At 46.1% G+C, this 72,089-nt stretch overlaps 1 non-coding gene across 1 annotated transcript; it reads right to left on the reverse strand.

Moving 5' to 3' along the window:
* Nucleotides 1-23,156: 23,156 nt before the first annotated feature.
* Nucleotides 23,157-23,263, reverse strand: LOC120705376. The gene has a single exon (XR_005687957.1). It is a non-coding gene; the product is annotated as a small nucleolar RNA R71 (small nucleolar RNA).
* Nucleotides 23,264-72,089: the final 48,826 nt, after the last annotated feature.

The following is a 72,089-nucleotide window of genomic DNA, read 5'->3' on the forward strand; positions in this document are numbered from 1 at the left end:
TATGCACTCAAACAAATAAGAGAGATGCTCCAGCATGAATGCAACAACAAAGTTTTAACCTTAGACAAAATTTTAATTACTTAAAGATTAGATTAAATGCAAGCTAAGCAAATTAAATCCTTAGAAAATTAAATAAACCAATTAAATTTATTATTAACTAAGAAAAATTAAGTTAGGGTGTTATAGGTGTCACAGACCCTCTGTGTGGCTTGAGTGGTTCACGTCTCGTTAAAATATGTTTGTTAGAAACATGGTTTAGGGGGCCAGCACGGTGCTTACTGCCTGGTTGACCACTCTCCATAAGGACCGGTTCATAGAGCGACAACCTGGGACAACAGCGCTACCACAAGACTGGAATGGGACGGTCTTGGCGTAATAATTAGGTCTTTTTGGTTTGGAGTAACTTACCTGCGGGGCAAGGTTGGTAAGCTTCTATGTCCCTCGTACTGAGTGGCCTCGTCTGTGGTATTCTTGACGCCCACTAGACCTGCTACATGGTCGCCAATCCTACCCTCGCGGTTACTCCTTATCAACGAGATTCTTTGTAAAGGCCTCGTAGTGAGTTTGCTAGTCATCTCACCTAAGGAAGTGTGATGAACAACTAGCCTAGCTCACGACTTGTGGGTAAAGATGTGCAACCTCTGCAGAGTGTAAAACTGGTATACTAGCCGTGCTCACGGTTATGAGCGGCCCAGATCCTCCTTTTGATTAGTGGGGTTATCTCCTTCCGATGAGGGAGGTGCCTCCCGGGGTTACCTTGGTGGTTTCAGTTTGGTTCTCAGTAGAAATATGATTAATTTTGATTAATTACTATGTATCTGGGTTTATGGTAATTCATCAACTTGTAGTAAATAGCTTTAATAAAATTTTGCCAAGACTTAAAAGCTAATGCAGTCAGTCAGCCAACCTTAGAGCCTCATAGTTTGTGTTATACTTGTTGAGTACAAGTTGTGTACTCACTCTTGCCTCTTCTCTACTTTTTTCCTCTTGGATACTCTACTGCTGCTCAGTTCCTGCCGACGCGAGGGAGTTCGCTCAGCGCTACCAGGACTACGAGGACTTCTAGGCGTTCGTCTCCCAGTCGACGTCCCTGTGGCGCCCTGCTCAGCTTCGGAGAGTTTTTATCGTATTTGTACTTCGCTTCCGCTGTATCAGACACTTTTGTCATTAATGTAATAAATAACATTCGTATTCGCTTTATTATATCTTTTTACGTGATATGTGCTATGATATACTGTTCATTCTATTGTATATATGTGTGACTTGATCCTGGCATGTATATGATTGCTCGGTTTATGCCCTTTTATAAACCGGGTGTTACAGTTATCCACCGGATGATCCTTTTGAATGGTTTGATGAATTCTTGGATGACAGATTGGATCTTGATGTTGAATTGGTTCAACTTCTTGTTCAACTTGTGGTTGATCTTGATTTGAGGTTGATGGTTCTTCATTGGTCCGGATTGTTTGACCGGTTGAAGTAGATGGCCCATGAAACATCAACCCATCATCTTCATCTTGATCAACTTGCTCTTTAGGTTTTACTTCACCGGTAGCTAAGTTTTGGATAGCCTTGCTTGATGGTTCTTCCATGCCTACAATATCAACAACTTGCTCCCCTTGAGAGCCATTAGATTCATCAAATGTCACGTTACACGCGACTTCAACACAACCAGAGGTTTTGTGAAAGACACGATAGCATGAGCATTTGACACATAACTAAGTAGAAAACCTTCATCAATTTTAGGTGCAAACTTAGAGCTTTTGGGCTTCTTGTTAAGAATGAAGCACTTACTTCCAAAAACTCTAAAGTAAGACACGTTAGGCTTTTTACCAAGTAGTAGCTCGTAGGCCGTCTTGTTCAAGATCTTGTGTAGGTAGAGGCGGTTGATAGCATGACATGCCGTGTTGATTGCTTCCGCCCAAAATTGATCCGAGATCTTGTATTCATCAAGCATTGTTCTTGCGGCTTCAATGAGAGTTCTAATTTTTCTCTCAACAATTCCATTCTATTGAGGGGTATATGGAACCGAGAACTCGTGACCAATGCCCTCTTCATCAAGATATTCCTCTATGTTGGTGTTCTTGAATTTGGTGCCATTGCGCTTCTCACTTTCTTGATCTTGGTCTCAAATTCATTTTGAGCTCTTTTCGCAAACTTCTTGAAAGTTTCTTGCACTACACTTTTGTCATGCAAAAAGAACACCCAAGTGAAATGAGAATAATCATCAACAATGACAAAACCATATTTGTTACCACCAATGCTTATGTATGCCACCGGACCAAAGAGATCCATATGTAGAAGTTCAAATGGCTTGACGGTGGTGACAATGCTCTTTGATGGATGTGGAACACCAACTTGCTTTCCGGCTTGACATGCACTACAAACACGATCTTTCTCAAAAGAAACATTTGTTAGTCCTAGGATGTGTTCCCCCTTTAGAAGCTTGTTGAGATTTCTCATCCCAACGTGAGCTAGTCGGCGATGCCATAACCAGCCCAAGCTAGATTTTGCCATCAAACATGCGTCAAGTTGAGCCTTTTCTTGCGAAAAATCCACAAGATAGAGCTTTCCCTTGAGCACACCCTTGAAAGCAACGGAGTCATTGCTTCTTCTAATGACGGTTACACCCTCGTTAGTGAACAAACAATTGAAGCTCGAATCACAAAGTTGTGAAATGGACAACAAAATGTAACCAAGTGACTCAACTAAAAGAACTTTTGAGAGAGAGAACTTTGAGTTTAGAGTGATGTTACAGGTACCAAGCACTTTTCCCTTTTGATTACCCGCAAAGGTAATGAAGTGATCATCATTTGATTCCTTTATTGAGTTGAACATACTCCTTTCTCCGGTCATATGATTTGTACATCCACTATTGATCACCCATGTTGATCCACCGGAGGAGTATCCCTACAAAACAAAGTTACTCTTTTCTTTTAGGTACCCAACAATACTTGGGTCCTTGAATGTTAGTCACAAGCACTTTGGGCACCCACACATGGTTTTTCATCTTGGTGTTCCATGTGTGGTGTCCTACAAACTTTGCAACCACGTTACCATGGTGGTTTCTTGTTAACACATAATCGGCATAAAAGGATACATGAGATGATTCTTGTGCCTTGATCTTTATTGAGCTTGAGGCTTTGAATTTGTCTTGCTTATGTGAGGATGCAACAATCTTGGCACCCTCATCATATGTAGTACCTCTCTTGACAAACTTGACATGACTACTTTCATGAATCTCATCATTTCTTATGTGGATGGGAGTAGTCATGTTCACTAGACCTCCATTTGCACCCAAGGCGGCAGTCTTGTTGTTCTTGACAAATGGAATGGCTTGTGAAGTACCTTGCCCATTCCTATCAAGTCCCTTACCTTTCTAAACCCAAACTTGCTCATGTACTTTGAGCCAAATTCTTTGGTATGTTTCTCAAACTCACCTACCCTTTGTGAGGTATTTTTCTTTGGGACTTGCATATGTGATGGAACTTCTTCTTGCAACAATTGAGTGAGTCTAGTGATCTCTTTCTTCATTGCATTCATCTCAACATGATTAGTGGCACAAGTTTGAATATCAATATTATAGCACCGAGCACAACCATTACTTGTTGAAGGACTAGATGAGTTGGATGTCTCTCTAGTTTTAGAGGAACTCTCCCAAAGAGTGTTAAATTGAACTTCAAGTGCCGTGTGATTGGCTTGCAAGCCTTTTATGCTTTCTTGAAGTTTCTCATTATCCTTCCTCAAGAGAGTGTTAGTGTCATTGACAAAAGAGAATTTTCTAGTCAAGTCATCCACCATTTCCTTTTCACTAGAGAGCAACTCTTTCATCTCAAGAAGTGTGCCATCCTTGACTTTGATTGAGTCTATAAGCTTCTTGTTTTCCTCCCTTTCATTGGCGAGGTTCCTTTCAAGAGTTTTGGATTTTTCTCTCTCAAGTCTAAGTAACTCCTCTTGTGATTCAAGAGTTTCATCCAAATCATCTAGCTTCATTATTAGTTTCATCATTTTAGTTGCCGCACTTTTACCGTATTTCTTGATTAACTTAGCAATTTCTATTTCATCATCTAGTTCATCATCCGATGAGTTTGACGAGGTTACCTTTGGGCCTTTTGCCATGAGGCACATGATAGGATCTTGATCCTCATCGTCGGTGAGATCTTCAAATAAACTTGTGGGATGAGGAGATGATGCTTTGAATGCTATTATTGCAACATCTTCTTTTTCGGATTCGCTTTCTTCATTTGAATCCCAATCTTGACCAAGATGAGCTTCACCGGCCTTCTTCTTCTATTTTGATTTATCTCTCTTGGACGAGCTCTCATTGGTGTCTTTGTTCTTTTTCTTTTCTTCCGGACAATCCGCAATAAAATGTCCAACTTTATTACAACTGAAACATGGCCTATTTGATCTTCTTCTTGACTCATATTTCTTATTCTTGCCAAAGTTTTGGAAGTTGCCTTTTCTCAAAACTCTTTTAAAGTTCTTGATAAAGAAAGCCAATTGCTCATCATCAAGTTCATCATCTTCATCATTGCTAGAGTCTTCATTCTTTGAAGATTGGATGGCCTTATCTTTGCTTTTTGACTTTGCTTGGAGGGCCAAGCCATTGTTCTTTGTGACTTGCTCTTGAAGCTCAGCTAAATCTTGATTGATTTTGACTCTCTTCAATTGATCATGGTGAGCTTTGATTCTTCCAACAACATTTTCGGCGGTGAAATACTTGAACCCTCTTTCGGCTCTTATCAAGCTAGGTAGAGTGACATCCCTAGCCATGTAGACGGACAATAGCTTATCTACAATCTCACGATCACCCCACTTGTCTCCACCAAGTGACTTGATTTGATTTGTAATCTTCTTCATGCGGTTATACATTTCTTTGATACATTCATCTTTCTTCATGGAGAAAAGACTCAATTCATCTTCCAAGGTCTTGATTCTTGATTCACGAACTTTTCTTGATCCTTGATGGTTCACTTGAAGAGTATCCCAAGCATCTTTGGTGGTTGGAGCATCTTCAATCTTGTCAAATTCTTCGGGGCTCACGGATGTGTGAAGAATATTCAATGCTTGAAAGTTCCGTTGCAACACATATGCTTGGACCGGAGTTGGAGTTTCATCATCATCCAGAATTTCACACCGTACTTCCACAACTTTCCAAAGATCCTTATGAATTGCATTGAAGTAACCAAACATCTTTGTCTTCCATTGATTGTAGCTGGTTCCATCAAAATATGGAGGCTTGCCCATGTGAATGGATGCATTGTGTTCACTTGGAATTTGGAATGTGTAACCATGAGAGACTCAGCGATAATCAATTTTTCCTTTTGCTTTTGAAGAGCTGCCCTTGTTGAGTGAGCGTGAGGGTCTTGCCTTTTCATCGGTGTCGGAGTCATCACTTGAAATGATAACACTATAACTAGGTTTCTTCTTCTTCTTGCTCTTCAATTTTTGCTTCTTCTTCCATTCCTTCCACTCACAGTATGACATCTCGTCATCGGATATTTCTACTTCACTTTCTCCCCCATCATTTATTTTCTTATCTTTCTCTCCTTTCGTACCACTTGAAGATTCTACTTTCTTGTCATTTTTCTTTTCTTCATCAGGTTTGCCATCTCCACTTTGATTTTCCGGATCTTTAGGAGCTTTTGGAGAACTAGGCATCTTCACTTCCCCGGGCGATTAGACCCTAGAATGGAGAGCCAAGCTCTGATACCAATTGAAAAGATCTTGGTGATGGCTAGAGGGGGGGGGGGTGAATAGGCGAACCTGTGAAAAACCTAAAAAATTCTTCGCAGTGAATCAGACTGAAGGAAGTTCCGACACCTTTGTAGGAAGTTCCGATGGATAGGAACTTCCGACACTAGTGAAGGAACTTCCGACAAGAGTAATAATTTGAACGAATTACAAGTTTACAGATGAACCTGGGAATTATGTTTGAATCAAAAGTTCACCAAAAGGTCCTAGAGTAACCTGCAAGTGATCTCCCACAACGGAACATTCTACAAAAGTAGATCGGGGCAAAACGAGCTCAAGGTCAACAAGAACAAGTTAAGAACAATAATACCAAGAGACACTCGAGTTGTTTTCCGAAGTTCACACCCAAAGGTGCTACGTCTCCGTTGAGGAAGGATTCAAGAGTCGACGCTCAAGAATCCCTATGCTCATCACCCAAGGGCGAGATCACCTCTCAACCCCGAGGTCACTTACTATGAGATGTTGTACAAACTTCCCGGGGGCGCACACACACGAGAGGACGCTTCACGGGCGATGCCTAACCGTCTAGAAGCAAGCTTCAAGAGTAACAAATGCGAATCGACGCTTGGTGATGCTTCAAGTGCTCATGAGATGGAGCGGGCTGCTCACACAAGTCAATGACTCACGTTTGCACTCAAATCTTGCTCTCACCCAAACCCTAGCTCGAATCCTCACAAGGTTTAGCTCTTGGAAGGATTGGGGAGAAGTATTGGAAGCTCAAGAGTGTTTTGTTCTCGCTGAGGCAGCAACCAATGAGTGAGGTAGTGAAGGGGTATTTATAACCGAGACCCCAAAACTAGCCGTTGCAGTGCTGTTATGTACTTGTCGGAACTTCCTACAATCTCGTCGGAATTTCCTACAAAAATAAATCAGCTGGCCGAGAACCCCTTGTCGGAGCTTGCAAGAAAGTTCCGATGGGGGTCGGAACTTACAAGAAAGTTCCGACCCCTACAAAAAATGTAGGATTAAGTGCTCAAGTTTGTGCAATGTGTCTCAAGGGTAATTAGCATTTCAGTTAAGCACTTTTGCATCTCCAGGCCATCTTTTCGCATCCCTCTTAATAGTACGGTGTTTCCTAAACTCAAATTCAAAATAGAAATACATAAAAGATCTTCAAAGGAGCTCAAACACCGTCTCTTTAGCAAATATAGCGTCGTTAAGTGCTCTTTCTCATCTCAATGATTTTTGAACCTGCTCATCACTTGATAAACACATTAGCTTCTTAATTGTGCGTGTCATTAACACCAAAACCAACTTAGGGAGCCAAATGCTCCTTCACTAGCCTGTGTACTTTCATTTGCCGCCTTTCCTGTAGAAATATAAATGACACCCCGGTATACTCCCGAGTAAAATGCTGCAGCGGTATTCCGTGCGCTTGCGGATTTATTTGTGGTTCATGAAATACCTGCCACCCCCTTGGCGTCTGCGGGTGTCATCGCTGCTCGCTCAGTGGTGACGTTGGTAGGCGCCAACGAACATTTTTGGCACTGTTGCCAGGGAAGGCATAGATTGAAGTTACATAGGCAAAAGTTATGAACAAAATCAAAATTGGTATTCGCTTGCTAAACAGGCTAGCTTGGCTTTGTTTTCTTTCTTTCGTTAATATGAAAACAAGGTAGTGTATGACTGGTTTTGACTTGCCACAAAATTTCACGCCTAATCCAGAGTCACTTTTGAGAAGAGTTCATCCTCGTGTCGTGCCTGCTCAGATCTCACTCTCGGCAGCTGAACCAGTCATCCAAGGACCGTCAGCTTCTCAAGCTATAGCCCAGAAGATGCTCCATCATTGCTCCGCTCCTTCTGCTAACCAGGTTCCCACCGGACATGAGGTTAACACTGGGCGCGAGAATTTTGAGATCAAGACGGATCTTATCACGATGGTGCAGGCCAGGTCTTTTTGTAGCAAGGCCAATGAGGATGCCAGTGCTCATCTCCAGCAGTTCTTGGAGCTCTGCAGTACTTTTGTTAACAAGAGAGTATCTCAGGATGCGATCCGGCTCCGTCTGTTTCTGTTGTCTCTTCTCGGGAGAGCGAAGCAGTGGTTATATGCTAACAAGACCGCTGTGGACACCTAGGACAAATGTGCCAAGGTGTTCCTCGCGAAGTTTTTCCCAACAGGCAAGACCAGTGCTCTTCGTGGAAGAATTTTGAGCTTCCAGCAGGCATCAAATGAGTCGATTCCTGAAGCTTGGGAGAAACTTCAGCAGTACATCATTGCGTGTCCGCACCATGGGATGGACAATTGGCTATTCTTTAGAACTTCTACAACGGATTGACTCAAACTTCCCGTGATCATGTGGATGCCACTATGGGTGGAGCTTTCTTCTCGCTGACCATTGAACGAGCTACAACATTAATCGAGAAGATGGTTTCCAACCAAGGTTGGAGCGATGATCATCTCCAACCACGTCAGCGAGGCATGCACTCCATCAAGGAGACCGACTTGCTTGCTATGAAAATTGATCTCCTCCTCAAGAAGTTTGATTATTATTCCCAAGATAAGCCTCAGATGCAGACACTTCAAGCCTTGGAAGCTCGCATGATGTGCGAGGTCTGCGGGAATGTTGGACATTCGGGTGATAATTGCCCGAAAACCCAAGAAGAAGCCATGCATCTCAATGGCAACAACAACAGGTTTCGTCCACAAGGAGGTCAGGGGTGGAATCAACCACGCCCATATTATCAAGGAGTTAATGGGAATTCAAGTTCTTTCAACCCTAACCAACCTACCTTGAGGGATCTTGTCTACGGCCAAGCAAAGATCAATGAGTCCCTTCAGAAGAAGTTGGCCGCTAATGATAAATCCATAGAGACCATCCATGCCAAGATGGACGGCTTCTCCACGGCCATCAAGAACTAGCTGAGTTTCAACAAGATGCTTGAAACTCAATTGGCTCAGCTGGCCGTTGCTACCCCTGCTGCTGAATTAGGGAAGATCCCGGGGCAACCCGAATCTACCCTAGAGAGCATCAACGCCGTGACCGCTAAGTGGGAGAAGCTATCTAGCAGATCACCCTTCACCAGCTATGCAGAGAAACTCATGCGACCAAGAAAGAGTGCGTGGGGCGAACTAGCAGCCACTATACGAGGGGATCCTGGAACCCCAGTGATCAGTTGCTCGATCTTCGATTGTGACTTCGATCACGCTCTGTGCGACCTTGGAGCAAATGTCAACATTATGCCCAAGGTAACATTCGAGAAGCTCAGATATCCGGCACTTTCCCCTACCACTATGTATGTGTAGCTGGCAAACTCTACCGTGAGGTATCCCGAGGGAGTCGTGGAGAACCTCTGGGTAAAAATCAGGAATACTTGCATACTCGCAGACTTTGTGGTCCTCGATATGGAGGGAGATCTCGGAATTCTGCTCATACTTGGGCGACCCTTTCTGAGAGACGCAAATGCCAGAATTGATGTCGAATCAGGGAAAATCAGCCTCCACACCATGAGGAAAACCATGAGTTTCAAGTTTTAGAACAAGAGGGAATTGTTTCTGATTCATGAAGATAGCGAAAAGCAAGGGTTATGGGCAGCGCCCGATTTGGAGAATTGGGATATTAATCACCCTCCTTCCGAGCCTGCCTGGAAAGATTGGGAGATTCATGATCCCCCAACTAATCCAGTAGAAGATGACCAGAAGATCCCTGACTTCATCACCAACACCGTATGGGAAGATCTGGAGATCGTCTACCCTACACCCGAGGATCCTACTCCTGCGCCACCTACGCCACCAAAGAAGACCAAGAAGGTGTGGCGCAAGAAGAAGAAGACGTCATCTCCCGCTAATACTTCTCCAGGTACGGATGAAACGACCTCAACCTGATAAGGTATGGAGAAAGGTCCTTCTTTTCGGACCCTAAACCAAGAGCTAGCTTGGGGGAGGTTCCCTCCCCTAAGTCAAATGTATCCCTTTATTTGCTTTCGAATAAATTTGATAAAAACTTTCAAAAACAAAATAAATATTTACTGCTTTATTTCCCTTTCATCATGCGTGGTAAGAATGTTTTAACTTCTCTTGAAAGTTGAAAGGATGAGTTTTGCTTTGTTCTGCCTTGCCTGATATGTCTAGTTTATGGCTAAAAGAGTTCTCTTAAGTTTAGGTTCGTTGGCTATGTTAAACTCTTTGCCATGAACCTGAAAGTTCTGTGGGTTGCACATGCTTGATCTAAGTCTAAGTTGTTGTGAGTATGGATATGGTAAATAAAGCTATGCAGCCATGTTCTAGTGAAAGCTTGAAATCTGGAGTTTTTGTTTTCGAAAAGTTGAAAAAGGCAAGTTCCTCATTGATAAGCAAGTCCTACCAGAGCCATATGTCATACACCATGAGAAACCTTATACATATGCTGCTTGTCATTCTGTTAAGTTTTGTCAAATTTTGTGACCCTAGTGGGAGCCAATGTCATGCCTCCATGTGGTTAGTTGAAGGCAGTGGGGCCCACTGGGTCATCGGCCGACCAACATGATCGGCCGGCCAACCCAGGGCACCAACCGCCCCCAACTGCTGGGGGTTGGGCTTGTGTGGGCCTCCTCTTGTCCAAACACTGAGGCACAACCTGTCTTAAGCAGTTTTGCTTTGGTTCTTGGGCTAGTCTTGGTCCATTTGAGCCTGAATCTGTGCTCTGATTTTATCTATGATTTTATAGTGGACCAAAGTGTGCTTGCAACCTGCAAATTAGCTTGAAAACACAACTTGCAATTCTCTAAGGGTAAAGTGTGCTTCAGAATTTATTTGGTAGATAATGCGTGCAAGAAATGCAAGCTCTCGTGATTTTCTGATCAAGTTGACGCTTAGAATTGGTCGTTACTGAGCGTCAACAGGTTACGCTACGCACACGGTTAGAGCTGCAGGTACTAAGAAAATGGGAATATCAGGGAGAATGTCCCAACCCATGTACTATTAGGGTCGTTACATATTTGCATGAACTCCTACACGAACCCTCACGTCGGGGAGTGTGCTAACCATGACAAAGCTGTCATGGCGGATGGACAGAACTATCACCACCTGTTGTCTACCCAGTCATGCCGTGGAGCATGGTCATATCCGAAGGATCCCGCATATTCGAGCACCACACCCATGTATGAGGTCACTGCCCTAGTGTTTGCGAGTCTCACATCCTTCGGATGGACAAGTAAAACACTAAAGCAAGCCCGAAGGCACAATGAACTAATATCCATACCTATATCATCTGGCCTAACCATATACTTCGCAAAACTCATGAATAAACTAAGCATGGATTGATAAACTATAGAGATAGCATAACAACCATGGATAAACTCTATATTAAGAATAGAGTACCAACAGAAAGAATACAAAACCATACCAAAGGCCGAGGACTGCTCTCTGATCCTGAGGACGACTTGCACTCGCTGATGAGAAGTTCTAGCCTAGCTTCACTAGCCTAAGGTTACAAGTGACAAGAGAGCAAGAGATGGACAGAGGCTTGAGTGTGGTGTGTGCTGAAATGAGAGGGAGAAGGCTCCTTTTATAGCCTATAGGATCGGTTTGCCGCCATCTCCATGTATGGAAAGTATCATGGTGGAGTAGGCACCAATCCTCCCCTGAGATGCACCTGGACGAGAGGCCATCCAGGTTCGGCCAACCCCAGGTGAGCCTCCTCTAGGCTCATCTTCCCCTAGCAGGCTGACAGGTGGGCCTTGGTGAATATTCTCTAGTGCATATTGCTTGGTGTGCCAGTTTGCTCTGCCATGTGGTCCCTCTTCGCAAGTGTGACACCAGATGCGATTTTCTGTGTGTTTTTGTGGCGTCTGCTGTGTGTTTTCATCTTATTCTATACTGGCGACCCTGAAATGGATAGATATACAAAACAACTACGAAGGTAGGTTAGTGATACAAATATACGAGTAAGGTGTATAGTTTTTCTTTATTATTGAGTATAGTTGACGGACATATTTTGTACTTAAGGACCGTCAACACCTCAACCACAGGACCTTTGGTAGCTCCGAACCATATCACACCAACACCACAACAACAAGAGCAGGGGACAACACTAGCGGCTACACTATCATGAGAGCCATCACCAACGGCCCCGCGATCACTAGCAGCTCCGCCTTCACGAGAGGCATAACCATCTGCCCTGCGATCACCAGCGGCTCCACCATCCCGAGATGCATATCACTTGCCCCGCAATCACCACCAGCTCCATCATAAGAGGCATCACCACTGGCCCCGAGATCACCATGGGCTTCGGTTGCCCGATCAAGAGAGCATACTGCACCGGCCCCGCCAACGGCTCCGCCATCAGAACAAAAACAACAGCCACCACAGGTGGTGCCGCTAGTGATACATTGTAACACCCTAATTTAAATTCCAGCATTTATTAATAAATTTAATTGGCTTTATTTAAATTTCTAAGGTTTATTGTGTTTAGCCTTGCATTTAATTTAATTTTGTTTCACAAGTAATTAAAATTTGTCTAAGTTTAAAAATTTGTGTTGCATTCATGCTGGTGGATACTTTTATTTGATTGTGGTTTGAATTCAAATTCATATTTGAATTCAAACTTTGTTTGAATTAGATTTAGAAAGAGAGAAATAGAAAGCAAACCCACACCCAAAGTCAACCCAGCCCAAACCCAACTTCCCAGCCCAGCCCGCTCTCTCTCTCCTGCGGCCCACTCCTCCCTCTCCCTCCCCGCGGCCCAGTCACCCAGCGCGGCCCGCTTCGCCCCCGCTCCCCATCATAGCGCGCCACCGGCCCAGCCCGATCTCCCGCGGCCCAGCACGCTCGCCCCTCCCCGCGCCGACCTGCTCCAGCGCGTCGCCCAGCGCCCAAACCAGCACCCCCTCTCCCACCGACGCTCTGGGCCCGCGCGTCAGCACAACCGCGCGGCGTTCAGCCCGCGAGCACGCGTCCCCGTCCCCACTGACCAGCCTGGCCCGCCTGCCAGCTTCCCAGCTCACCGCGCGCGTCGCTCTCGCTGAGCCCCCGGGCCCGCCTGTCGGCGCCTGCCTCCGCAGCCTCCGCGAGCGCCCGCTGCCGCTGAACCGTGGACCCCGCCTGCCAGATCCGTCTTCCTCGCGCGCAATGGCCGCGACGCGTCCCCGTGATCTCCGGCGGCCTCCCTAATCGGGCGCGCCCTCCCAAGATCACCGCCCCGCCTCTATTTAGCATCCCACGACTCCCCCCTGCACCCCATCCCGCTAGCGCCGCCACCCCGCAACCCTAGCCGCCGCAACAACCCAGCTCCGCCGTGACGCCGCTCTGTGCCGCCGCGGCTACGCCGCTCCGCCACACCGAAGCTCCGGCCGAGCAGCACCCCAGCCCCGCCTCGGCGCCAGGAGCCTCCTCGGACTTTTCTTCTCCGACCCCGACCCCCGCAACGACTCCTCCCCGGACTCCGCGTCGTCTTCACCGCCCGGACCTCGCCGCCGGTCCCCTGCGCCGCGCACTCCGGCCTCCCCAAGCCCCCGGTGAGCACCCTGGATCCCCGAGCTTTCTTTTGCGCTAAGCCTTTTAGGCCGTAGGCCACTCCATTGTCCGGGCGTCATTCGCCGCCGCCCCGCCGCCGTAGCCCCGCCGTGGCGGGCCTTCTGCAGATCACCCCGGCCCCGCGTGACTCTGGCTTGGGCTCGCCCTGACCCCGCACGCGCACGAGCACCCTCTTTGCAACACCACCCTCGCCCAGAGTGGCCTTCACGCCTCTCGCCGGCAAGCCCTGCGCCGCCGAGCCGCCATCACCGACGGGCTTCACGCTCGGAGCCTCAAATCCTCCTCCTGACGCCACCAGTGGTTTGCGCATGCCGCTAGCTACCTCCCCGGCCAAACCGCGACCCAAATAGAGCCCCGCAACACCCCAATCGCCATCTCCGGCGAGTTCCCAGTGCCCCGCCGCCGTGGAGAATGGTCTCCGGCGGTCAGCGCCGCCGCCCCCGCGCCCGATGGCCCTAGTCCGTCGGATCTATAATAAACGCTCGAGATTAGATCCCGATCCAGACCACCTTGCGCCCTCAGATCTCGATCCAACGGATCAGATCCAAACTTACCGCTTCAGCCCGACTCTTTTGCATAAGAGTCCCTGGGTTTTCTCGGAATAAACCCGCCATCCAACTGTATGCAAAAGTAATTCCTTTTCAGCCCAAAACTTTACACGAAGCCCCCTGGTTTTTCTAGAAATAGGACCCGCCATCCATAGCTACTGTTTTTACACGTTAGCCCTTAGATTTAATGGTTAATTACGTTTTAGTCCTCGGTTTTTGCAGAAAACCCCCTGGAACTTAGTTTTTATCGCAAATAAGCCCCTAGAACTTGTTTTTAGCCTAGAAAATGCGTTTTAGCTCCGTTTTTAGCATTCTTTATATCCACGCGATCGTTGTAACGCGTAGAACAGTATTAGAGTAGTTTAGTGTGCTGTTTTTATGTATTGATGTACTGTTTCTTAGCTTTTTGTTAGTGTTTGCTTGTATGCTTATTTCGTGCATTGTTTTGGCCATGTGTTCGTGAGTAGACGTTGATCCATCTGAGGAGCCCCAGTACCAGTACCAGGAGCAGCCATCTTCGGAGCAGTTTGAGCAGCAGCCAGAGTAGTACGAGGAAGGCAAGTATAACATGAACAACCTATCACTTTAATTACAATTTCATACTGCATTTAATACTGTATGCCTATAAGGACTGTCCTATCCACGTTATATCCTTTATATATCCCTTGGGGTTGCATTTTGGTTAGTTGTGCTAGGTTGCTGCGCTATAACACACTCTGGTCCTTTTTTTAATTTGATTAATGGTTTACTTGAACTTAATTCTGAGAGTGGCCCTCTGTGCTTCGTGCTTGGGTGGCTCACGTCTCGTTAAAATATGGTTTTTGTAGAAACATGGTTTAGGGGGCCAGCACGGTGCTTAGTGCTTAGTGCTTGGTTGGCCACTCTCCATAAGGACCGATTCATAGAGTGACAACCTGGGACAACAGCGCTACCACAAGGCTAGAATGGGATAGACTTAGCGTAATAATTAGATCTTTTTGGTTTGGAGTAACTTACCTGCGGGGCAGGGGCGGTAAGCTTCTATGGCCCTCGTGCTGAGTGGCCTCGACTGTGCTTCGTGTCTTGACGCCCACTAGACCTGCTCCATAGTCGCCGATCCACCCTCGCGGTTACTCCCTACCAACGAGATTCTTTGTAAAGGCCTCGTAGTGAGTCGCTAGTCATCTCACCTAAGGAAGTGTGATGAACCTCTGGCATAGCTCACGACTTGTGGGTAAAGATGTGCAACCTCTGCAGAGTGTAAAACTGGTATACTAGCCGTGCTCACGGTTATGAGCGGCCCAGATCCTCCTTTTGATTAGTGGGGTTGTCTCCTTCCAACGAGGGAGGTGCCTCTCGGGGTTACCTTGGTTTGGTTTCGGGATGGTTCTCAGTAGTATCATGATTAAATTTGACTAATTACTATGTAACTGGGTTAATGGTAATGCATCAACTCGTAGTAAATAGCTTTAATAAATTTTGCCAAGACTTAAAAGCTAATGCAGTTGAGTCGCCCAACCTTAGAGCCTCATAGTTTGTGTTATACTTGTTGAGTACAAGTTGTGTACTCACTCTTGCCTCTTCTCTACCTTTTCCTCTTGGTTACGCTACTGCTGCTCAGTTCCTGCCGACACGAGGGAGTTTGCTCAGCGCTACCAGGACTACGAGGACTTCTAGGCGTTCGTCTCCCAGTCGACATCCCTGTGGCGCCCTACTTCAGCTTCGGAGAGCTTTTATCGTATTTTGTACTTCGCTTCCGCTGTATCAGACATTTTGTCATTAATGTAACAAATAACATTCGTATTTCAATTTATTATGTCTTATTCGTGATATGTGCTGTGATATACTGTTCATTCTGTTGTATATACGTGTGACTTGATCCTGGCACGTATATGATTGCTCGGTTTATGTCCTTTTATAAACCGGGTGTTACATACATGCTTATGGGGACCTAAAGGATGGGAAAGAGATTGCAGATATATGGCATGCCACAAACTCAAAGGCTCAATCAAAGGACAACTCAAAGGCAAAGTCTAAGGATGATTCAAAATCTAGTGCTAGAAGTCCAGGATTTTCCTAGCCCCACACTGACATGGACTTCAAACTAGTAGTTGGGGTCGATGGAATTCCAGATTTAGAGGATTGTCCTAAGATATTTCAGTATGGAAAACCACTTATACCGGACTAGGCAATCTAGGAGGTTCCAAGTGAAATGCAGAGGATGCAAAATTGGTACATGAGGGCATATAGACTTGGGCTTCGTATCATATGGGCTCCATACTATCCGCAAGTATTTGGACCTCTAGGTGTTAGCATCACTGATGTCTTGTTCGATTTTCAAAACATCCACACTATGTCCCGCCTTAGAGAACTAGACATCAAAATGGTTAGACTCTGGTGCATGCAAGTGCCTCATCGATACTTATTTTTTTTCTATGCTATGACCTTAACTACTATATATATATAGTAGGTCTATTGGGTACCCTACTTAGGTATTGCAAACCCGAGCCCATCTATCCGGCGTCCGACTGCAGACCGCTCCACGCACTCGGTTTTTCCCGTCCGGTCTCGCCCCGGTCTGCATTGCGCGCCGCCCACCCCACCACATCCCCCACGACGGGATTTTACCCAGCCCGTTCCCGGCGCTGCCGCATCAATTAAAAAAACCGCCCAGCTCCTATCCGATCCCGGCGGCGCCGCACCACCGTACCATCGCCGCGTGACGCGGCACCCCCTCCTCGTGACGCCGCGCTCATCCTAACGGCGCGCCCAGCGCCGCACTCATCCTCCCAGCGCGCCTGGCGCCGCATCCTCCTCCCGGCTCCGCACTCTCCTCTCTCGGGGCTCCCTCCTACCGGCACCCTTCACTCATCCCGACGGGGCATCGTCCTCCCGTGCAGCTCGACACCGGACCATCCTCGCCATACCGCTCTTCTTCCGGCACGCCTGGTTGCCGCCGCCTACCCCCACCCTCGGGCCGTCCAGGGTAGGCCTTGCACCGCTGGATCCCGTGGAAAGCCCCTGCGCCGCCGGCTCCCGTACCACCCCGACGAGGACATCCGCCCCCATGAGCTGCGGCGCGGTAGCTCGGAGCTACCCCACTCCCGATCTTCCCCATCGGGTCCACCCTGGTTGTCTGGTCCGCGTCAGCTCCCGATCGGATTTCGGTTCAGTGCCAGACCACCCTACAGTCGTCACTCCCTCCCCCAAACACGGCCCCCAGCCCCGCGCCGCTCCACCCTGTCGTCACCGCTCCCTTCCCCCCCGATCCTGGTGCCGCACCACCCTCCCGACGTCCGCCCCCACGAGCTGCTGCGCGGCGGTGTGCCAACGCTGGTATGTGTAAATCTCATCTCCTGCATCCCCTAGGGTTCTTGAAATGATTGATCTGTTTTCAAGCGATCTAATTTGTTCGAGTTCAAATTGTTCCATGCAGCCCTGCTCATGCGTGCAGACACAGATGCATAGTTTTGCTATTAGGTCCACAACTTCCTCCTCGAGAATTAAACTCAGTGTCTCCTTAATTCGAGCATAGATTTTGGTTGCAGTAAAAAAAATAAGTACACACTATATTCTTGCAGATGAATGAATGCTAAAGGATTACGAAAGTCATGCAGGTGACAGGCTGCTCGGCATCCATGGGGCTTGCCAGGGGCGGAGCTCAATGGAGCCACCGGTGTCGCCGGACCCGATGAAATTTGCTAAAATCAATGGAAAAACACTGTTGAGCACTGTTCCTCTATGAGGCCGCCTCCAGCGTTTAATGCATCCGACCCCGGTGGGTTTTTCGTCTGGCTTCACCCCTGGGGCTTGCTACCAATCCACATGCATCAGGAAAGCCATTTGCTGCATTAGAACATGTTGTTAACGTTTCAGATATTTATGTGATGCATGAGTAGCTGTGAGATTCTGAATGTTCATGTGATAGGTAGCACTATTGTTGTTGACAGTCTACAGATTTGTCTTTCTTTCTCTAATCACTCGTTTTAATGGTTGTCCTGTTTAAATTTTTGATTATTCCTTTGACGAAGGTATCTGTGACCTGTTCGCTCAATCTTGAACTTTCAGTGGTTCTACATTTATGACTAATTTCTTACCAAATTGTTATGACCTGTTAGTATGCTGATGTTTTGTACCATTATAAATGAAAATACTGTTTAGTGGCTTCAGGCCAAGGTTATTGATTCCATAGTGGAGATTAGTTTTTTTTTGACACTGTCACACTGCCGTGCAGCACACATTTAACTGAACAATCATGGCTCTGCCTGATTTAATAATAGTGTACGACAATTTTTATATCCAATAACTGTTAGGTTCTGCTTAGAATTTTTCCTGGTTTTGATGAAGTTATGTGCGATCTAAGAGAAGAGTTTACAATAGTTAGTACTTAGTAGTTACTAATTAATTAGCTAATCATATAAACGATTAATAAACACACCTTTGCTCTCTACCAGCACAAGTGTTGAGGATCTTTGTTTATGAATATTTTTGCAGATTTCATATCCCCTTTTCGAATCACTAGTGGCACTATAATAAAATACTTCTTTGTCAATCAGGATGCCTATTTATGGATATGAAATCAGCATCCCTGATGCAGTCAGTTGGCCCCTCTGTAGGGTGTTGGGATTGATTCTGCTGTGGATGCCCATGTTTTACCAACAAGCTGGTAGCGATGAGCTGATGCATGACAATGTGCAGCGATGCAAGATCAAGCTCCCAGCAGAGAGGGCAAAGTGTGGCAGCCCCTCCTTTCAGGTGCTCTGCCCCTTAATCCCTTTGTTCTTTTTTCTATTGTCGACTAGCATCATGTTCATTGTGTGAAACTCCACTTTTACATGTGTTTGGCCATTTGGGAGGTGACCTTTTACTTTTGCTTTTTAACTCTCAATTTCAACTTCTGTCAGTGGTTGTAGATCACCGTCATCATCCTTTTGCCAGAGTTGTGGTCACTCGATCAACTAGCAAATTATTAGGCTGATTTTGCTGAATTTGTTGATTCTTAGTTCAATTTATTTTTATTTGACAATTGACAGGTTATTACTGCATTATTGTGGTTGTGAACTGTTACCTTCTAGCCTGCTAGACTAGTTGTTATGATATGCTAGTTCCCGTATTGTTTTTTTACCTGCAGCTAGTACCATTGAATACTGGATCATATGCCTTATTTTGTACTTTTATTAACTACTACTTATTTGTGAACATTAGATGTGTTACCACCCCCATTGAATTTTTGCCTACAAAGTATGCTTTGATCTCAACTGTAGTCATCTGCCTGCACCTCCAAATCGCACCACTGCAAACAGGTCAGAACAAACAAGTCTGGCCTCATTTGCTTTATGGCAAAGGCTCTAAAAATGTACAACTACTCTATTGCAGGCAGCAGTGACTAGGATGAGATCACAAGGAAACTGCAAGAGTGAATACACGAGTACAGATTGCAATGAGCTCAGCATGATATGTCCCTGACCGCGAGGTGTACACATTCAGCATTTTGTTTTCCTAAAAAGACTTCAGTCTACAAACGGCAATGTGTATGACGTCAGAAGCTAGCTGAAAGAACCGCTACAAGGGACAAGATGAGATTTCAGACAGATAGATAATAAATTAGATTTATTGTTCATGAATCTGTATTCCTTGAGTCACTTGGCTGCCCATTCGATAACAAATCTATTTGCCAAATACGTGTGACAGTCATTGGAAATATTGTAGCGGCACTGCTCTATGGATTGGGAATAAGAAACTTAATTTGTTTAGTAAAGCACCCGCACACAAGTAATAAACAATTGAGTTTTGAGGGAACGAGGCATACCGATAGATTTTATACCCTCCATCCTCCATTTAGATCATCTGCTTTACTCCGTCACACATCCGTGCAACCGTAGCTGTGTACATACGCAGAATAAAAAAACAAGAAACAAAAAAACAAACCACACAACAACAAAAAAAAGGTAACGAGAAGTGAGCGCTCTGGTAAGAACCAGGTGGGTCCCTAAGAAAAACCAAGGTGGGAAAACTGCCGGTTAAAAACCAGGGTGGGAAAGAGGCTTGCCGCAGGATGGGCGGGCGTCGGGGGTGGCCGGCTCAGGTTAGGGATTAGCCATGTCATATATATATATATATATATATATATATATATATATATATATATATATATATATATATATATATATATATATATATATATATTAGGAGCCTAAGGCTTCTAATAACAAATGGAAGTCCCGGCCAACCAGCCCCCTCCCTCCGCCTGCTATTAGGTGCGGCCCAACCCATTGCCAGCCCACCAGCCCACTCTATAAAACCAGGCAGCCCAACCCCCAAACCCTAGCTCCCCCACCCGACCCCCTGCTGCCCTAGCCGCCTCGCCCCCTCCCCCCGCGGTTACCCCTCCCCGCGTGCGGCAGCCCCTGGTGACACCCTAACGAGCGGAGGAGCGCGCGGCGGTGCCCCGCAACTAGCGGGCGTGCATGGGGCGGTGATCCTATCCCTGGCCCTTGGCAGGCAGAGCAGCGCATGGCGACGCCAAGGCCCCGGACCGCCGGCAGGCGGAGGAGCGCGCACGGCGGCCCCTGGTGGCGTGACAGCCCTCCGCGCACCTCTCCTCCAACAGCTATGTCGGCAGCCGTGGGCGCGTGGCGGCGACGCCGAGCGACGGACCCCTGGACTCTGGCAGCGCCACGGCGGTGAGGGCCCCCCGACGGAGGCGCGGGACTCCGTCTCTCGGCCCTGCTGTTGGTATTTTGCAACGTCAAGAATAAAATCCGCAAGCGCACGGATACCGCTGTAGCTTTCACCCAAGAGTATTCTAAGGTATCGTATCCACTGAGGAACGTGAGTACGCTATCTACGGGTTCAGGCTCATCCAAGGACACACACGCCGGTGTGGAGAAGACAGATGAGATGACTTTCTATATCTAGAATCTATGCCTAGGAGAAGAGATCACGTCGCCATTATACTTTGAGCTACCAGTTTCGACCGGCTTATACAAGCCGATAGCTTCAGTAATAATGCTCTATTCAATATCCGAACGTGGAGGATTACTAGAGCTCGAACAGGGCTATCACCACCTGCCGGCTACCTTGACAAACCGTGGGACTATCAGACAACTGAGTGGTATAGTCCAGCCTAGACACCACGTCCACGCCTTTCCCTACTAACCTTAGCCCTGGCCAAGACTACCCTTTTCTATCTGGGGTCTTAAGCTAAGATCAAATGCTACTCGCTAGCATACTGTTGACGCTCACTATCGATCATTTCCAAGCGTCAACTTGATCAGAAAATCATAAGAGTTTGCATTTCTTACACGCATCCTTATACAATAAAGTCACTAAACCATACTTTACCTTTTAAAAATACAAGTTATGTTTTTGAGCTAATATACAGGTTACAAGCACACTTTGGCCCGACATAAAATCACAGAAATTATTAGAGCACCAATTCAGGCTCAGATGGACCAAAAGTGAAGAAAGAACCCAATTCAGACAAGCCAAAACAGGCCAAGACCACCGTGGACCAGACAAGGAGGCCCAGGACAGCCTGCTCGAAGAAGATGGGGGCAGTTGGCCGCACAGGCAGGCCGACCGACCTACCCGGTCGGCCGAACCTGGCCCATGGGCCCCACCGCCTTAGCCAAGCCACGTGCCGTCTCCTGGTTGGTCCTTTAGGTCAGTTTGGAGAGTCTCACCCGTGGCTCCCTGCTATAAATACAAAGGGAGGGGGCAGAGATTAGAACACAAATACACACACCTCACACCTCTCCTCTCTTGCTCATTTTGCATAGTCTTTAGGCTTAGTGGAGTTTAGGAGAAGTCTAGGAGTCATCGAGTCGCCGGAGTTGCTCGAGAGTTCTGGTATGGGTTCATCTCTAGTTCTCTCTTGTAATATTCGGTTGTTTGTAATAGAATTAGACTATGGTTACCGATATTTGCTTGAAGTATGTTCTGAGTTGTCGGATATATGCTTCTTGATATGATTCCGTTATTATTCAATGCTTGCATTGCATGATCGCCCTGTGCTGGAGATGGTTAGTCTTTTGTTCTTAGAACTCTATCAACTGCTCCAGTATTTATATAATTGCTCTAGTGTGATGTCTGTCCATCTGGAGGGTGGGGGCTCCGCGCGGGATGCTAGAGTATCCCTTACTAGTGTAGACATGGTGTCTAGATTAGCTAAGATTTGCTGGATGTCAACTATACCCACAATTTGTAGAGGTAGCCGGCAGGTCGTGACAGCCCTGTCCGAGCCCGAATAATCCTCCACATTCGGTATGGGGGGTAGGAGGTACATAAAATCGCCAGGGTGTACGGGCTCCTCCCATTACTTCGATAGCGATCTCCCTGTTGTGTAGTCTAATCTCTGACGAGCTAACCAATGAGAAAGTATAGATATAGCTAGCCTAGCATAGTTGACTCGAGCTCTAACTTCTGCCTTGCTCCCGGCCTAGAGCATCTTTTATCTTTTCTTTTATTTATCCAAAAGGGTAGTTTGTGTGTGTGTCACACTACCTCCTACTATGTTATTATCTTATCCCTGTATATGCATGAGAATATCCAATCTAGATAAAGTTCATCAACTAGTCTATATCTCTTCACTCACCGCCTTCCCTGTAGAAATATAAATGACACCCCGGTATACTCCCGGGTAAAATACTACAGCGGTATTCCATGCGCTTATGGATTTATTCATGGTTCATGAAATACTGCCACCCCAAATGGGCGTCTGCGGGCATCATCGCTGCTTCCCGGTGGTGACATTGGTAGGCGCCAACAAGCATTTTTGGCACCGTTGCCGGGGAAGGCACATATTGAAGTATATAGACAAAATTGTGAACAAAATCAAAATTGGTATTCGTTTGCTAAACATGCTAACTTGTCTTTGTTTTCTTGTCTTTGTTGATATGAAAACAGGGTAGTGTATGACCTGTTTTGACTTGCCGCAAAACTTTCATTCCGATCCAGAGTCACTTTTGAGGAGGACGCGAGCTCGTCTCGTATCACCTCGGAGATCACTCTCGGAAGTCGAACCAGTCATCGCATCGTCGTCAGCTCCTAGAGCTATGACCCAGAAGACACTCCGTGATTACTCTGCTATGTCTGCTAACCAAGTTCCTACCGGGCCCGAGGTTAACACCGGAGGAGAAAATTTCGAGATCAAGACGGGTCTCATTACGATGGTGCAGGCCAGCCCTTTCTGTGGCAAGGCCAATGAGGATGCCAGCGCTCATCTCCAGCAGTTTCTGGAGCTCTACAACACTTTTGTTATCAAGGGTGTATCGCAAGATGCAATCTGGCTTTGTTTGTTTCTGTTCTCTCTCTTGGGGAGAGTGAAGCAGTGGTTTTATGCTAACAAGGCTGCTGTGGACACTTGGGACAAATGTGCCAAGGCATTTTTCTTGAAGTTCTTCCCGACGGGCAAAACCAATACTCTTCGTGGTCAGATTTTGAACTTCCAGCAGGAATCAAATGAGTCAATTCTTGAAGCTTGGGAGAGACTTCAGGAGTACATTTTGGCGTGTCCGCACCACGGAATGGACAATTGGCTCATTCTACAGAACTTCTACAACAGGTTGACCCAGTCATCCCATGATCATGTGGATGCTGCTGCGGGTGGAGCTTTCTTCTCGCTGACCATTGAAAGAGCTACATCATTGATCGAGAAGATGGTTTCCAACCAAGATTGGAGCGATGATCGCCTCCAACAACTCCAGCGAGGTATGCACTCCATCAAGGAGGCCGACATGCTCACTTTGAAGATTGATCTCCTCCTCAAGAAATTGGAGGAGACTGCTATGAAGATAAGGCTCAAATGCAAACACTTCAAGCCTTGGAAACTCGCATGACGTGCGAGGTCTGCGGGAATGTTGAACATTCAGGCAACAATTGCCCAGAAACCCAAGAAGAAGCATTATTCCTCAATGGCAACAATGGGTTTCATCCACAAGAAAGTCAGGGGTGGAATCAACCACGCCCATACTACCAAGGAGGTAATGGAAATTCAAATTCTTTCAATCCAAGCCAGCCTACCTTGAGAGATCTTGTCTACGGCCAAGCGAAGATCAATGAGTCCCTTCAGAAGAAGTTGGCCGCTATAGACAAATCTATGGAGACCATCCATGCCAAGATGGATGAATTCTCCACTGCTATGAAGAACCAGCTGAGTTTCAATAAGGCGCTAGAAACTCAATTGGCTCAATTAGCTGCTGCTACACCTGCTGCTGAACTAGGGAAGATTCCAGGGCAACCCGAATCAACTCTAGAGTGTGTCAATGTCATCAATGCTATGTGGAAAGAGCCACTTAGCAGGACACCCCTCGGCTATGCAGAGAAGCTCACACGCCCAAGAAGAGGTGCATGGGGTGAGTTAGCAGCCACAATAAGAGAAGATCCCGGAACCCCAGTGATCAACTTCTCAATCTTTGATTATGAATTTTATCACACCCTGTGTGAACTTGGAGCCAGTGTCAACATCATGCCGAAGGTAATGTTCGAAAAGCAAGGCTATCCATCAATTTCCCCTACCACTATGTGTGTTCAACTGGCGGACTCCACGATAAGATATCCCGAAGGAATCGTGGAAAGATTAATGGTAACGGTCAAGAATACCTACATATTGGTGGACTTCGTAGTCCTTGATATGGAAGGAGATTTTGGGATTCTGCTCATACTTGGGCAACTATTTCTCAAGGATACAAATGCCAGAATTTATGTGGGGACAGGAAGAATCAGCCTCCGTATCATGGGAAAGACCATGAAGTTCAAGTTCCAAAATAAGAAGGAGGTATTCCTGATTGATGAGGATAGTGAGAAACAGGGGTTATGGGCAGAACCCGGTTGGGATGATCAAGATTATCATCGCCTATCCAAGCCAGCTTGGGAGGATTGGGAGATTCAAACTCCACCAACCGAGCTAGTGGAAGACGACCAAAAGATCCCCGATTTCATTGCCAACACGGTATGGGAAGATCTGGAGATCATCTATCCTATATCCGAGGATCTTGTTCCTGCACCATCTACACCCTCAAAGAAAACCAAGAAGGTATGGCGCAAGAAGAATAAGACGTCATCGACCGCTACTACTTCTCCAGGTACGGACGAAACGACCTCAACCTGACCAGGTGTGGAGAAAGGTCCTACTTTTCGGACCCTAAACCAAGAGCTTGCTTGTGGGGAGGTTCCCTCCGCTAAGTCAACTGTATCCCTTTACTTGCTTTCGAATAAAATATGATAAAAACTTTCAAAAATAAAATAAAAATTTATTGCTTTATTTCCCTTTTCCATAATGCGCGGTAAGAATATTTGAACTCCTTATGATAAGTTGAAAGAATGAGTTTTGCTTTGTTCTATCATGTCTGTTGTGCCTAGTTGGAAAATAAGAGTTCTCTTGAGTTTAAATCTGTTGGGTATGCAAATATCTTGAAAATGAATCTGAAAGTTACGTGGGTTGCATATGCTTGATCCAAGTCTAAGTTGTTGTGAATTTAGATATGGTAAATAAGGTTGTGCAAGTTTGTTCTAGTAATGCTTAAAGTCTGGAGTTGTTTTTTCAAAAAAAAATCTAAAAAGGCAAGTTCCCCAGTGATATGCAATGTCCTACCAGAGCCATATGTCATATTCCATGAAAAACATTACACATATGCTGCTTGATGTTCTGTTGAGTTTTGTCAAATTGTGTGACCCTAGTGAGATGCTCTTCATGCTTTCTGTTGACGGTCACTAATGACCCATTTTGACCGTCATCTATCGTGCAAAAGTCGAGCATCAGAAGGAATAAATATTAGCATAGGATGGTTATTTGAAGAATTCCATAGATGCCGGATTGATAATGTGTGTAGGTGAATTTGGGCCAAAACTGCATGTAACAAGCATATTATCCAAGGCATAAATTCTTGGGCCAAGCACAAGCAAGCCCAAAGACCAAAAGGGCCCACTTGGCAGCTGCACATGAGAGAGAGACACAACCCATAAGCAAGGCGACATGTCGTCGATCCGAGGCAACACCTTCTCGACGAATCAGACGCGTTCACGAGGATCCAAGGGCCCACAAGAGCTACCAAACCGACTTAAGATAGGCCCTTACCCATATACATGATATGGGGGCCCACCTAGCAGCCACTTGACCGAAGACCAGGCCAAACGGACCCAGCCCACGGTCGGCCGACCTCCAGGTCGCCTGACCCAGTGGTGGCGGCCCACGGGCCCCACCTCCTCTCAGATGACATGTGGCGAGGTGTGGTTGGTCCCCAATGGTGGTTTGGCTCATTTTCCGGGCAAGAGGCTGGTGGCTCCCTCCTATATATATGAGGGGAGGGGGTGAGAATTGAAGACACACACACACCACACACCACACCATCTCTTCTCTTGAGTCCTCACTTGAGTGAGAGTAGTCTCAGGGAGTTTAGGAGTAGAGGTACTCAGGAGGGGCGCCGGTAACGGCGCTCTTCTCCAAATTGTACCTCTACGAGAGTGAGGGAGATAGTCGGGGGATGTGCCGGACTTGTCGGCGCTCTTCTCCGCTTGTACCTCGATGGATGCTTATTCGGTTGTAAGTGTTTGAGACTTCCTTTGTTTATTTAGAATTAGAGTTTAGATCGTAAGTTATCATCTCTGTCTTATATTAGTTGATGTGTATGCTAGCGAGTAGCATTTGACTCTAGAGTGAGCTCCGGATAGAAAAGGATAACCCTGTACGCCTCTAGAGTTAGTAGGGAAAGGCGTAGACGTGGTGTTTAGGCTGGACTATACCACTCAGTTGTCCGATAGTCCCACAGTTTGTAGAGGTAGCCGGCAGGTGGTGACAGCCCTGTTCGAGCCATAGTAATCCTCCACATTTGGATATCAGATAGAGCACTATTATTGGAGCTATCGGCTTATTTAAGCCGGTCGATACCTTTAGCTCGAAGTATAACAACGACGTGATCTCTTCTTCTAGGCATAGATTCTAGATCTAGAAATTCCTCTCTTTCCTATCCTCCTACACCAGTGTGTGTGTCCTTGGACTATCTAAACCCGTGGATAGTGTACTCACATTCCCCAGTGGATACGATACCCTGGAATACTCTTCGGTGAAAGCTACAACGGTATCCGTGCGCTTGCGGATTTTATTCGTGACGTTACAAAATGCCAACACTTTCTCGATTATAAGCACGTACACGTCCCATCCATTTGCTACATTCCTACACTAGAAATTGGCATCACCATCCATCCATTCCACAATAATAAATGCTCCATGTCTTGGTGATCTCTCTCGTAGAACATCCCTGAAATAAAATAAAGTCGGATTATGGTTGCCCCAAAAAGAGAAAAGATGGCATGCCAAAGAAGCATGACCCAAAAAAAAAGAGAAAAAAAGGGGGTAACCATGTCTCAAAAAAAAAAGACAGGGATGATTCGAGAGAGAAAAGCCATTACCTCAAGGAGTAAGCCACATCTATCCATCCATCCACTCATACACTTGCACCATTTGATCGAGATTGCATGACTTGTTTCTTCATGGACCATCTCTTTGACTTTACATTATATAGAATACAAGTGTGCCCTGTTCTTATCCTACCCTGAGCTCCACAAAGGCTTGTAGTAGTAGGAAAGATCAAAGGCAGATACTGCCCTGGTAAGGAAATACAAGTTGAGAGCCTCGAGAGAGTTATCCTGGGAACTTTGCCATGTTTTCAAAAATCTTTTAGAAAGTATCCCCAGATGGATTGCGGATCTATGAGCAAATAAGTACTACTCTATGCACCGTTCTAGCTCTCAACAGCCCAAGACAAGGAGACAGCCAAAAAGCCCCATGAAGGAGTAAAGGAATTGTGCAAAGGTATGATAGCCAACTTATTTAAACTTATAGATGAATCTCTTTGCTTCAGACCATGACATGACAGGTAAGGTACGAGTCAAAGTGATTTTCTGATCAACAACCTGGTTTGTCCTACTTTGCTTGGGACGAGCAAAGGACAGCTGGGGGATATTGTTGATGCTCACTAACGATCATTTCCAGGCGTCAACTTGATCAGAAAATCATGAGAGTTTGCATTTCTTACACACATCCTTATCCAATAAAGTCCCTAAATCACACTTTACCTTTTAGAAAATACAAGTTGTGTTTTTTAGCTAATATGCAGGTTACAAGCACACTTTGGCCCGACATAAAATCACATAAATTATCAGAGCACCGATTCAGGCTTAGATGGACCAAAAGTGATGTAAGAACCCAATTCAGACAAGCCAAAACAGGCCAAGACCACCGTGGACCAGACAAGGAGGCCTAGAACAGCCTGCTCAAAGAAGATGGGGGCGGTTGGCCCCACGGGCAGGCCGACCGACCTGGCCCATGGGCCCCACCGCCTTAGCCAAGCCATGTGTTGTCTCCTGGTTGGTCCTTTAGGTCGGTTTGGAGAGTCGCACCCCGTGGCTCCCTTCAATAAATACAAGGGGGGTAGAGATTAGAACACACACACACCTCACACCTCTCCTCTCTTGCTCATCTTGCATAGTCTTTAGGTTTAGTGGAGTTTAGGAGAAGTCTAGGAGTAATCGAGTCGCCGGAGTTGCTCGAGAGTCCTGGTATGGGTTCATCTCTAGCTCTCTCTTGTAATATTCGGTTGTTTGTAATAGAATTAGACTATGGTTACCAATATCTGCTTGAAGTATGTTCTGAGTTGTCGGATATATGCTTCTTGATATGGTTGTGTTATTATTCAATGCTTGCATTGCATGATCGCCCTGTGCTGGAGATGGTTAGTCTTTTGTTCTTAGAACTCTATCAACTGCTCTAGTATTTATATAATTGCTATAGAGTGATGTCTGTCCATCTGGAGGGTGGGGGCTCCGCGCGGGATGCTAGAGTATCCCTTACTAGTGTAGACATGGTGTCTAGATTAGCTAAGAGTTGCTGGATGTCAACTATACCCACAGTTTGTAGAGGTAGCCGGCAGGTGGTGACAGCCCTGTCCGAGCCCGAATAATCCTCCACGTTCGGTATGGGGGGTAGGAGGTACATAAAGTCGCCGGGGTGTACGGGCTCCTCCCGTTACTTCGATAGCGAGCTCCCTGTTGTGTAGTTTAATCTCTGACGAGCTAACCAATGAGAAAGTATAGATATAGCTAGCCTAGCACAGTTGACTCGAGCTCTAACTTCTGCCTTGCTCCCGGCCTAGAGCATCTTTTATCTTTTCTTTTATTTATCCAAGAGGGTAGTTTGTGTGTGTGTCACACTACCTCCTACCATGTTCTTATCTTACCCTTGTTTTTGCATGAGAATATCCAATCTAGATAAAGTTCATCAACTAGTCTATATTTCTTCACTCATCACCTTCCCTGCGGAAATACAAATGACACCCCGGTATACTCCCGGGTAAAATGCTACAGCGGTATTCCGTGCGCTTGCCGATTTATTCATGGTTCATGAAATACTGCCACTCCAAATTAGCATCTGCGGGCGTCATCTGTAACACCCGGTTTATAAAAGGACATAAACCGAGCAATCATATACATGCCAGGATCAAGTCACATGTATATACAACAGAATGAACAGTATATCATAGAACATATCACGTAAAAAGATATAATAAAGTGAATACAAAAGTTATTTATTACATTAATGACAAAATGTCTGATACACAGTAAGCGGAAGCGTAATACAAATACGATAAAAACTCTCCGAAGCTGAGCAGGGCGCCACAGGGACGTTGACTGGGAGACGAACGCCTAGAAGTCCTCGTAGTCCTGGTAGCGCTGAGCGAACTCCCTCGCGTCGGCAGGAACTGAGCAGCAGTAGAGTGTCACCAAGAGGAAAAAGAGTAGAGTAGGCAAGAGTGAGTACACAACTTGTACTCAACAAGTATAACACAAACTATGAGGCTCTAAGGTTGGCTGACTGACTGCATTAGCTTTTAAGTCTTGGCAAAATTTTATTAAAGCTAATTACTACAAGTTGATGAATTACCATAAACCCAGTTACATAGTAATTAATCAAAATTAATCATGATAATACTGAGAACCATACCAAACCAAGCCACCCGGGGAAACCTGCCTCGTCAAAGGAAGATAACCCCACTAATCAAAAGGAGGATCTGGGCCGCTCATAACCGTGAGCACGGCTAGTATACCAGTTTTACACTCTGCAGAGGTTGCACATCTTTACCCACAAGTCGTGAGCTAGGCTAGTTGTTCATCACACTTCCTTAGGTGAGATGACTAGCAAACTCACTACGAGGCCTTTACAAAGAATCTCGTTGATAAGGAGTAACCGCGAGGGTAGGATTGGCGACCATGTAGCAGGTCTAGTGGGCGTCAAGAATACCACAGACGAGGCCACTCAGTACGAGGGACATAGAAGCTTACCAACCTTGCCCCGCAGGTAAGTTACTCCAAACCAAAAAGACCTAATTATTACGCCAAGACCGTCCCATTCCAGTCTTGTGGTAGCGCTGTTGTCCCAGGTTGTCGCTCTATGAACCGGTCCTTATGGAGAGTGGTCAACCAGGCAGTAAGCACCATGCTGGCCACCTAAACCATGTCTCTAACAAAACATATTTTAACGAGACGTGAGCCACTCAAGCCAACAGAGAGGGCCACTCTCAGAATTAAGTTGCATAAACCATTAATCAAATTAATTAAAAAGGACCAAGTGTGTTATAGCACGGCACCGACCACAACTAACCAAAATGCAACCCAAAGGATATATATAAAGGATACAAAGTGGCTAGGAAAGTCCTTATAGGCATAGTGTATTAAAATGCAGTATGAAAGTGTATTTAAAAGTGAAAGGTTGTTCATGTTATACTTGCCTTCCTCGTACTGCTCCTGCTACTACTCAAACTGGTCGAAAGACGACTGCTCCGGGTATTGGTACTGGGGCTCCTCCGGTAGCTCAACGTCTACTCACGAACACATGGCCAAAAACAATACACAACATAAACATACATGCAAACAATAGCAAAAACTAAGAAACAGTACATCAATACATGAAAATAGCAAACAAAACTAGTCTAAAACTATTCTACGTGTTACAACGATCACGTGGATATAAAGAACGCCTAAAACGGAGCTAAAACGCAAAATCTAGGCCAAAAACAAGTTCCAGGGACCTATTTGTAAGAAAACTGGAGTTCCAGGGGGTTTCTGGGCAAAACCGAGGACTAAAACATAATTAACCATTAAGTCTAAGGGCTAACAATTAAAACTGATGGCTCAGGACTGCGGGTTCTATTTCTATAGAGCTTAGGGGGCTTCGTGTAAAATTCTAGGCCTGTTTGGGAATATTTTAACACTGAGCAGGACCGCGGGTTTATTCTAGGAAAACGCACGGGTTCTTTTGCAAGAAGTACAGGCTGAACCGTTATCTTCGCTCAGGGGCCGTCGGATCTTGATCAAGAGGCTCAGATCTAATGGCCTCGGGATCTAATCGTAGCCGTCGCCTCTAGATCGGGCGACTCAGCAGCGATGGGGGCGCGGGCGGCGGCGCTGGGTCGACGGAGCTCTGCTCTGCGGCGGCGCGTCACCGGGGTTGGCCAATCTAGCGCCCAAGGGTCAATTCGAGCGGGGCTTTGGCCTGGGAGGACCAGCGCCTCATGCGTGATCCACTAAGGCCTTGTGCGCGTGTCGGGGATGGCCGGAGCGGGGTGCGCAGCTGTGGGGGTGGTCCTGCTCGGCGGCGCTCACCGTCGCGAGCCCGTGTACTCGGTTCTGGGCTCGGGTTCGGGGCGCAGCAAGGGGCATGGGTGTGTGCAAGTCCAAAGCGAGCCTAAGCAAGGCCTATGCGAGGCGGGGTGGTGTTGCAGCGGGTCCGCCACGGCGGAGCTGCACCACGTGCGGCGGTGGAACGGCGTCGAGCATCGTCCCGGCCTCCGGGATGGCCCACGGACCCTAGGATCTATTGAAGTAGGTAGGGAGGGCGCTACTAGTGCTCACCGAGGGTTCGTGTTGGGTAGGAATGCAGTGCTTGGCGCCGATGTCGAAGTCCGGCGGCGTCGCACGGGCGGAGCGCGATGACGGGGTCGCTAGGGTGGAGCTCCGGCCTTCTGGTCCTCTCGGTTCGACTCCTTGCGGTCCTGTGGAGGTGTGCCTGGGCTTAGATTGGCTCGAGATATGCCGGCGGTGAAGAATTGCGGCGGGGATCGACTTACCCGCGGCGGCGTAGGGTGTGCTACGCAGCGGAGCAAGGCAGTGGGTGGCTAGGGTTTAGTGGCGGCGCTGGCGTGGAGGGTGAGGGCGCAGGGGTCCGCGGGGCTAATTAAAGGCCAGGCAGGATCTGGGCATCCGTGCCGTGGGGCACGCGGGCGAGGATCTTGCCGGGAACCTCGGCTCGGTTAGCTCACTGGGGAAGGAAGGGAGGTAAGGGAAAGACGCTGACGAGTGGGCCAGCGATGGCAGCGTCTGGGGCGACGCGGGCGAGTGCTCTGTTGCGGATGCGGGCACTGACACACAGGCCCTGTCTGTCAGTCGCGCGATGCAGGCTGAGGGAGACGGTGCGGCTGGGCCAGACGTTGGAGAGCAAGCGCTGGACGTGCGGGTGGGGAGCTGGGCCGGACTGGGATTTGCTGGGCCGCGCGGGATGAGGAAAGGGAGTGGGTTGGGCCAGCGGGACTGGCTGCTGGGCCGAGAAAAAGGGATTCGGCCCGGGTTGGCTTTTCCTATTTTCCTTTCTCCTTTTCTAATTACTCTCAACACAAAACTATTTGAATTCAAATTCGAATTTTGAATTCAAAACCCTAGCACACAACCAAATAAAGAAGTGCACCAGCATGAAGGCAACAACACAATTTAACCCTATGATAAATTTTAATTACTTAAGAAACAAAATTTTGATTAAATGCAAGACTAAACACAAATTAAATCCTAGAAAATTAAATAAAGCCAATTAAATTTGTTAATAAATAGGAAATTTAAATTAGGGTGTTACATCATTGCTGCTTCCTGGTGGTGATGTTGGTAGGCGCCAACACATACACATCAACTAATATAAGGCAGAGATGATAACTTGCGATCTAAACTCTAATTCTAAATAAACAAACAAAGAAAGTCTCGAACACTTACAACCAAATAAGCATCCATCGAGGTACAAGCGGAGAAGAGTGTCGAGAGACCCGGCACTTCCCCCGACTCCTCCTCACTCTCCTCTTCTTCTACATTTCCTAGTCTACCTAAGCATCTAGGATGAAGGCCTCAAGCTCCAAGGGAGAAAGGTGAGTTGAGAGGGTGTGTTGTGTGTGTGTGTGTTCCATTTCTCTATCCCGCCTCTATATTTATAGGAGGGAGCCACGGGCAAGAGAGGCGTCATCTTCAGCTGATCCTTGGCAAACTGACATACTCATCCAATAAGATTTCTCCACGTGTCCAGCTTAAGTCGGTGGGGCCCACGGGCAGTTCGGCCGACCAGGTAGGTCGGCCGGCCTCCCAGTGGGCCCGCCGACCTTCCCTTTTTGTTCATGGGTTCTTTCTTGGGCCCACTTGCCATTGGCACGGGTATTAGCTTTTATATTGTTGGTTTCTTGCTCAGGTGGGCCCATTACTCCAAATTCTGACACATGTCGCGTTCTGATTTGCTGGAACGTCGTGTCTTGGATCAAACCACACCATTATACTGCAAAATCAGCTAGAAATCACCTGCACACATTCTAGAACATCATCTGTGGAATACGTTAGTAAATAAATCTATCCTAGCATTTATTCCACATTTTGGTTCCTTTTTGTGCAGGAGTTGACAGTCAAAATTGGTCGTTAGTGACCGTCAACAAGACCCCCCACACTTGGCCCTTTGCTCGTCTCGAGTAAAGGTTAGGACTGAGGTGAAGCGGTAGCTTCTTGATAGAATATCCTGCACAAAAGTTATTCCATACCTTGCTCTTGCTTGTGAACTTGAATGTGTCTACCATGATATCTTGAGTTGTTGAAGAACGGAATGATCATGGCTCCAAGTGTCATCCTGCCATGCTGCCAGACTTGGGGATTTTTGAAAGAATTTTTGCAAAAAAAAGATGTTCATGGTCTTACTCTCTTCCATGGGTCTCTCAGAATCACTCATAGCTTCTTACCAGCACTTATCCCCTATTTTACCTCACCGGCTCTGATGGTATATGTGGAGTTTTGATGAATGAGGTAGAATGGCATCTGCTTGACTCAAATCTGTTGCAAGATCAAAGATTGGATCCACAGGTTGATTACTCATATTTACGAAATGATTATATTAGTGCACAGATAAATACATGCTCCTTTTCATGTCTGACTTTATTTGCTGGGTCATGCTTCTTTGGCATGCCATCTTTTCTCTCTCTCTTTTTTTTGGGTCATGCTTCTTTGGCATGCCAACTTTTCATCTCTTTTTTTGCATACTATTGTCAGACAGTATTTAAGGAGCATGAGGTTCATCTGAACAAATAACCTTTAATCAAGAGTGTAAACAAAGTAAAACTATGATGGGTCACAAAATTTGATCAAGCTCAACATGTAGCCAAGAGACATAGCATGGGATTTTTTTTTCAAGTGGAAAGTAACATATGGCTCTGTTAGGATGGTGGATAAAGAGATAAGACAAAGAATTCATTTTTGTTTTTATAAATAAAATTCTCAGACTGGCCAACATGACAGAGAAGAACAACTTTAAACCAGACATATCACGTTAGTCAACAACTAAGCATCATGGGGTCCGATAAGATATGATTCACAAACTTAAGCACAGCATGAAAAACATTTATGCAGGGCATCTATCAAGAACTCTTATTAGCAGATTTCTTAAACAGGTTCAAGAATTTGAAAAGACATGCTCATGTTTAGAAACGCTAAAGGGAGGAAACAAGTGAGGTAATGCAAACTCGGGAGTCGGAGTGGGAGGTGCACGTGACGTGTGAATGTGATTGGTGATGTGTAGCATCATGGGATCTCTCCTCCACACTCGTTTTCGACCTGCTCATCGATCATAGACAAAACAAACCAAATATGAAAGATAATGGGGCTTTGCCGGCATTAACACCGGGGAGCCAAAGTTCACAATCCCGAATGAAATAAAAACTGGGGAACGACTAAACTGACCTAGACCTAGACGAAATAACTAAGACTAGCGCCCAGACTAAACCTATGATAACGACCCATCTTAGGAGGCGACTCCTAATAGAGGTCCTTTTGACCCGTAGCCAAAAACAAGTGCTTCATCTTAGCACTCAACCCTCTACCCAGAAGATGGAGGTCGTCCCAAAGCTCCTCCACCTCGATCTTCCTCTCCGCAAGCTGGTCCTTGAGACGTCTGTTCTCCAGACGTAGCTGCTGGACCATCGCGGTGAGGTCGGCGATGGTGGATCCCTCTGAAGTCATGTCATCCTTAGGCTTTGCAGGCGACGACTGGGATCTGGTCTTCTTTGGCGATGGACTGGCGGCTGCATTCCTCCTTTGAGTGTCCGGAGTCCGTGTCGGGGTTGCCCCCTGTGCAGACTCCGAAGCACTCTTCTATGGTATGGGAGCACCCCGCGCAATCTGAGGCGGCATAGACGATCCTGTTGTCGCTCCATCTTTGAAGAGCTACTGTACAATCGGCCTTGCTGGGGCCGGAGCTTCTTTGGATGGCCTTCCATAGGGGCTATTCGCGCATGCCTTGGATCTTGCAATCTTGAGATGCGAGGGGGAGCGTGCAGCGGAGCGGGGGCACTGGATGTCGCGCCCCTTGGTCGGCCGACCGGAGAGTGGCACCTACCGGTCCTCCGCTGCTCCCTCCGCTGGGACCACGGCCAGGGGCTGCATGAAGGTCGCCGCCTCTTCCATCATCGCTTCAGTAGTAGAGTTCGGGGTGTTGATCACTGGAGGAGTCGCTGGATGAGACATGGCTGGCTTGGTGGCTACGGTTTTGGGATCTCCCTTGCCAGCCATGGGTTGATGATGGGATGCTGATGGAATCAATGAAGGTTTTGAGGAGTAGATGGAAACAAGGTGGAGGGTTTAGGTTTTCCGAAAAGAGGAAGAAGGGTGCAAGAGTCCTTTTCTCGTCGCGAAACGCCGTCGCCCCTCACGGAGCTGGACTCTAGGTGGGTCAAGGAGGCCGTGCACCGATGCTGGGCCTCACTGGAGCTGGCCCAGGTTCGGCCGACCTGGTGGGTCGGCCGACCCAGGTTGGGCCCTAGTGGGCCCCAGCTTGCACGGGTCAACAGGTGGGGTCAGGTGTTTAAGAGGTAGAACGGGCCCACCTGCCCTTTTGGCCTATATGGCTCTTCTTAGATATAAGTACGAGATCGACTAAGTCAATCACGTCTATCTCTTCATCAAGAGCTTTATTATGGTCTAGGAAAAGCTTGAGTCGTTGACCCTTTACCTTATAGGCATTGTTGACGCTCACTAATGATCATTTCCAGGCGTCAACTTGATCAAAAAAATCATGAGAGTTTGCATTTCATATACGCATCCTTATCTAATAAAGTCCCTAAACCACACTTTACCTTTTAGAAAATACAAGTTGTGTTTTGGAGCTAATATGCAGGTTGCAAGCACACTTTGGCCCGACATAAAATCACAGAAATTATCAGAGCACCGATTCAGGCTCAGATGGACCAAAAGTGATGCAAGAACCCAATTCAGACAAGCCAAAACAAGCCAAGACCACCGTGGACCCGACAAGGAGGCCCAGGACAGCCTGCTTGAAGAAGATGGAGGCGGTTGGCCCCACGGGCAGGCCGACCGACCTACCATGTCGACCGACCTGGCCCATGGGCCCAACCGCCTTAGCCAAGCCATGTGTCGTCTCCTGGTTGGTCCTTTAGGTCGGTTTGGAGAGTCTCACCCCGTGGCTCCCTGCTATAAATACAAGGGGGGTAGAGATTAGAACACACACACAAACACATCACACCTTTTCTCTCTTGCTCATCTTGCATAGACTTTAGGCTTAGTGGAGTTTAGGAGAAGTCCAGGAGTCATCGAGTTGCCAGAGTTGCTCGAGAGTTCTGGTATGGGTTCATCTCTAGCTCTCTCTTGTAATATTTGGTTGTTTATAATAGAATTAGACTATGGTTACCGACATCTGCTTGAAGTATATTATGAGTTATCGGATATATGCTTCTTGATATGGTTGTGTTATTATTCAATGCTTGCATTGTATGATCGCCCTGTGCTGGAGATGGTTAGTCTTTTGTTCTTAGAACTCTATCAACTGCTCCAGTATTCATATGATTGCTCTAGTGTGATGTCTGTCCATCCGGAGGGTGGGGGCTCCGCGCGGGACCCTACAGTATCCCTTACTAGTGTAGACATGGTGTCTAGATTAGCTAAGAGTTGCTGGATGTCAACTATATCCACTATTTGTAGAGGTAGCCGGCAGGTGGTGATAGCCCTGTCCGAGCCCGAGTAATCCAACACGTTCGGTATGGGGGGTAGGAGTTACATAAAGTCGCCGGGGTGTACGGGCTCCTCCCGTTACTTCGATAGCAATCTCCCTGTTGTGTAGTTTAATCTCTGACGAGCTAACCAATGAGAAAGTATAGATATAGCTAGCCTAGCACAGTTGGCTCGAGCTCTATCTTCTACCTTGCTCCCGGCCTAGAGCAGCTTTTATCTTTCTTTTATTTATTTATCCAAGAGGGTAGTTTGTGTGCATGTCACACTACCTCCTACCATATTATTATCTTACCCCTGCTTATGCATGAGAATATCCAATCTAGATAAAGTTCATCAACTAGTCTATATCTCTTCACTCACCGTCTTCCCTGCGGAAATAAGATGACACCCCGGTATACTCCCGTGTAAAATGCTACAGCAGTATTCTGTGTGCTTGGGAATTTATTCGTGGTTCATGAAATACTGCCACCCCAAATTCTCGTCTGCGGGCGTCATCGCTGCTTCACGGTAGTGACGTTGGTAGGCGCCAACAAGCAATTTTGGCGCCGTTGCCGGGGAAGGCACAGATTGAAGTATATAGACAAAGTCGTGAACAAAATCAAAATTGGTATTCGCTTGCTAAACAGACTAACTAGGCTTTCTTTTCTTGTCTTTGTTGATATGAAAACAGGGTAGTGTATGACCGGTTTCGACTTGCCGCAAAACTTTCATTCCAATCCAGAGTCACTTTTGAGGAGGACGCGAGCTCGCCTCGCATCACCTCGGAGATCACTCACGGATGTTGAACCAGTCAACGCATCATCTTCAGCTCCTAGAGCTATGGCCCAGATGACACTCCGTAATTACTCTGCTTCGTCTGCTAACCAGGTCCCTACCGGGCCCGAGGTTAACACCGGAGGAGAAAATTTCGGGATCAAGACGGGTCTCATTACGATGGTGCATGCCAGCAATTTTTGTGGCAAGGCCAATGAGGATGCCAACACTTATCTCCAGCAGTTCCTGGAGCTCTGCTGTACTTTTGTTTTCAAGGGTGTATCGCAAGATGCAATCCGGCTCCGTCTGTTTCCGTTCTCTCTCCTGGGGAGAGAGAATCAATGGTTTTATGCTAACAAGGCTGCTGTGGACACTTGGGACAAATGTGCCAAGGCGTTCCTCTCGAAGTTCTTCCCGACGGGCAAAACCAATGCTCTTCGTGGTCGGATTTTGAACTTCCAGCAGGCATCAAATGAGTTAATTCCTGAAGCTTGGGAGAGACTTCAGGAATACATTCTGGCGTGTCCGCGTCACGGAATGGACATTTGGCTCATTCTACAGAACTTCTACAACGGGTTGACCCAGTTATCCCGTGATCATGTGGATGCCGCTGCGGGTGGAGCTTTCTTCTCACTGACCATTGAAAGAGCTACATCATTGATCGAGAAGATGGTTTCCAACCAAGGTTGGAGCGATGATCGCCTCCAACCACGCCAGCGAGGTATGCACTCCGTCAAGGAGGCCGACATGCTCGCTATGAAGATTGATTTCCTCCTCAAGAAATTAGAGGAAGCTGCTATGAAGATAAGTCTCAAATGCAAACACTTCAAGCCTTGGAAACTCGCATGACGTGCGAGGTCTGCGGGAATGTTGGACATTCAGGCAACAATTTCCCAGAAACCAAAGAAGAAGCATTATTCCTCAATGGCAACAATGGGTTTCATCCACAAGAAGGTCAGGGTGGAATCACCCACGCCCATACTACCAAGGAGTTAATGGAAATTCAAATTCTTTCAATCCAAGCCAGCCTACCTTGAGAGATCTTGTCTACGGCCAAGCGAAGATCAATGAGTCCCTTCAGAAGAAGTTGGCCGCTATAGACAAATCTATGGAGACCATCTATGCCAAGATGGATGAATTCTCCACTGCTATGAAGAACCAGCTGAGTTTCAATAAGGCACTAGAAACTCAATTGGCTCAACTAGCTGCTGCTACACCTGCTGCTGAACTAGGGAAGATTCCAGGGCAACCCGAATCAACTCTAGAGAGTGTCAATGTCATCAATGCTATGTGGAAAGAGCCACTTAGCAGGACACCTATCTGCTATGCTGAGAAGCTCACACGCCCAAGAAGAGGTGCGTGGGGTGAGTTAGCAGCCACAATAAGAGAACATCCCGGAACCCCAGTGATCAGTTGCTCAATCTTTGATTATGAATTTGATCACGCTCTGTGTGACCTTGGAGTCAGCGTCAACATCATGCTCAAGGTAACATTCGAAAAGCTAGGCTATCCATCAATTTCCCCTACCACTATGTGTGTTCAGCTGGCGGACTCCACGATAAGATATCCATCAATTTCCCCTACCACTATGTGTGGAAAGGCTAATGGTAAAGGTCAAGAACACCTACATATTAGTGGATTTCGTAGTCCTTGATATGGAAGGAGATCTTGGGATTCCGCTCATACTTGGGCGACCATTCCTCAAGGATACAAATGCCAGAATTGATGTGGGGACAGGAAGAATCAGCATCTGTATCATGGGAAAGACCATGAAATTCAAGTTTCAAAACAAGAGGGTGGTATTCTTGATTCATGTGGATAGTGAGAAAAAGGGGTTATGGGCAGAACCCAGTTGGGATGATCAAGATTATCATCCCGCTTCCAAGCCACCTTGGGAGGATTGGAAGATTCATACTTCACCAACCAAGCCAGTGGAAAACGACCAAAAGATCCCTGACTTCATTGCCAATACAATGTGGGAAGATCTGGAAATCGTCTATCCAACATCCGAGGATCCTGTTCCTTTGCCGTCTACGCCATCAAAGAAGACCAAGAAGGTATGGCGCAAGAAGAATAAGACATCATCGACCGCTACTACTTCTCTAGGTACGGACGAAATGACCTCAACCTGATCAGGTATGGAGAAATATCCTGCTTTTCGGACCCTAAACCAAGAGCTTGCTTGGGGGAGGTTCCCTCCCCTAAGTCAACTGTATCCCTTTACTTGCTTTCAAATAAAATATGATAAAAACTTTCAAAAACAAAATAAAAATTTACTGCTTTATTTCCCTTTTCCATGATGTGCGGTAAGAATATTTTAACTCCTTATGATAAGTTGAAAGGATGAGTTTTGCTTTGCTCTATCATGTCTGTTATGCCTAGTTTGAAAAATAAGAGTTCTCTTGAGTTTAAAACTGTTGGGTATGCAAATATCTTGCCAATGAACCTGAAAGTTCCGTGGGTTGCATATGCTTGATCCAAGTCTAAGTTGTTGTGAGTTCAGATATGGTAAATAAGGTTGTGCAAGCTTGTTCTAGTGATGCTTGAAGTCTGGAGTTGTTTTTTCAAAAAAATCTAAAAAGGCAAGTTCCCTAGTGATATGCAATGTCCTACCAGAGCCATATGTCATATTCGATGAAAAACCTTACACATATGCTGCTTGATGTTCTATTGAGTTTTGTCAAATTGTGTGACCCTAGTGAGATGCTTTTCATGTTTTCTCGATCATAAGCACGTACACGTCCCATCCATTTGCTACGTTCCTACACTGGGAATTAGCATCACCATCCATCCATTCCACAATAATAAATGCTCCATGCCTTGGTGATCTCTCTCGTAGAACATCCCTGAAATAAAATAAAGTCAAATTATAGTTGCCCCAAAAAGAGAAATGATGGCATGCCAAAGAAGCATGTCCCAAAAAAGAGAGAGAAAAAGGGGTAACCATGTCTCAAAAAAAAGAAAGACAGTGATGATTCGAGAGAGAAAAGCCATTACCTCAAGGAGTAAGCCACATCTATCCATCCATCCATCCATCCATCCACTCATACACTTGCACCTTTTGATCGAGATTGCATGACTTAGTTTCTCCATGGATCATCTCTTTGACTTTACAATATATAGAATACATGTGTGCCCTGTTCTTATCCTACTTTGAGCTCCACAATGGCTTGAAGTAGTAGGAAAGATCAAAGGCAAATACTGCCCTGGTAAGGAAATACAAGTTGAGTGCCTCGAGAGAGTTATCCTGGGAACTTTGCCATGTTTTCTAAATATTTAAAAAAAAGTATCTCCAGATGGATTGCGGATCTATGAGAAAGTAAGTACTACTCTATGCACCTTTCTAACTCTCAACAGCCCAAGACAAGGAGAAGGCTAAAAAGCCCCATGAAGGAGTAAGGAAATTGTGCAAAGGTATGATAGCCAACTTATTTAAACTTATAGATGAATCTCTTTGCTTCAGACTATGACATGACAGGTAAGGTATGAGTCAAAGTTATTTTCTGATTGTTGACGGCCATTATTTCATGTTCTGGCCGTCAACTTCTCGGGAATAATCGAGCTTTACACTCTGTTCTATTCATATTTTATTTAATTCTAATAAGTTTTGGATGAGTTTTGGATGAGTTTTGGTTTCAGGAGAACACACGCCAGAAGAGGACAAATTTAGGCAAGAACCCAGGCTGACCGGCCTACGGCCGGCCTAGCACCCCCACACACACTGCCACGTCTTCGATCCAGGGGAGATGTCATGCACTCAAGTGTCTCTGAGCCGAGGATTGGTTGTCGGTTTGATCGAATGGAATGAAAAGCTTGCACAAGGATCAAAGGATCCACCATTCAGTGCAAAGACCTGTCCAAGTCAGCAATCCACACCCTGGAGTAATCACAAGTGTCAAGTCACAATGTCGGTTGAACGAAGGGCCAGCACGAGCTAGAGAGAGGCCGGCCTGCCTCCCTTAGGTCGGCCGGCCTGGCCTTGTCTGCGTTCAAGCTACGCAAGTTACACCGACTCCAGGAGGAAATCACAGACGTCCAGGAGGCCGGCCGGCCTAGGAGAGGCCGGCCGGCCCCACCTTGCAGCCACTTAGGTCCAGGCTTCGTGTGGAAGTTAAGCTCAACCATCACAACCGCCTCCAACCGACGCCACGTGTTTCACCTGATCAGAACCGACCTTGGAAGGGCTATAAATAGAACCCCCATCCATCACTTGTAACACACACCTTGGAGCTCATTTCTCTCTTCACATTCTAGAGTAGGATTAGTAGTTTGGGAGTTAGAGTTGAGTCAAGCTTGCTCAGGATTCCGGAGTCCTCGGAAGTCTGGTAAAGCTCTTGTATCTTTCTTTCAAAGTTATCAATATAAATTATCTTCTCTACTTTTCTGAGTTAGCTTTACTTTCCGCTTTCTTTTATCCTCTCGAGTCAGAGTGTTCAGCTCGAGCGCGGAAGTTGTACCCCTTTAGTTTAGACTAAGTTATCTCTCTAATAGTCGGGAACTTATCTTACGGGTTTTCTCGCCCGGACTAGAGTATCTCAAGTTAGTGCTCTAGGTTGAGGGGGATTTCTCTCGAAGGGCTCGAGAGAAATCCTAACACCGAGTGCCGACGTGGTGTCTGAGCTTAGTGTTAGCTAGAAAGTATGTTCCACCCCATGGTACCGTTTTGGTAGGCGGCAGGAGGTGACAGCCTTGTCCGTCCCTCGTAGTCCACCACGTTCGGGTGTTTTCATAGCAGTAGTGCCGACTGCCATTGGACTCCCTTCTCATCCCATTCTGAGTCCTTCCCTGAGGCCATCGAAGTAAGCTCTACCTTCCCAAAGATTAGTTAGATAGTTAGTCTAATCTAGAGAGGCTAGCTCGATAGTTCAGAAGTGTATCATGTGTCTTATCTTGCTCGTTGTCCTCCCAGCTACTACCTCTCTAAGGTTTTGAGTGTCCGTGTGTCACTCGGTCATAGACTGGCCACTTATCTTATCTTATATTTGTCTTACCCGCGTCTAGTTAGTCAGTTGATTAAACTAGTACGGTTATCATTCAATTTATGATACTCTTTACCATAGTGCTTCCCTGAGGAAAAATACGATACCCTGGAATACTCCATGGTGAAGTGCTACAGCGGTGATTCTGTGCGCTTGCGGAATTAACATTCTATTGGGGCATAAGATATCGTAAATAGTTTGATAAACTTTACTAGTTTGTCAACACTAATCTTAACAGGCTTACCATTGCTCTCTCTATCTTTTCGATTGTTGCAGAGCAGTGCATGACCGGTTTCGACCTACCAAGTAACTTCAATCCGAATCCAGAAAGAATTGGGAGAATTGTGAGACGCCGCGTCGTCCCACCTCAGAAAAGACTCACTTGGCCCATCAGTTTGCCATCCACTTCAGCCGCATCACCCATGGCTCAGAAGTCTCTTCGTCAGTTCTGAGCACCGTCCAGTAGCCACATGCCCGCTGGATTGAACCAAGACCAAGCCGGCAATGACGGCTTTGAGCTGAAAACTGGACTGGTGAACATGGTCCAAGAGAGTCCGTTCTATGGAAAGGCATCCGAAGATGCCAATGCCCATCTCCAGAATTTCCTGGAGGTGAGTAACACCATCAACCCCAAGGGTACTACGATGGATGTCGTCCGCCTTCGGCTATTCCCGTTCTCACTGCTCGGGAAGGCCAAGATGTGGTTTTACTCCAACAAAGAGGCTTTCAACACATGGGAAGCTTGTTCAAATGCATTCCTGGCCAAGTACTTCCCGGTGGGCTAGACCAATGCCCTCCAGAACCAAATTTTCGGTATCCAGCAATTACCGGATGAGACCATCCTAGAGGCCTGGGAGCGTCTGCAGGAATACATCCAAGCATGCCCACATCACGGCAGGAGGAATGGCTGATCATCCAAAACTTCTTCCATGGCCTGAATCAGCAAGCCAAGGACCATGTAGATGCAGCAGCGGGTGGTTCCTTTCTCTCTCTCGATGTTGCGGGAGCGAAGACGCTTATTGACAAGATAGCCTCCAATCAGAGTTGGAGAGGTGACAAGCAGCCAGCCCGTCCAAGGGGCGTGCATCAGATCGACAGTGTCGACATGCTGGCTGCCAAGATGGATCTTCTCATGATGAAACTGGAGTCTTTGCACATGGAGGCTAACCAGGTATCGAAGTCTCAGATGACATGTGAAATATGTGGCCAGACTGGGCATTCAGGCACATCGTGCCCCCTTACTCAAGAGGACGCGAACTTTGTTGGCACCAACAACAACAATCCCAACCCGGGATTTCGTCCTCAGCAAGGCTGGAACTCAAGGCCTAACCTCCCCTTCAGAAATCAGCAAGGTACGAATTTCAATAACAATTTTCAGCCTTCATTAAAAGACCTAGTTTATGGCCAAAAGCAAATAAATGACAACATTAGCAAGAAGTTTCTTGCTAATGACAAGATCTTGGAGTCCTTGGCCTCACAACTAGAGGGCTTTAGCTCTGTTATTAAAAACTAGTTGAGCTTCAATAAAATGAAAGAAACTCAGGTAGCTCAGCTAGCCTCATCCTATCCTAATGCTAACACGGGGAAACTACCCGGGCAACCGGAAGCTCCCTCGAAAGAGAACGTTAATGCAGTGACTACGCGTGGCGGTAAGTCCACACGGGTGCCATCTTTCCCACAGGATGCAAGAACCCGGCAGAAAGCCATATCCGCTAGCCATACCGATGCTGAAGAAGAAGAGCAGGAGGAGGCTGTCGACTGCAACACCATTGCAGCCCAGGAAGACCCCGTGGAATCCCCTAGAACTTCACGGGATTACCACGATACAACTGCCTTACCGTTTCCAGAACGGATAAGGAAGCCGGTGGCCGACGAACAATTCGGCAAGTTCGTCGAGGTAATAAAGGAGCTATATGTCAATATACCGCTTCTTGACGCTATGTAGGTGCCTACGTATGCCAATTATATCAAAGATATTCTTGGAAACAAGAGGGAGCTGCCCACCACCGAGGTCGTGCAGTTAACAGAAGAGTGTAGCGCTACTATACTCAATCATCTCTTGGTGAAGAAGAAGGACCCAGGCTGCCCAACCATCACATGCTCCATCGGGACCCAACATTTCTCAAACGCTCTATGCGATTTGGGAGCAAGCGTCAGCGTCATGCTCAAGGTAGTTTATGACCGCCTTAATCATCATGGGCTTGCCCCTACTGCCATGTGTTTGTAGCTAGCGGACCAATCAGTTCGCTACCCCGCGGGAGTAGCGGAGAACATTTCGGTGAAAATCCGTAATTTCCTTATTCCCGTAGACTTCGTCGTCCTCGACATGGAAGTTGACACCAAGACACCTCTCATTCTTGGGAGGCCATTCTTGAGTACCGCAAATGCAAGTATTGATGTGGGAGCTGGAGAAATTCAGCTCAACATCAATGGTCAGAAGGAGATGTTCACCTTCAAGCCAAAGGTCGAACAATGTTCTCAAGTCAAGGCAACCAACCGGAAAAAAAATCCGAGAAACAGCCGGAGAAGCCGTCCATCCCACCTATCGAAGTGCTCATTGAGTAAGTAGAAAGTTTACGGATTCAAGAGGAGGCGAAGCAAATCAAGCTTCACAACTACAGAAATGTGAGACGAAGAATCCAATGTAAGAAATTTCTGGACTCAGAAAAGAAAGAGGTCGAATCAAAACCCACACCCAAGAAGGTGTGGCGGAAGAAAGGGTCGTCACCAGGAACTCCACCCAGCGACGACAAACGAACCAAAGAGAAGGAGAGTCCAGCTCCGGACTCAAAACCCGAGCCCATGCCATGAGGTTCATGGTACGTATCCATCATCGCATTGCATATAGGATAGTTTAATTTTCCTTGCAGAAACTTTACTCTACCTCTGCATAAGCATATTTGATTTTGAACCAAAGCACGTTTGAATTCTGAAAATCTGCATTCAAAAGAACTTCACAAAAATTTTCGAAAAATTTCGGCCACATGCTAAGCTGGCCGGCCCTAGCCGGCCCCACTCTGTCTCATCTGGTCAGGAGCAGCAGGGATATGGGTGCATTGCTTGCACATGGAGCAAGGGACAAAGTGCGGCGCACTGAACGTGCAGGTGCAGGCCGGCCGGCCCCATTTAGGCCGCCCGACTCTCCTCCTCCATTTGTATCCCATCACCACCTAAAGAGAGCACCTGCACCTGCAGAGCTACGCCGTAGCCCTTCGCCGTGGCACGTTCGCCACTATGGGAGGCCGGCCGGCCTCACCTAGGTCGGCCGGCCTCACCTAGGTCGGCCGGCCTGGTCTCTGCACGACACTATAAAATCCAATGACGACGACGTTCCTCGACGCACCACATGCTCAGGTTTGCATGCTCCAGACCAAGCGCGACCGTCTCCTCTCCCTTTTGGAGTTCCTTTGCTTAATTAAGCTCCTTTGAGTTAATCAAGTGAAGAACTCAAGTTCTAGCTCAACCAAAAAAATAAATAAACCTTTAGTGTTTAGTGAAGTTCTGGAAAATACCAAAAATATTTCCCTTGAATAAAGTCATGGAGCGCTCAACGACGAACGTTTGTGGTCATTTAATGCCCCGCAAGAATGACTAACCTTCCTCTTAATTGTCATATCCTTCGGGTATTGTGTTCTAACATTTTGTAGGAACCATGTTCGAGAAGGCCAAAGAAAAGATCAAGAAGACGTTCTCGAAGAGCTCAAGAAGTTCACGGAGTTCGTCTTCCTCGCGGGATAATATGTCGGTCGACTCCGGTCGCCATACAAATGTGTCCCGGGAGGAAGAGGAGTCTCCAACAGTTTCGAGGCCCCGTCTCCGCATCAGGGTTCTGACCATGGACGAGAAGATCGCCATCAAGAACGACTACGAAAGGGAGGCCTTGTAGCTACTGAAGAGGCAGAACTTTGGCCATGCCAAGAGGTTCGAATCTCGCTTCCTCATGAAGACAGGACTCAAGTAGGACATGAACAATGCCCTCACCACCGTCGGATGGGAGAATTTCGCCGACATTGTCGAGCCAGGTTCGCAACTCTTAACCATGGAGTTTCTAATTTCTCTTGCCGTTGAAGAAACCGGTGCTGAAACTAAAGTTTATTTCTGTCTCTTCAATGAACAATTTCTAATGAAACTAAAAGACTTTAGCATCGCATTGGGTTTTCATAAAAGATGCACCCTTGACCCCAACGAGCTTGCTAAGAAACATCGTTACGACCGAAATTCATGGTGGAGTGCAATATCAAATGAACCTGTGAGTAGCAAGAATAGCATAGTCTCCATCCATAATCCTACCTTGAGGTTCTGTTGGCGCTCCTTAAGTACCCATTTTATCCCTTGTTTATCCTTGATAATGGCATGAATTTAATATCAAAATCACTAACTGTCCTAACCCCGGCCTAATTATTGGTCATTTTCACATTTGCACATATATTTTGGAGGAACTTTATTTTTGCAGGTTTTTGGCCTATTTTGGAGCATGAAATGACGAGGCCCGTGATTGAGCGCTAACACGGAGAAAGACGAAGGCCAAAGCCCAAAGGAAGGACCAAAGCCCATGTTGATTCGAAGCTCATTCATGCACATCCATCCTCCAAGAGAGCCCAAAGGACCAAGCCCACGAAGATGAGATCAAGATACTTCGGGATTAAGCAAAGCAAATGAAGATTTAAGGAAGGATTCCCTATCCTATCCTTTCCTCGAAGATATCTCCAAGATAACGACGTCCAAAGAGGTGCAATCGTGAAGGACATAAACTCTAGAATATGCGAGGAGTCTACACGCGAAAGAGGAGACCGAGGCGGTCCCGAAAGAGGGCAGGCCGGCCGGCCTAGGCCCATGAGGCTGGCCGGCCTAGCCCATTTCCGAGGTGGTTCGGCCTCCCCTTCGACCGGTGGCTTCCTCGGCTTATAAATAGCTCGCACCTTATTCAACTCGGGGAATTAATCCACCCAGAACTCGACGAAAACCTAGGGCCAAGGCCGGAGGGAGACGACGGCCGCCGCAAGTCTTCGAAGGTACCTAGGAGATGGCTTAGGCCACCCCTAGCCGCCATGGCCTCCCTGCGAGGTTGTGCCATGGTGGAGTTCGGGAGTCACCCCCAACATTCGTCGGGGTATGTACACACACGATGGTGATATCAATCTACACTTTATTCTAGTTGTCTCGACTTTGGTCTACTTCAATGCATGTTTTCTTTCTCATATGTGATGCATCCATATGTTCATAGTAAGATTAGATCTATTCGTGGTGATTAGTCTATATCTTGCGGATACGTTGAGGTAGCATGTTTTAGCTAGTTGGTTGATTACCCCGGTGTGGTGACAGCATGGCGGAGGGAAAAATTATTGCGATGACATGATGTGGAATAGGGAAAAATCCTAGAGACGATAGGCCCTAGCTCCTTGGTTGTGTTATCTCATCTACGGTTGTGGGTGTGATGAACACTTATGCTTCATTTATATCTATCAAGTGTTCAGTTTATATGCAATCTTCGCTTCATGTTTAGGATAGGTTCGATAGATTAGATGGTAAACTCTAGTCGGTTCGCTTCCGATCCACGGATTGATAAACCTTGGGGGAGTACTCTAAGGGAAAAGCTACCATGATCCGTGCGCTTGCGGTACGTAAATTGGGGCTCTAAGGAGTGTCAACAGGTTCCTAGCCAAGTGGCTCACCATGGTCATGCACCCTCATGTAGACCTCCTCTGTAGCTTGCCCGAGTTGCAGTACATGTACGCCATGGCAAAGCAAATTCGCTGCGCTCCAATTAGAACCATGCTTGCTCACTGGCAGAAGATGATCTCCGGCAAAAGCCCCATCGATATGACCTCCCTGGTCACTCGCATCGCGAGGTATGTTGGTGTGATGGACAATGCCGATGTCACCTTCCTGCCAGAGATCGAGGCATTTAGGTACGAGGTTGGCCTTGAGCACTTCGTGTAGTGACACATGATGCGCGAAGGGCCAGGAAATTCTATCTTTATGTGTTATCCCGGGTACAATAGATAGATCGAGCTTCCATGCCCGAGACTCTCTCTCTATGCGGTGAAGAGCCTAACCTTGCAGATGGAGAAGAAGGAGCCCGCGCTATGGAGTGTTGCAAGTCCACAGACGAGAAGCAGAACCCAGCTGGACCAACAAGCCGGAGTAGGACCATCACGTCAAGCACCCTCGGTTCCCACTACTACACAGCCTGGACCGTCTACTCAGAACATGAGCTTCGAGGAGGCATATGGGTACTACGCCCTTGGCGACCCGAGTGCATTCCAGGCCGGTAGCAGTGGGTATGCAGGTGATCAGGGGCCCTACTACCCCGCAGGTATGCATCCGTCTTATGGTCCACAGGTGGGTCCTTCGGCATCAGCACACTTGAACTATGAGGACCCGATCATGCGGAGCATCTCCGAACTCTCGAGCCAGATCACCAACCTTGGCACGCAGTAGCAGTAGATGCAGGACACCATAGCACACAACACCGAGCTGGCTCAGCAGAGCTGGGGGCTGACTTCAGCCATGCATTACGACATCTCCAACATGTTCATCCACATGGGGCTGGACCATCAACCTTCCCAACCATACTATCAGTACCAGCAATACCAGCAGCCCGAACAAGAGGACAATGACGATGAGGATGAGGAGGAGGAAGAGGAGGATCGGGACTCCGATGAGGATGACTGAGCTTCTTCGAAGCTTGGGGGGTCTTACCGCCAGGTAAGTCACCACACCCTGACCGTCTTTCAGTAGCCGTGCCACGATAATTACGAATATAAAAAAATATAAAATATAAAATAAATTATAATAGTACTAATAATGATCTCATATGAGTGGAAATCCGTGTAAGCTCTCGCTTTGGAAATGATGAATAGTTGCTCTGTTCATGCCTCGTATGTGCCTTGTTTTCAGCTTTTTACTCTCCTAGTACATGAGCTAGTTGGCACATCTTAGTTCCACTGAAATATGATTGAGTGGAGGCATGAGTTTAATTTCCGAAGTCTAAGTTGTTGCGGGATTCGAGATGGCCTAAACTGGACTTAAAACTGCTTCCTCTAGTCGGGAACCTCTCGGAATCTTTCGAAAATTAAAATTTTGGTGAAGGTTTTCCCATATGGTTATAATGACCCATCCAGAGCCTGTGACACCTCAGGTGTCAGTACACTTAAATACAGATCCCTGTACCCCATTTTAAACTTAAAAGAAAAATGTGGGAAATTAAGTAAAAAAGGAGAGGTCAAATAAAAGTCAAAGTATACAAAAGAAATTAAAGGAGAAAGAAAAAGGAGTGAAAAGCTACTCAAAATTCAATTCAAAAATGTGCACAAAAATTTAGTTGGCTCATGAGAGGTACTTCAATTGACATGTGCTCAATTGAACTTCAGCCAAAAAACCAACCAAAAACTGAATAAAACCAAAGCCCTTTTGTGCAAGTTTGAAAATTTACCAATAGTTCAAAATGTGAGTTTCAAATGAAAATTTGCATAAAACAAAAGTTGTAGATCTTGAAAAGTTATGCAAAATTGATATTCAACACATTTTGATTTGAACCCTCTAAGAAGGAGATATTTTTAGTTTACCGAGAGGTCCCTGAATTTTCAGAAATCACAAAAAGGCCCTCACCTCCATCTCTCTCCTCCCGGCTGCTCTGTTTCGCCCGCCGGTGGACCTCGTCCACGGTGCGTCCGCGGCCAAGTGGACCCAGGGGAGCTCTCCAGCGCCACCTGGCCTGCCCCTTGGCACATCCCCAAGTGGACACGCGCCCCTAAGGCCCTCCCGAGCCGCCACACCGCCCCGCCATGCAGCTCGCCGCCTGCTCGCTCCGCCCGCTCGCCGTCGAGTCACCCCGGACCAAATCGACCTCCCCCAGATGCCAATAGCCTCGCCCAGGTGCTCTCCAGCCTATAAAGAGGACCCAAGGCCCGCAGTCGCGCGACTTCCCCTCCTTCTCCCTCCTTCCGCCGTCCGCCATGGCCGGCGAGATCTAGCTCGCGCGGTTCGGACACCACAGCCCCGCATTGCTCCATCCAACCACCCCAACAGCTTCGCCACACCCCAGTTAAGCTCCACGAGTGCGGAATCGAACCCAAACCCATCCCCGTCGCCGTTCCCCTTCCGCGCCGCCGCCGGCGAGCTCGGGCTCACCGCGGACCGGCCAACCCAGAGGGAGACCGTGCACGAGAGCTACCCCAGGAGCTTCGTCACGCTCTCGTGGTGCTCGTGCGCGCGACGTTCCTCTACCCCGAGCCCTCCTTCGCCTACAACGCCGGCGACCCGAACTTCACCTCCGCCATTGACGCCGACGAGCTTGTTTCCGGTCACCGTGCACTCGAACGCCGACCTGGGTAGGTGTTCCTCGACCTCCTCTCTCTCACGCGCCTCCCCGTTGCAGCCCCGGTAAGCCCTGCCTAGTAGAACACTACTGGCAAGATGCAACGGCGGAGAAGGCCGGCGAAGGACCCGGTTCTAATTTATTTTTTTCGCTCAAGGGTGTGTTTGCAAGATTTCCAGTGTTTGTCAGTGAACTTCTAAAATGCTAAACAAATCACAGGAAAATCATAAAAATGCAAACTCAACTGATCTGGAATCCTTGTAACAAGATCTACAAGTTTTGTAACAATAAAGTCCGCAGAAACTCTACCAAAGTTAATCTAGGAAAAAGAATAAGAAAATCAACCCATGCATGTTCAGGAAGTTCCACTCAACAAACGACCTTGATTTTTGAATATGTTATCACTGATGGAATACTAAGCTCACAGTAAAAAGATGGCACCCAAGCAAAATAGTTATCATGTTGGAACAATCAAGATTCTCTAATCTGTTGTTGACTTTCAGGATTTAATACAAGAAAACATATACCTAAACTTACTCTTGAATTTCTACTGCATGCATGTGTAACTGAAACCTTGTTAATCCATAAATTTCAGATTTATTAGATTTCATTTGATATATACCATGTGTAATGCTTGTTTAATCAACTTAATTCATCATATATAGTTTTTATGCTCATAAAAATCTATATTTATTTCTGAAGTCTCACTTTAGTTCTGTGATCCTGCCTGGATATTTTTAGCTACAGTTACTGAGTTTTGATTTAGTTAAAAATCATGCTTAGCTTCTCATGGTTAGATTTACCATTTTTTTCTGAGTAAACTAGGCCGTATCTGATCAAGATTTTTGGACATTTTCTTAGTTAGAGTTTATTCTCACCATAATAAAAAGTTCACATGCAGTAATGATAAAATGAACTTTGAAATATTTATGCTAACTCATGATAACTTAACTGCATAACTAATTTATGTTGATGATATAAATCTTGATAATTTTGGTGGAATATGTTTAGCTTATGAATAGGCTCTGGTAAAAATTTTAGGACCATATCCCTAGTATAACTCTCTGTAGAATTAATCTTAGTTAATGGTTTGACAAATTTGTTAATTTTTTCTCCTCTGCTGTATAAGTGAATAAAATTTGGAAAAATTCCAGTACTGAGTAGATGCTTTGTATATGCTCCCGTAAAATTTGTAGCACCAGAACCCATCTCATACGTTCTGTGCAAAAAGGTGAAGCAACTAGAGTAATCTATTTACATGAATAGTTATGGTAAATTGCTTTGTGGTTAGATGCTGAAATATATACCATAGATGCTAAAGTTTGGGATCTGTGCTACTTTAATTTTTCTTCACTAGCTCCTGAGTAGATTTGTTGTTATGAAATAGTGAAAACATGCTATGTTTTAATGATAAAATGAAAACCAAACCCCACACTGATTCATGAAGAAACATAGTTATGTTTACTACTCCATAAATTACTGCCCATGAAAAGAAATATTGAGATCATCACTGAATTAACTTTTGTTGAACTACAACTTTATCGTGAAGGAAAGAAATCGTTATCCATGAGTAACTCATAATCTTGCATTGCATATAGAAGCGGTTAATCTTGCTGACGGAGAATACGAGCTGGTGCCCGCGGACTCTCGTGTTGACCAGGAAGTTAATTTGCACTGTGCTAGCGTAGCTCAAGACCTAGGCCAAGCCCCAGAGGTTTTTCTACCTGACAGTGCCCAAGAAGGCAAGCCCCGGTGCATAATCCCACTATTTTCCGAGTTATTATTCATCTAGCTATTTATAATGTGTTGTAATAATTTTTATTTCTGTATTTAAGTTTTCTAGGCGTTGATCGAAAACCTTAGATGCATAATCCCTAGGTACCTATGTTTCATACCCGGATCTTTTTATCGACTAGTTGCCATGCTAATTAGGTACGGTAGAAGTCGAGCAGTTTCCTGCCTCTCGCGAGCAAATAGGAATTTTACTGGCTTTATTTTCCTGCTAAAATATCAGGACAACGGGCGGGGTTGTGTAGTTGTGATACCCTGCTGGTGTAGTAAAAAATGGTTAAGGTCGCGGTGTGTGGCTCATTTCGTTAAGCGTTTGAATGTACTAGCCACATGCCAAGAAATATGGTAATCGGTAAGCTTAAGTACCTGATTGGACTGGCGAGTGGAACGACCTTTGCACCCTCTTGGTAGAAGTAGGGTTTATATTTTTGTCGCGACGTACGGGTGCAGAGTGGTTGGACACTGTAGTCGGGGAGGGTGCCCCGGATCCACGGACTGGAAAGAAAGGGGAAAAGTTGCGTGGGCGAAAGCGGCGTCGATCCCCATGCGTGTGTGTTAGGTTCCCCTGGCCAGGTTGAAATTCGATTCAGAATCGTCCGCCTCTCACGGCATGAGATTACTTAATGTTTTCGGTCACACAGAGTAACAAGTGGAACATGATGATGATAATACTGCTGGTTGATTAAATGGTTGCTCTACCATATTTGTGTAGAGTTAGATGCAAACTTAGAATGGATAATCTAACTAGAAGATGGCTAGAAAAAAATCTGAAAATAAGGACCAACTCTTAGTGGCATTTTTTTGGCAAAACAAACCCCACCAACCAAAAAGCCTTGCATGTCTAGTTATCGGACTATTTTATATTCGGTGATGGGTAAGTCTTGCTGAGTATTAGTATACTCAGCCTTACTTGTGGCACTGTTTTTCAGGGACTAACTTTGAAGATCTGTTTGCAAGTCTTACTTGGCCGCGTACCTTGCCTCCGGGCTGGTCTGTTGAGTGGGATGACCCTTCAGCTGGTGCTGACCACCCTCCCGCTGAGTGACGCTTTTCGTACGGGCTTTATCGATGCGTCACACTTTTCTCCAGTAGTCGTTTACTCCTTCCGCTACAATAATAAGACATGAATAATTTGTGTAGTTCAGACTTCTGTAGTACTTTGCTACTCTGAACATGGTTTGTAATAAATTTCCTTTCCGCTGCAAACTCTGAGATGTATGAAGTGTCATGTGAGTGTTGTCTGCTGATCCTGGAATAGCGTGGCTTTTATTGAGGCTTCACTCGAGGAACTACTGGTGAGTGCCAATTTGGGTCAGAGTTGCTTAGCAACAAAGATCAGTGCACCCGGGCCCAGTAGTTTTGGGTGGTTCCGCCACAGCTGGCATCAGAGCTCGCAGACAGCCTACCAGAGATGACAACCTTGTTTTCTAACAATAAACTTAAAACTTGACTTCAAAACTACTTAAGTCTTTGAAAAGTCTAGGATATCCAAGGACAAGTCTAGAACGTAAAGCCCTAGGGGATCTTATGGGTTTAATCAGGTGGTTTATTTTGTATGGCTAACTTCCAGCACATTACTTCCAGTATTGAAATTCTGTAATTTAAATTATGCAACTACATCGTCGCCGCGGAGGTATGCTTACTCAGTCAGCTGAGGGAGTCTGACCTTCCCGTCGGTGATGCGAGCCGAACGCTGGAGCTCAAGCAATGGCCTACTTGAGCTGCTGCCCATATACTAACTTCGGTTGATTATATGGGGAGTAATGGTTCGAAATTGGAATTCAATTCCCCGTCAAAGACGGTACTTAGTCAATACATTGTCTCGGTGACGTATGCTTAACGTTGTCCATACGGCGGGAATTGTATGGATGCCGGTTCTATAGTGATCGGTAATGTATGGGAACGCTTTCGTGGGTGCTGGTACGGAAGATTCAATTTATATATTGTCAATTTTCTGAAGGTACGCTAACTCGAAATCGAATCCTAGGCTATCTAGCTATATCGAGTAGCTACATAGTGAGAGACGTAATATGTATGCCACTAAAGTCATTTGCGTAAGACCAAGGTTATTTGGCAATTCTTTTCCTTGGTGAGGACGGATAGGTTCTGCATTCATCCTCAAAATTGTTAACAACGAAATCTTTGGAAGAAATCGCAATCAAATCGACTAAAACCCTATCCTAAGGAGCATCTAGATAGTCTGCAAATTCAGGGAAATTGGTTTCCACGAATTTTAACCCTCTGTTAAATTATTCAAATCAACATGGGGTAGAAAGAAGAAATTACTTTCCCTAAGTTATCAAACTCTTGTAAAAATTGAGAATTTTTGAATCCTTCTAGCTTGGTATTTGTGATTTTAGATCAACCCTGTGTAAAACTGACAACCCTAAATAGTCTGTACAAACTGAAAATTTTCGACCTTCATAAGTTGTTCAAATGATAAATCGTTCAACATGAAAGTTGTATATAACTAAGTGATGAACTAACCATAAAAATTTGAATTATTTTAGACAACTGGTTTGAGAGTTATGGTCAAAATACACCCTCTCTGGACACCCAGTTTTCCTGGTTGACGTCACCCTGAAAACCTGAGCATATCACCCCCTGGAGTCCAAATTGATCTTAGTGATGACTAGATGAATCGTTCCTTATTATCATAGGGATCTTGTGTAAATTTTTGAGAATTTTCGGAACATATTATCTATCATTTTAGCAATTTCTTTCACTGTCCAGAGTCAGCTATTCCTTGTTTACCATCAGCTGATCCATCGGTCTTTTGTTGGGACAGATGGAAGAGTTACTGGTGGTTGACGCGCAGGGGCACGTGCACTCCGCTTGCTTGCACTAGGACGGATTTCGTCGCCGTCTTTGGGAGCTTTTGAGTGCAGCCGGTTACATCCAGCCACCGATTTACGATGGCCACGAGTTTGTGGAGGACGGAGTTCGTCGCTGCAGTGTGACGATGGTGATCCCGCAGCACCCGCTCAACGGGTGGGAGCCGATCGTGACTCAGATGTTCGGTCACTGTCTGCTGGACACTTGGGAGCTTACCGCCATGAGGGCGATGACCACTTTTTGCTCTTCGCACCCTCTGGAGGTGGTTCTGACCGCGTTCGGGTTGTTCCCTGCACCCGACCCGACAGACCCGCTTTGGCTTGACCGGATGGCACATGTGGACGTGGTCGCTACCCTTGACCCGGTCGGGGCACTTTGAATGACAGCGATGTGCTTAGACGGTCTCTACAGACTTCACACGTACCAGAGTTACGCCGTCGCTTAGTTGGTGGACCAGGCTCAGGCCTTGCACCTGACTGTTTAGCTGAGAGACAAGCAGCTTCAGGAGGCTAGTGCCGAGCTCGAGAGCAGGGCTGCTCTTATCGCCCAGCTCCACGGCCAGGTTCACGAGCTTCAGAACACGGTGTTGGATCGTGACGCTACGATCAACTTCCTGGAGGACCAGTTTCACGACCTTCAGCTTGACTTGGACGAGGCCCAGGGGCAGCTCCACGAGATGCAGCACGCGCAGGATGCCCTGCACGCACCACCCGACGAGATGCAGGTGGACGGTGAGGACGAGCCCAAGGAGACCCAGGGTGTTTCGGAGATGGACTCCGAGGACCAAGCGCCACAGCCCGCACCGGTTGAGGTTCACACTCCCGCGGCGAGTGAGGCATCGGTCAATATGTAGACCGAGGCGCTGTTTTCTTAGCTTTTGTAGACTCCTCTTAGTGTAGCCTACTTTTGGATCATGGCTACTAGGCTAACTTAGAGTTGAGTAACCCCCTTAGTAATGATGTTAGAAGTAACCAAGCAGAAATGAGAGGATGATGAATGTAATGAACCTCTAATGCTACTAATGTGAAATATCGGTGATCTGTGAAAAACTGAATGCAGCAGCTAGTTAGAATTTTTATACTCTTTTCCTTTCTGAATTAGCTCCTGAGTTGAATACCAAAGTTGTTCCAAATTTCATCGTAGAAATGCTCACAAAATTTCAGCTCCAACGGACTTGTATCGCAGGAGATAATCGCAAATTACAGAAGCTCTGTTTTCTGTAAAACAGAAAAACCAGAGGAGTAAATGAATTTTTCGACTAACCTACTCTGGGAATCTGACTTTGTGATGACTACCAAAGTTGTAGCTCATGAAATTATCTATCTCCTTTAAAAGTTTCAAGTTTATATCATGTACAGAACTCCAGTTATGAGCGATTTCGTATCACTGGTTTTCCTGCACAACATGATTGAAGCGATTCCTATTACTTCCATGTCATTTTGAGTTGTATGTTCCATTTGAAATGATGATAATGTTGAGCCTAATGCAAAAGTACTCACATTTCATATGGTTGGATCAACTCGAGGCACCCCTAGTGGTTTTGGAGCCGGGGGGAATGGCGATCCACCTCCACCTCCTCCACCAGTGGGTATCGCTGAGGTTCTTGCCGCCCAGACTGAAATTTTGTGGCAGTTGGTTCAAGCTCAGCAACAACCGTGGGGTGGGCATCATGCTCATCAAGCACAAGAAGCGAGCTACCAAGATTTCCTCAGTACTCAGCATCCGCTGTTAACTAAAGCGGATGAGCCTCTGGACGCGGATGCTTGGATTCGCACAATCGAGTCCAAGTTTTCTCTATTGACTACTCCTTGTTCGGAAGCGAACAAGACTCGCTACGCCGCGTAGCAGCTTTGCGGATCAGCTCATATGTGGTGGGATCATTACCACGGGATGCTACCGGCTGATCATGTGGTGAATTGGAATGAGTTCAAAATAGCTTTTCGGGATCATCATATTCCAGCTGGACTTCTTGACCGTAAGCTCAACGAGTTCTTGGCCTTAACTCAGGGCACTCATATTGTAGTGCAGTATGCCCAGGCATTCAATCAATTATATCAATATGCTGGACATCATGCGGATACCGACGCTAAGAAGCGTGAACGCTTCCATCGAGGCCTTAGCACCAAGTTACAAGAAAGGCTAAATCTTGTCCGTGCGGACTCTTTCAATGAATTGGTGAATATGGCTATCTCCCAGGAGGATCTTATTTCTGCACACCGCGCTGAAAAGAAGCACAAGGCACCTGCTAGACCCTCGAGTGCCTCTGCACCAAGGTATCGCCTTGTGCAAAATAACCCACCTGCACCCTCTCAGAAGGCCCCTCAGCCAGGGCGTTGGATTATTCGTTCTCCTCAACAGCAGCAACAGACTCGATTCGGGCTACCTCAGCAAGCTCGATTTGCACCTCAGCAGCAGCAGACCGGCCCTAGGCCGAGTACTCAGCAAGCTGCTCGCCCTGACAACAATAACCGCTGTTTCAAATGCGGGAGTTTGGATCACTTTCCCAAGATGTGCCCCCAAGCGGGACAATATCAAGGGCAGGCTTCTTGCAGAAATGATCAGAACAAGGGCAAGAAACAAACCATTCAAGTCAGGCAGGGCCGACTTAACTTCACCAACCTTGCTGAACTTCCCGAAGGAGCACCAATTATGTCGGGTACATTCTCCATAAACCATCACCCCGCAGTTATCTTATTCGATTCTGGTGCATCTCATAGCTTTATTAGTTCTAAATTTGGAGCAAGGGTTGGGTTATATTTTTGTCACACGAAAGGGTCATTCATGATATCTACTCCGGGTGGTAAAGTCGTATCAAACCAAATCGTTCATAATGCGCCACTTAGTTTGGGTAGTAAAACCGTTCCTACCAATTTAATCTTATTGCCACTAGAAGGTATGGATATTATTCTGGGAATGGATTGGATGAAAAGACATGGGGTATTGTTAGATATCTCTTCCCGAGCCGTTGAAATAAATTCTCCAACTCATGGTCATTCGGTCCTATATTTACCTCATCACCCATGCAACAACTCTTGTGCCTATGCCATGAAAGATATTCACCTCGAAGATATTCCTATAGTCTGCGAGTATACAGATGTGTTTCCGGATGACTTGCCTGGTATGCCACCAGATCGGGATATCGAATTTGTTATTGAACTGCAGCCTGGTACAGCACCTATTTCAAAAAGACCGTACCGCATGCCGCCTAAAGAATTGGCTGAACTGAAAATCCAGCTGCAAGAACTTCTAGACAAGGGTAATATTCGCCCAAGTGCTTCACCTTGGGGCTGTCCAGCATTGTTCGTAAAGAAGAAGGATGACAGTCTGAGGTTGTGTGTTGACTACCGGCCTCTCAATGCGGTGACCATCAAAAATAAATATCCACTTCCCCGCATGGATGTACTGTTTGATCAGTTGGCTGGAGCAAAGATCTTCTCCAAGATTGATCTTCGTTCGGGGTATCATCAAATTAAAATCCGGCCTTGTGATATTCCCAAGACCGCTTTCTCAACCAGATATGGCCTCTATGAATATTTGGTTATGTCTTTCAGTCTCACCAATGCTCCAGCTTATTTCATGTATCTCATGAACTCGGTATTCATGCCGGAACTTGACAAGTTTGTCGTGGTTTTTATCGACGACATTCTGATCTATTCCAAGAATGAGGCAGAACATGAACAACACCTGCGTATTGTTCTTCAACATCTCAGAGATCATAAGCTGTACGCAAAATTCTCCAAGTGTGAATTCTAGCTGGACACAGTCAAATTTTTGGGTCACACTATATCCAGTGAAGGCATCTCAATTGACCCCAGCAAAGTACAAGAAGTGATGGACTGGAAACCTCCTACTTCAGTTCATCAGATTCGCAGTTTTCTCGGCTTGGCGGGATATTACCGCAGATTTATTCTGGACTTCTCCAGAATTGCAAAACCCATGACAGAACTACTAAAGAAGGATGTCAAGTTTAAATGGGATGCAAAGTGCGATGAAGCATTCCATACATTGAGAGCACATCTAACCACAGCACCAGTCTTGGCTCAACCTGACAACAATAAACCCTACGATGTTTATTGTGATGCTTCAGGTACTGGTCTTGGTTGTGTTCTAATGCAAGACAATCGGGTTATAGCATATGCTTCCCAGGCTCTTCGGCCACATGAGCTAAATTATCCCACTCATGATCTTGAGCTAGCCGCAGTGATTCATGCTCTCAAGATTTGGAGACATTATCTTATGGGCACTCATTGCAATATCTATACCGACCATAAGAGTCTCAAATACATTTTCACCCAAAGTGAGCTGAATATGAGGCAACAAAGATGGCTGGAATTAATCAAAGATTATGACCTAGAAGTTCATTATCATCCGGGCAAAGCTAATGTCGTAGCCGATGCGCTCAGTCGCAAGGTTCACTGCAATTGCCTTTCAGTGGAGTCGTATAGTGACACATTGTGTGCTGAAATGCAAAAGCTGAAATTGGAGATCATTCCTCAGGGTTCTCTGACTCATATTTCTGTAGAACCAACACTGTATGACAAGGTCATCATGGCACAATTACATGACAAAAGTGTTGGAATCATCAAACATAAAGTATTAGAAGGCAAAAATAAATACAAGTGTTTCTGTGTGGACCATAGAGGAATTTTGTGGTTTGAGGATCGCCTAGTCGTTCCCAAAAATCATGAGCTGCGGAAACAAATCATGGACGAAGCACATCTCTCTAAATTTTCTATTCATCCAGGTAGCACCAAGATGTATCAAGATCTCAGACAAAATTTCTGGTGGACTCGCATGAAGAGAGAAATTGCTAAATATGTCGCAAAATGTGACACATGTCAGAGAGTGAAAGCTAGTCACTTGAAAGTTGCTGGAACTCTCCAACCTCTGCCAATTTCGTCTTGGAAATGGGAAGATATCAGTATGGATTTCATCGTGGGCTTACAGAATACCTCTCAGCATCATGATTCCATTTGGGTTATTGTCGACAGGCTCACAAAGACCGCTCATTTTATTCCAGTGCATACTGAATATCGAGCCAAGAAATATGCCAAAATCTATATCGATCGAATTGTCTGTCTACACGGAGTACCCAAAATTATTATCTCGGATCGTGGTCCTCAGTTTGTGGCAAGGTTTTGCGAGCAGCTCCAAGAGGCTCTCGGGACTAAACTAATTCGAAGCTTAGCTTACCATCCACAGACTGACGGACAGACCGAAAGGGTGAATCAAATTCTCGAGGACATGCTTCGAGCATGTGTCATCCATTGTGACAAGAACTGGGATAAATGTTTATCCTTGGCTAAGTTTTCTTATAACAACAGCTATCAGGCCAGTCTGAAGATGGCACCATTCGAGGCCTTGTATGGTCGATGGTGTCGAACTCCTTTGAGTTGGTCTCAGACTGGAGAACGCAAAATATTCGGACCCGAATTAGTGGTCGAGACTGAAGAAAAGGTAAAAATAGTACAAGCAAATCTCTGAGCAGCCCAGTCTCGGCAAAAGAGTTATTTTGATAAAAGAAGGGATCCTTTGAAGTTCATGGTTGGTGACCATGTTTATTTACGAGTATCACCAACTCGAGGTGTTCAATGTTTCGTAGTCAAGGGTAAGCTATTTCCTCGCTATGTCGGGCCATATGAAATCATTGAAGAATGTGGACCCATGGCTTATCGTCTACGACTTCCTTCACGACTCGCAGCCATCCATAATGTTTTCCACATATCTCAACTCAAGAAATGTGTTCGAGTTCCTACCGAAATCATCGATCAACAAGAATTACTAGTGGAGCCCGACCTCTCTTATACTGAATATCCACTCAAAATTCTGGATCAAAAAGAGAGAGGCACCCGTCGAAAAGTGGTGAAAATATTTAAAATTCAGTGGTCGCATCACACTGAAGAAGAAGCCACTTGGGAGACGGAAGAATATCGCAATCGACATTATCCGGGTTTTCTTAGCTCCACCTCAGGTATCTCATTTTTTTCCCCTACCTAAATTGAATCATCCAATCTCGGGGCGAGATTCTTTTTAAGGGGGGTAGGTTGTGACACCTCAGGTGTCAGTACACTTAATTACAGATCCCTGTACCCCATTTTAAACTTAAAAGAAAAATGTGGGAAATTAAGTCAAAAAGGAGAGGTCAAATAAAAGTCAAAGTATACAAAAGAAATTAAAGGAGAAAGAAAAATGAGTGAAAAGCTACTCAAAATTCAATTAAAAAATGTGAACAAAAAATTAGTTGGCTCATGAGAGGTACTTCAATTGACATGTGCTCAATTGAACTTCAGTCCAAAAACCAACCAAAAACTGAATAAAACCAAAGCCCTTTTGTGCAAGTTTGAAAATTTACCAATAGTTCAAAATGTGAGTTTCAAATGAAAATTTGCATAAAACAAAAGTTGTAGATCTTTAAAAGTTATGCAAAATTGGAATTCAACACATTTTCATTTGAACCATCTAAGAAGGAGATATTTTTAGTTTATCGAGAGGTCCCTGAATTTTCAGAAATCACAAAAAGACCCTCACCTCCATCTCTCTCCTCCCGGCTGCTCTGTTTCGCCTGCCGCCCGCCGTACGCCGCTGGTGGACCACGTCCACGGTGCGTCCGCGGCCAAGTGGACCCAAGGGAGCTCTCCAGCGCCACTTGGCCTGCCCCCTTAGCACATCCCCAAGAGGACACGTGCCCCTGAGGCCCTCCCGAGCCGCCACGACGCCCTGCCATGCAGCTCGCCGCCTGCTCGCTCCGCCCACTCGCCGTCGAGTCACCCCGGACCAAATCGACCTCCCCCAGACGCAAATAGCCTCGCCCAGGTGCTCTCTGGCCTATAAAGAGGACCCAAGGCCCGCAGTCACGCGACTTCCCCTCCTTCTCCCTCCTTCCGCCGTCCGCCATGGCCGGCGAGATCTAGCTCGCGCGGACCGGCCACCACAGCCCTGCATTGCTCCATCCAACCACCCCAGTAGCTTCGCCACACCCCAGTTAAGCTCCACACGCGCGGAATCGAACCCAAACCCATCCCCGTCGCAGTTCCCCTTCCGCGCCGCCGCCGGCGAGCTCGGGCTCACCGCGGACCGGCCAACCCAGAGGGAGACCGTGCACGAGAGCTACCCCAGGAGCTTCCTCACGCTCTCGCGGTGCTCGTGCACGCGACGTTCCTCTACCCCGAGCCCTCCTTCACCTACAACGCCGGCGACTCGAACTTCACCTCCGCCATTGATGCCGACTAGCTTGTTTCCGGTCACCGTGCGCTCGAACGCCGACCTGGGTAGGTGTTCCTCGAACTCCTCTCTCTCACGCGCCTCCCCGTTGCAGCCCCGATAAGCCCTGCCTAGCAGAACACCACCAGCAAGATGCAACGGCGGAGAAGGCCGGCGAAGGACCCGGTTGTAATGTATTTTTTCGCTCAAGGGTGTGTTTGCAAGATTTCCAGTGTTTGTCAGTGAACTTCTAAAATGCTAAACAAATCACAAAAAAATCGTAAAAATGCAAACTCAACTGATCTGGAATCCTTGTAACAAGATCTACAAGTTTTGTAACAGTGAAGTCTGCAGAAACTCTACCAAATTTAATCTAGGAAAAAGAATAAGAAAATCAACCCATGCATGTTCAGGGAGTTACACTCAACAAACGACCTTGATTTTTGAATATGTTATCACTGATGGAATATTAAGCTCACTATAAAAAGATGGAAGCCAACCAAAACAGTTAGTTATCATGTTGGAACAATCAAGATTCTCTAATCTGTTGTTGACTTTCAGGATTTAATACTGGAAAACGTATAACTAAACTTGCTCTTGAATTTCTACTGCATGCATGTGTAACTGAAACCTTGTTAATCCATAAATTTCAGATTTATTAGAGTTCATTTGCTATATACCATGTGTAATGGTTTTTTAATCAATTTAATTCATCATATATAGTTTTTTCCTCAGAAAAATCTATATTTATTTCTGAAGTCTCACTTTAGTTCTTGATCCTGCCTGAAAATTTTGAGCTACAGTTACTGAGTTTTTCTTTAGTTAAATATCATGCTTAGCATCTCATGGTTAGATTTACCATTTTTGTTCTGAGTACTAGGCTGTATCTGATCAAGATTTTTGGACATGTTCTTAGTTAGTGTTTATGCTCACTATAATAAAAAGTTCACATGCATTACTGATCAAATGAACTTTGAAAAATTTATGCTAACTCATGATAAGTTAATTGCATAACTAATTTATCTTGATGATATAAATCTTGATAATTTTTGTGGAATATTCTTAGCTTATGACTAGGCTCTGGTAAAAATGTAAGGACCATATCCCTAGTATAACTCTCTGTAGAATTAATCTTAGTTAATGTCTTGCAAAATTTGTTCATTTTTCACCTATGTTGTATAATTGAATAAAATCTGGAAAAATTACAGTACTGAGTAGATTCTTTGTAGACGCTCCCGTAAAATTTGTAGCACCAGAACCCATGTCATACGTTCTGTGCAAAAAGGTGAAGCAACTAGAGTAATCTACTTACATGAATAGTTATGGTAAATTGCTTTATGGTTAGATGCTGAAATTTATACCATAGATGCTAAAGTTTGGGATCTATGCTACTTTAATTTTTCTTCACTAGCTCCTGAGTAGATTTGTTGTTATGAAATAGTGAAAGCATGCTATGTTTTAATGATAAAATGAAAACCAAACCCCACACTCATTCATGAAGAAACATAGTTATGTTTACTACTCCATAAATTACTGCCCATGAAATAAAATGTTGAGATCATCACTGAGTTAACTTTTGTTGAACTACAACTTTATCGTGAAGGAAAGAAATCGTTATCCATGAGTAACTCATAATCTTGCATTGCATATAGAATCAGTTAATCTTGCTGACGGAAAATACGAGCTGGTGCCCGCGGACTCTCGTGTTGACCTAGGAAGTTAATTTGCACTGTGCTAGCATAGATCAAGACCTGGGCCAAGCCCCAGAGGTTTTTCTACCTGACAGTGCCCAAGAAGGCAAGGCCCGGTGTATAATCCCACTATTTTCCGAGTTATTATTCATCTAGCTATTTATAATGTGTTGTAATAATTTTTATTTCTGCATTTAAGTTTTCTAGGCGTTGATCGAAAACCTTAGATGCATGATCCCTAGGTACCTATGTTTCATACCCGGATCTTTTTATCGACTAGTTGCCATGCTAATTAGGTACGGTAGAAGTCGAGCGGTTTCCTGCCTCTCGCGAGCAAATAGGAATTTTACTGGCTTTATTTTCCTGCTGAAATACCAGGACAACGGCGCGGGGTTGTGTAGTTGTGATACCCCGCTGGTGTAGTCAAAAATGGTTAAGGTCGCGGTGTGTGGCTCATTTCGTTAAGCGTTTGAAAGTACTAGCCACATGCCAAGAAATATGGTAATCGGTAAGCTTAAGTACCTGATTGGACTGGCGAGTGGAACGACCTTTGCACCCTCTTGGTCGAAGTAGGGTTTATATTTTTGTCGCGACGTACGGGTGCAGAGTGGTCGGACACTGTAGTCGGGGAGGGTGCCCCGGATCCACGGCCTGGAAAGAAAGGGGAAAAGTTGCGTGGGCGAAAGCGGCGTCGATCCCCATGCGTGTGTGTTAGGTTCCCCTGGCCAGGTTGAAATTCGATTCAGAATCGTCCACCTCTCACGGCATGAGATTGCTTAATGTTTTCGGTCACACAGAGTAACAAGTGGAACATGATGATGATAATACTGCTGGTTGATTAAATGGTTGCTCTACCATATTTGTGTAGAGTTAGATGCAAACTTAGAACGGATAATCTAACTAGAAGATGGCTAGAAAAAAATCTGAAAATAAGGACCAACTCTTAGTGGCATTTTTTTGGCAAAACAAACCCCACCAACCAAAAAGCCTTGCATGTCTAGTTATCGGACTATTTTATATCCGGTGATGGGTAAGTCTTGCTGAGTATTAGTATACTCAGCCTTACTTGTGGCACTATTTTTCAGGGACTAACTTTGAAGATCTGTTTGCAAGTCTTACTTGGCCGTGTACCTTGCCTCCGGGCTGGTCTGTTGAGTGGGATGGCCCTTCAGCTGGTGCTGACCACCCTCCCGCTGAGTGACGCTTTTCGTACGGGCTTTATCGATGCGTCACACTTTTCGCCAGTAGTCGTTTACTCCTTCCGCTACAATAATAAGACATGAATAATTTATGTAGTTCAGACTTCTGTAGTACTTTGCTACTCTGAACATGGTTTGTAATAATTTTCCTTTCCGCTGCAAACTCTGAGATGTTTGAAGTGTTCTCTGTTGTAATCTCTGGGCTCACCTTCGTGTGAGTGTTGTCTGCTGATCCTGGAATAGCGTGGCTTTTATTGAGGCTTCACTCGAGGAACTACCAGTGAGTGCCAATTTGGGTCAGAGTTGCTTAGCAACAAAGATCAGTGCACCCGGGCCCAGTAGTTTTGGGTGTTTCCGCCACAGAGCCCTTCATGTTATATAAACCGAAATGAGCTATCTTGAGTTATCATGAGCTTTGCCGAATGGTGTGTCCTTCAAGGAAATGGAACTTGTCATCTGCCGATCGATTTCCCTCATATTCCCATCATTTGCTAGCCTCCAATATCTGGTCTGTTAACCACGTATTCCGAGATTGACATCCACCGCCAGACATCTTTTCTCCCGCCATCATACACTCAAAGTCTCCAGCACATACCCAATCATCCCATACAAGGTCTTCTCATTATGAAACTCCAAAGATATTAGAATCATTTCAGCAAAAGAGAGATGGGATTATTCTCTAAAAAAAAGAAAAGAGTTGCAAAATGAGAGAAGAAAATCCCACTCTCCCAAAGAGTTGCAAACAATGAGTTCAAATAAAAGACCAAATTTCCTTCCCAAAGCATAAGTTCATCTCCTTCCATCTCTTTGCTATTCCACAAGATCGGAATTTGGTTAAGTTCCAATCCTTCCCGGATCACCATTCGGCTCGGCAATATAGGTAACCAAGGTATGCAGCACTCTCCCTACCTATAAACTCCACATATCAGCCTTAGAAGTAGGGAAAAGAGGGTTAAAAACTCCGACCCCGTGTGAGGATCATACACCTTGAGTGACTCAAGAGTACCATTGGGAAACCTGAACCTCTTTTGAAAAAAATCTTGCAAAACTCCAAGCTAGGAACCTGAACGAGCAATAGAGAAATATTCCGGTGAAGGTTTTTCAGTCCTTCAACCGCTCAAGACCAAGGGATGAAAAACGAATATGCCCCATCCTCCAGAACCTTAGGTATGAGCCAACTTACTCATAGTACATACGGGATGAGTAATATGATGTGCACAAGGTACCTGCAGGGTGTGAACATTGATGCAACTCCTGATCCACCGAGCCTAAGTTTGAGCTTTGCTCGAGGACGAGCAAAAGTTTAAGCTTGGGGTTGTTGATGGCCATTATTTCACGTTCTGGCCGTCAACTTCTCGAGAATAATCGAGCTTTACACTATGTTTCATTCATATTTTATTTAATTCTAATAAGTTCCATGAGTTTTGGACGAGTTTTGGTTTCAGGAGAACACACGCCAAAAGAGGACAAATTTGGTAAGAATCCAGGCCGACCGGCCTATCCTAGGCCGGCCGGCCAGGCACCCCCACACACAATGCCACATCTTCGATCCAGGGGAGATGTCATGCACTCAAGTGTCTCTAAGCCAAGGATTGGTTGTCGGTTTGATCGAATGGACCGAAAGGCTTGCACAAGGATCAAAGGACCCACCATTCAGTGCAAAGACCTGTCCAAGTCAGCAATCCACACCCTGGAGTAATCACAAGCGTCAAATCACAATGTCGATGGAACGGAGGGCCAGCATGAGCTAGAGAGAGGCTGGCCGGCCTCCCTTAGGCCGGCCGACCTGGCCTTGTCTGCGTTCAAGCTACAAAAGTTACACCGACTCCAGGAGGAAATCACAGACGTCCAGGAGAAGGCGGTGGCCAGACGGCCACACTCCTAGGCCGGCCGGCCGGCCTTTCCGGCCGTCCTAGGAGAGGCTGGCCAGCCCCACCTTGCAGCCACTCAGGTCCAGGCTTCGCGTGGAAGTTAAGCTCAACCGTCACAACCGCCTCCAACCGACGCCACGTGCTTCACCTGCTCAGAACCGACCTTGGAAGGGCTATAAATAGAACCCCCATCCATCACTTGTAACACACACCTTGGAGCTCATTTCTCTCTTCACATTCTAGAGTAGGATTAGTAGTTTGGGAGTTAGAGTCGAGTCGAGCTTGCTCGGGATTCCGGAGTCCTCGAAAGTCCGGTAAAGCTCTTGTATCTTTCTTTCGAAGTTATCAATATAAATTATGTTCTCTACTTTTCTGAGTTAGCTTTACTTTCCGCTTTCTTTTATCCTCTCGAGTTTGAGTGTTCAGCTCGAGCGCGGAAGTTGTACCCCTTTAGTTTAGACTAAGTTATCTCTCTGATAGTTGGGAACTTATTTTACGGGTTTTCTCGCCGGGACTAGAGTATCTCAAGTTAGTGCTCTAGGTTGAGGGATATTTCTCTCGAAGGCCTCGAGAGAAATCCTAACACCGAGTGCAGACATGGTGTCTGAGCTTAGTGTTAGCTAGAAAGTGTGTTCCACCCCACGGTACCATTGTGGTAGGCAGCAGGTAGTGACAGCCCTTTCCATCCCTCGTAGTCCATCACATTCGGGTGTTTTCATAGCAGTAGTGCCGACTGCCGTTGGACTCCCTTCTCATCCCATTCTGAGTCCTTCCCTGAGGCCGCCGAAGTAAGCTCTACCTTCCCGAAGATTAGTTAGATAGTTAGTCTGATCTAGAGAGGCTAGCTCGATAGTTCTGAAGTGTATCAGGTGTCTTATCTCGCACATTGTCCTCCCAGCTGCTACCTCTCTAAGGTTTTGAGTCTCCATGTGTCACTCGGTCATAGACTGGCCACTTATCTTATCTTGTATTTGGCTTACCCCCGTCTAGTTAGCTGGTTGATTAAACTAGTACGGTTATCATTCAATTTTCGATACTCTTTACCATAGTGCTTCCCTGAGGAAAAATATGATACCGTGGAAAACTCCATGGTGAAGTGCTACAGTAGTGATTCTGTGCGCTTGCGGAATTAACATTCTATTGGGGCATAAGAAACGCCAACACTAATCAAGAACTTGATTTGTCCTACTTTGTTCGGGACGAGCAAAGGACAGCTTAGGGGATCTTGTTGACGCTCACTAACGACCATTTCCAGGTGTCAACTTGATTAGAAAATCATGAGAGTTTGCATTTCATACACACATCCTTATCTAATAAAGTCCCTAAATCACACTTTACCTTTTAGAAAATACAAGTTGTGTTTTGGAGCTAATATGCAAGTTGCAAGCACACTTTGGCCTGACATAAAATCACAAAAATTATCAGAGCACCAATTCAGGCTCAGATGGACCAAAAGTGATGCAAGAACCCAATTCAGACAAGCCAAAACAGGCCAAGACCACCATGGACCATACAAGGAGGCCCAGGACAGCCTGCTCAAAGAAGATGGGGGCGGTTCGCCCCACGGGCGGGCCGACCGAACTACCAGGTCGGCCGACCTGGCCCATGGGCCCCACCACCTTAGCCAAGCCACGTGTTGTCTCCTGGTTGGTCCTTTATGTCGATTTGGAGGGTCTCACCCCGTGGCTCCCTACTACAAATACAAGGGGGGCAGGGTAGAGATTAGAACACACACACACACACCTCACACCTTTCCTCTCTTGCTCATCTTACATAGTCTTTAGGCTTAGTGTAGTTTAGGAGAAGTCTAGGAGTCATTGAGTCATCGGAGTTGCTCGAGAGTTCTGGTATGCGTTCATCTCTAGCTCCCTCTTGTAATATTCGGTTGTTTGTAATAGAATTAGACTATGGTTACCGATATCTGCTTGAAGTATATTCTGAGTTATCGGATATATGCTTCTTGATATGGTTGCGTTATTATTCAATGCTTGCATTGTATGATCGCCCTGTGCTGGAGATGGTTAGTATTTTGTTCTTAGAACTCTATCAACTACTCTAGTATTCGTATGATTGCTCTAGTGTGATGTCTGTCCATCCAGAGGGTGTGGGTTCCGCGTGGGACACTAGAGTATCCCTTACTAGTGTAGACGTGGTGTCTAGATTAGCTAAGAGTTGCTGGATGTCAACTATACCCACGGTTTGTAGAGGTAGCCGGTAGGTGGTGACAGTCCTGTCTGAGCCCGAGTAATCCTCCACATTTGGTATGGGGGGTAGGAGGTACATAAAGTCGCCGGGGTGTACGGGCTCCTCTCGTTACTTCGATAGCGATCTCCTTGTTGTGTAGTTTAACCAATGAGAAAGTATAGATATAGCTAGCCTAGCATAGTTGACTCGAGCTCTAACTTCTACCTTGCTCCCGGCCTAGAGCATCTTTTATCTTTCTTTTATTTATTTATCCAAGAGGGTAGTTTGTGTGTGTGTCACACTACCTCCTACCATATTATTATCTTGCCCCTGTTTATGCATGAGAATATCCAATCTAGATAAAGTTCATCAACTAGTCTATATCTCTTCACTCACCGCCTTCCCTGCGGAAATATAAATGACACCCCGGTATACTCCCGGGTAAAATGCTACAACGGTATTCTGTGCCCTTGCGGATTTATTCGTGGTTCATGAAATACTACCACCCCAAATTGGCGTCTGCGGGCATCATCGCTACTTCCCGGTGGTGAAATTGGTAGGCGCCAACAGGCGTTACCATCGTCATCTTGTATCGTGATGGCTCCATGCGGTGATGTGTCGATGATGTGGTACAGTCCTCGCCATTTGCTTCGTAGCTTTCCATGACCAAATAACTTGACCCTGGAGTTAAAGAGCAATACCTTGTCTCCGGGATTGAAGTTCTTGGGCTTCAATCGCTTATCATGCCATCTCTTGGTTCTTTCTTTGTAGATCGAGACACTGTGATAAGCTTTGTCTCTCCATTCCTCCAGTTCCGAGATATGATGCTTCTGGTACTCTCCGGCTATTTTAAGATCCATGTTCCACTTCTGGATAGCCCAGTGCGCTCTATGGTCCAGCTCTACAGGTAAGTGGCATGTTTTCCCGTAGACAAGCTGATAGGGTGACATTCCAATGGGTGTCTTGTATGCTGTCCGGTATGCCCAAAGTGCATCCGGTAATTTCAGCTTCCATCCCCTCCCCATCTCATTCATGGTCTTCTGCAGAATGTTCTTGATTTGTTTGTTAGATGTTTCTTCTTGACCACTGGTCTGAGGGTGATACAGAGTCGCGATGTTGTGCCTTGTCCCTAGTTCCTTGAGAAAGTTCCAGAAGGTTGAGTCAATGAAGTGTGACCCTCCGTCACTGATTACCATCCGTGGTGTGCCAAACCTTGGAAAGATAATCCCATGGAACATCGTACGGGCATACTTTGCATCTGCGGCTCTGTATGGCATGGCTTTGACCCATTTGGAGATGTAGTCTACGGCGACCAAGATATACTCTCATCCTTGGGATCTTACAAAAGGTCCCATGTAGTCAATACCCCAAACATCGAAAAGTTCGACTTGAAGGTTGTAGTTTAGGGGCATTGAATCGCGAGCTGTGATTCCTCCATGCCTCTGGCAGTTTGGACATCTTCGGATGAAGTTCTTTGTATCTTCATACATAGATGGCCAATAAAAACCGCTCTGCCAGATTTTCGCTTGAGTGCGAAATACACCATAGTGACCTCCATATGGTGCTGCATGGCATTTTTCTATGATCTTTTGTCCTTATGCCGTAGGTACACAACATCTGAGTAACCCATCTGCATAGACTCGGTATAGATATGGTGCATCCCATAGGTGGCGTCTGCTCTCTTGAACTAGCTTCTTTTTCCTCTCCCCTAGGGGTATATACCCCGAAACCATGAAGTTCACGATATTCGCATACCAGGGGTGCGAAGCTGTTACTTTGAGAAGCATATCATCCCATAGGAAGTCATTTATCGGTGGGTCTTGAATATTCGTGTTGGTCATGCGCGATAAATGATCCGCCACTGAATTCTCTACTCCTTTCTTATCTTTAATTTCCAAATCAAACTCTTGGAGTAGAAGAATCCATCTGATCAACCTCGATTTAGCATCCTTCTTAGTGAAAAGGTACTTGAGTGCGGCATGGTCTGTATAGACGATGACCTTGGTACCCACTAGATAGGATCTAAACTTGTCGATAACAAAGACGACTGCTAGGAGCGCTTTTTCTGTTGTGGCATAATTGAGCTGACCTCCAGTGAGTGTCTTGCTTGCGTACGCGATCGCGTGATGCTTCTTATCCTTGGTCTAACCAAGCACGGCCCCCACCGCGTAGTCACTAGCATCACACATGATCTCAAACGGGAGCTTCCAATCTAGGGGTTGAATGAT

The sequence above is a fragment of the Panicum virgatum genome, chromosome 4K, assembly GCF_016808335.1.
Source record: "Panicum virgatum strain AP13 chromosome 4K, P.virgatum_v5, whole genome shotgun sequence".
Taxonomy (NCBI): domain Eukaryota; kingdom Viridiplantae; phylum Streptophyta; class Magnoliopsida; order Poales; family Poaceae; genus Panicum; species Panicum virgatum.